The sequence below is a fragment of the Sinohyriopsis cumingii genome, chromosome 1, assembly GCF_028554795.1.
Source record: "Sinohyriopsis cumingii isolate HCF-2022 chromosome 1, ASM2855479v2, whole genome shotgun sequence".
In the NCBI taxonomy this organism is placed as follows: Eukaryota; Metazoa; Mollusca; class Bivalvia; order Unionida; family Unionidae; genus Sinohyriopsis; species Sinohyriopsis cumingii.
The window spans coordinates 159789081-159861169 of NC_142961.1; the positions used below are offsets into that span (position 1 = coordinate 159789081).

Genomic DNA, 72089 nt, shown 5'->3' on the forward strand with positions numbered 1-72089 from the left:
TCCTTCATAGAGCCCTGATTTAGCTCCAATTGCCTTTAGTCTGAATTATGTCACTACAAAAACAGCTGAAGGATAGATGATTTGAAAGACGACATGAGGAGATAAGTGCAGTTTCCTTTTGTATGAACATCATATCAAACAGTGAATACAAAATGGCATCTACTAATTGGTTGATCAGATCTAAAGAATAATAAGAGGTGCTTGGGAAGTACTTTCTAGAGGATGCAATGATGTATTGCTCACTAACAAAGAACATTGATGATGGGCGCATTACTATTCAGAACTTTCGTAAATACTCCTCGGACATGTAAACTATTATAATTCCAATACATACTTGTATGCTAGTAGTATAGGCTGGCATCTATTTGGAAATACATTATTATATTTGGGACGGTATGTCCATCTATGGGAAGTTATCATCCGGATAGGACAGTATGTCCGTCGATAGGAATTCAATATCACGTTCGGGACAGTACGGTCATCTATCTGAATTACGATTACGTTTGGAAAGGTGTGGTAGGAATTTAACATTATGGATGGGATAATGGTACATTAGTGCAGATTTTTAAAAATGTATTGCAAATAATGGGTGAGAAAAATAATCTATGTCCGTGTTTGAACCAAGACAAGGAAATCGCAGTCGCGGGGTAACCGTTTGACTGGGATTTCCTTATCTCGGTGCAAACCCCAAAACTAGATTCTCTTAGTCTAGACCAGATGGTATCATATTCATTAAACACTGGAACATTCACGGAGGCTTTTCTTACCAAAATGGAATCACTTTATATTGATAAAATTCAACTGAATTTTTAAATGCCAAACTTTCGTTTGTTTTTCCGTGAATGGAAGTTGCCAGGATCCTTTTAAAATGTCCAACTTGGTGACATATTTAGCATTTCCAATTTTGTCGATACAATCATCTATTCTTGGCAATGGAGATGAATTCTTTTTTGTGATACTGTTGTCTTTGCTATAATCAGTACACATGCAGAATATATTATTTGGTTTTGGCAGAAGATTATATGGTGAACTCCAGTTACTTTTACTTGGTTCTATATCCTTCAATAAATATTGAATTTCTATCTCCAAGCATTCCAGCTTGGGTGGATTCATCCTGTGAGGATATTTAATAGGTGTAGACTCATTTATAGATTTCATTTGTTCGTAAAAGGACGTCATAAATCAAGTGCTCATATTCACATAATAGCTATTTTAGTTCACTCTTTTCTTCTCGCTGTAGATGTGAACGTTTCTAGTCCAGATTGTTTAATATTTCTGAATTCCGAAGATTGGTTAAACTAAAGTTACTGCAGTTAGATTGTATTCTACTGTTTGGGATATACACAATTAATTGAATGAATAATGAACTGTGTTATCTCTATCAAAATGCCCCTTTATCACATGTATGTGAGAAAGTTGTTCATGTTTCCGTGTCCCAGGAGCTTAATGATTTACTTTAAGTCATTTACTTTCTTTTCAAATTGAATAGGGACCATACCATTTAGCACAAAGATGATTTTGAGGAATGGGGAAGAGAGACAGAACTTTATCACCAGGCTAAAATCTCCATTTCTGTCTATTTCGGTCATTTCTTAATTTCATGTTTGGCAAAGTAGAGTGAGTACTAATTAGTTCATGCTACGTCAAAGCCTTTGACAACTTATATTTAAAATCAGATATAATCAATAAGTCTATTTCATCAAACAATTTATTTCTTAAGAATACAAAATAAAACTTCAAAAGACACTTACAGTATTGTGAATTATGTTACAAAATAATCTTAAATGTAATATCACAAGTCCAAAAGTATATAATGTTCCGAATGAGTTCCAATAATCATTAATGTGCTGATGCACCAATAGTCTTAAATGTCCTGTCTTTGAATAAATTCACAATATCCAAAAATAGTGTGTTAATCGAGTCAATTAGCACTTTGTAATTTCAATGAATGATTAAATAAATATTCGTCCAGAATGATATCTAAACATAATTGTAAATGATTCCATAAACTACTCTTAAAACAGAAATGAATAATTTGTTCATGAAACCCTTATTTATACATATTTCATTTGATCTAAGACGTAATACAATGTTCTGGTAAGCCAATGGAAAATTCCACGAACTCGTAAACAATGTTAAGCCTTGAATTCACATTCTAGTAAACATCTTGTGATCAAAATTACAATTATCACAAAAGTCCGATATGCAAACACTCTATCACAACCCTCAATGAAGGAAAAAAATCAAGTACATAACACCATTAAAGACAGAGGTACATGTAAATCGTATGAGTGACAACACCCTCGAAAATTGTACGAGTGACAACATCCTTGCAAATCTTCCTTCACCAAATTACCATCATTGTCATTTGTTCATGAAGTCAGACTGGTCTAGTTGTTCGTCCATAGCAAACATATTCTGGGCAGAATAAAGCAAGCATAAATCGATTTATCATTTAAGAATCAAACGTAAAAATCAGTCAAGTGTAGTGATATGTGAGCACTGGGTTCTTAAATAAAAATTACTGTAGTATTTCGCCTTTAAGAACCTTTCAGTTGACAATGACTGTTTTGAGGTCCTTGGAAACAGCTGTAAGCTGACGCGGGTGTTTGATTCGCTCGGTATGAGACCGACTGTGTGTACAGAAAACATTGTTTGTTCTACGGATTACTCCGAACTAACTGCAGTTATGTATACTTAATTTATATTATGTACCTGTTTTTTTATCATATCTGTGACAAAGGGTTGTGAAAATGGAGTTTTTGCCAACATGACATTTGTCATGATTCTAAGAAGTAAACAAGATGTTTGTACGATCTTAGTTCAGTGCTTAACCTCATTTACAAGTTGAGAAGGTTCTGTAATCTAACTTGGTTTAAATTTGGTGTAATTATCCATTATGATGATCAGAGTTTCCAGAACATTCTATTGCGACATAGGGCAAGTGAAGCATGCAAATAAAGGATTTGGTAAACAAATATTCATTCCTGGTTTACATAAGTCTTTGGGACTATGTGATCAGAGTTTGCAGTTGTTTTCAGATATCATTCTAGAAGGTTTATTTATTTAAATCATTCATTGGAATTACAAAGTGTTCATTGACATATATCTACATTATACGAATAGCTGCAAGTCTCTTTAGTTTACAGTTGAGCTAGACGTATGAACAATGGATGATATTTCTAACGTACAGCCATGTGACGGAAATTAATTTTGATTACCGACAGCAAGGTGTCTGTAGACGCCGATAGCAGAGTAATCAAAATCGAAAAGTTGGGTATCGTAAAATACATGTTAGATATATAACGTCTTACTAATTTTCTTTACAGCAATCACTGAATATATAGATGCCGATAACAGAGTAATGATAATCGCAAATAGGAAGTTGAAGACGAAGTTTTCATTGTAATGCTGATGTCGGCATTGTGGCATTGTGGCCATTGCAAATAGTAGCAAGGACCATGGATATTAACCAAGTGACCGTCTTGATTTCAGTTTAGTTGAAAACAAAATGAAATCACAGACATTGGCTGTATTGCATCTTAAATTAGACACATACTTAAAAAGGTCCGACTATTAGTGTACTGAACAACAAAGTTCCGTTTAAGTGAACAGTTCGTCAGTGCATCCCTTAAAATACCCCTCTTCGAAGTCTGATTATCCAAATATTAAATGCAATTGTGCATTAAAGTTTTCAATATGTTGTTTATACACAAGAAAACTGGCAGCTTTCAAATCGTCTGATACTCCACAATCCTTTGATAACGGGATTCAGCAAAATAAAATTCACTTGGACCTAAATCAGGGCTTTACGGAGAGTGTAGCAAAGTTTTATGTGATGGTACGTTGTCATGGTGTAGAGGGCTACTTCGGATACCTGTGCTCGGATGGGTGGTTTCGTGGTGTTTTACAACATTTGAGCAACACTTTGGAGGCATACAAATATTCAGCGACACTAGCCGAGTCGGACGCTGAGCGACCTGGTCTTAGGCAATGAAAACTATGCATATAAAGCTCTTTTAACAGTCCCTCTACGTCGAACGACCTGCAATCTCTGCTCTTTTACTCTGAGCCAAACTGTACGATTGTCACTTGGGTCTAGTTCAAAACAGATAAATCAAAGTTTCATCACCTGTGTCAATCTCACATTTGTCTGGTCATGTTTTTCATTTTGGGCTAGTAGTTGTTTGGAAGTTTCAATCCATGTCTGCCTTTGTGCTCATCTGGGTTACAGACATGAATGTTGGTGTGTAGGAAGAACTGTGTGATCACAGTGTGTAAAAATCTAATCGGAGATTTTATCCGATATTCTAAATTTTATGTGATGCCAAGGAGAGGTGAATGAGTGACTTGCTGTTGTTACTATTATGGAGTTGATACCGACGAAGTTTGACCGAAATTACATTGGAAATCGATTGAGAACCGAAAGTAGACCCCCGAATTTACAAATGTGTATCAGACCAGTTTGAAGCTAACCACGAGGCAGACAATGCAATCAGTTCATAGCAATTGAAATTATAACCTGAGGAAACCCATGGACAGTAGTTTCTTTCCTTGTGTTCTTTTCATATAGTTAGAAACAGTATGATTGCCCTTCGAAGTCCAAATAGCATCACATGGCGCACCTTTAATGGAAGACAGGATGGTTAACTCTTGTGGTTTAGTTACGCTATGAGACCGTGCATGTTGATAATAATCGATACAGGGTTGTTATCAAATGTCAGCGGAAACTGTCATCCGATTTGTTTAATGTTTAATGATGAATGACTTGAACATGAAAAGAATTATGATTAATATGTGCGTGTATAATATCCAATGAATTGGAAACATTAACATAATCCGCACGAACCTAATAATGCAACAAATGAAAATACAAATAAACGACCTTACACAGTACAGGACAAATATGAATGATTCACAGTGATTTCACACGACGAAACGAATGATGTGTTTTACTCAAATAGTAAAAGATGTGGTACTTTACACGTATAGTAAAAGGTATTCACTCAGCTAGTGAAAAAATGAGGTATTTTACTCAAATAGTAAAATGATGAAAACAAAGGGACATATATACCAAATATATTTACAATCCCAAAACACTGGGTGTTATAAACCCCCAAAAATTAGCCCACGGCTTAAATATCACATGTATGGAGTTACACTCTCCGTCACCAGCACACTTGGCTACCAGTCACACTGGTCAATCAAGCAGTCAGTATTCCATTTAGTCACCGACCACCATTCAATTTCTTGGTCACTCAAGCAATCAGCGCCCACCGATCGGCCAGCAACGCCCGATTACCTTCTACTCGACCAGCAACACTGTTAACTCAGCTCTACGGCTGCTGTGATTCAGCTCTACAGCTGCTATGGTCGACTTCTATGGTTAGCTCTAAAGCTGCTATGGTCAACGTCTATAGTTAGCTCTACAGTTGCTACCACGTCGACTCCGATCAACTCTACAGCTGCGACTCAGATCAGCTCTGCAGCTGCGAATCCGATCACTTGAAAATACAGCTAACACCATGTACTATGCATGACACGGGCATATACGATAAACGTAAAGACGTTATATACAGTAACTAATACAGATTACATTATTGTCCCAATAATTACAAAACATTACACAGGTTCAGAAGTAACCCTACCCGTACCCGATAAGAATCTACGGTACTAAACGTTTCTTAAAAATGCAACTTTATATTGCTAAGTCACAAACAAGATAAGAAAATATTTGCATTTTACTACGTAAGCCGAAGCTACATAGAAAATATACAAAAATAAACGTGGTAGTACAATAGTTATAACTTGTACACATGAAATTAAAAAATAACTACAGATGAAGATGTGCAAGTCCTTAAAATAGACTGTCCACTGACAAGACGTTCCGTAATGTTTAGATTTAGACTTACGGTGATGCATTTTTACACAGACCATGTAGCCATAGATCGTCTGTGCGCTGAAATCATTCCGTTCTTCCCATTGAAAGCACTTCGCACGTGCGGCATAGTATGAAACGAACTCACTGTTTCGAATTATTGTACAATATATTAGTACATAAATCACCCTCGGGTATCGTTGTACACAAAAAACGAAACTCGAGTACATGTATTTAATAAATAAAAGGATTTATACAATTAACAGTTCACTCAGCTGAACTCGATTTAAACAGGATGGATATTCTTAGAAGATATTATCTCAGCTTAATAAAGCTTTTAAGAAGAATATAAGCTTTAAGTGCACACAAAAAGTCGATGATCAACAGAGATACGCATTGAATAGGCTTTGGGCAAACTGAATGTGATTGTTGCACGTAAAATATTGTTGACTGATTCAGAAAGTATAGTGTTACATCATCCGCCTCCTGCTAAAGAAAATAACCGAACTGACTCCGTAGTTAGCGTGCCAGACTCGCAACCAGAAAGTTGCAAGGTCGAATCCTACTGTGGAATTTGTCCTGGTCGGTGTTTCAGGTTGTGTCCCTGGCAAAGCGGTTTGCTTCAGTTGCCACGGCACTAAATAAAGTTCGTGAGTGGCCGTAACGTAATACACAAGACAAAGTCAATCCCTACATTGCAAATCAAAATGGTGTTTATTAGTAAGGAAATGAATACAAGGTGAACTTGGATTAATTAGCTTCGAGGCATAGACACAGACATCGGCAAGGACAAATTTAACTGAAAGTCGGATTTACAGAAAAATGTATATATATATATATATATATATATATATATATATATATATATATATATATATATATATATACATACATACAAACATACAAACATACATTAAAAATAACCTGGCCTTTGAAGTGTTGGTGTAAAGCAACTTGATGTACCAATAGTATTGGCATATAAAATTTTGATTTACCCATGGCGTATGAATACGCATAATGATGTTTTTATAGCTATTATACTCTCTAAACATGGATACGAATTTCTTGTAGTATTACATTTAAAAAGGAAAAAAATAACAAGAAAATGATTTTCTTGTAAAATATTTTTATAGAAACTAACATTTTTATACAACAAAAAAACAACAATACTCAGTCCAGGAAATAAATATTATTGAGCTCCACCCTGTGTCGTCTGCTGTCATCTCTGTCAACACTGCTGTTTCCAGTCTCTCCCTCTTGCAAAAATTAAACACTGCAACTCTGTGGATAAAAGAAAACAATGATATCAGATAAGGAGCAAGATGATGAAGCAACATTTAATCTACTAAACTGTGAGTAAATTGGAGAGTTTGTTTGAGACATGGCTGATACATTTGTAAATGAAAATGATCATTGTGTTAGGGAAGACAGATTTGTACACCATGAGCCTGATGATATACTGAAATTTTTAGAAAGTAAGCAGAATGCAAACACTTTCAAAAAAGACACTTTTTGATGTAAGGCTAGTGACAGAATTCTTGCAGTAAAAAAAATGAATTCAGAAATTTACATAAGATGCACCCGTCTTAATTGAATCAGCACCTGGCTTGTTTTATACTCAGTGTTAGGAGAAAAGATGGATCTGAGTTTGAACCAAACAGCTTAAGAAGTATCATCAGCTCCGTTGATCGCCACCTTAAAATCAAGAAATATGCAAGTACAATCATGAGAGGAACAGACACAAATTTTGCATTAACAAGGGAAGCTCTTCGGGCTAAGCAAAAAGATTTAAAATCTAAAGGAAAAGGAAATAAACCCAATCGGAGTCAACCGATCACAGACGAAGAAATAAATGCCTTGTTTAGTAAAAAACTAATGGGGATGGAAACACCTGAAGCCATTGTTAACATATTGTGGTTTAACAACTCTGTGCATTTTGGTTTGAGGGGAGTGACTGAACATTATAATATGAAATGGGGAGATGTTACACTAAAGAAAGATGTGAATGGCCTCGAGAGTCTTGAACTCAGTGAAAGGCAGACAAAAACAAGAACAGGAGACAATGTCAAGGACATCAGGAATATTAATCCTAAGATGTATGAAAACAAAAACAACAAAGAGAGAGATCCACTTGCTATCTACTAACGGTATGCTGTGCTAAGACCAGCAGACTTTTGTCAACGTGAAGATCCTTTCTATATTGCGCCCAACACTATGCCAATCTCAACGACAAACCCAAAATGGTTTAGGAAACAAGTCGTTGGAATTAACAAAAACTTGGATGCATCATGAAAAAAATGAAAGAAAAGGCAAATATTACAGAAAGAAAGAAATTAACAAACACAAGTATCCGCAAGTACTTCATTCAAAAGTTAAGAGACAAAAACATTCCCCCAACTGATATCATCCAAATTTTAGGCCACAAAAACGTACAGTCTATAAACAGCTACTCCCAACATTAGTGAAAAACAACAACAGACGTACTCCAATTATCTGAGCAACACCGGCCACCCAAGTAATGATGCTGTCAACCTCCACCCCCACAACAAAGAAATTTCCAACTGCACAACTGCAGACTGCAGTATATCAAGTTCCCAAACATGTAATATTCAGCAGAATCAGATTATCAGCAACCAGTTCTACGGATCAAACATCACCGTACAAGCTACGTTTGTTATGAACCTAACGGAAAACATGAACGAGATCCCTAACTGGGTCAACTTCTTTCAACAGGCGAATTCTCAAACAGGGCCCACACAGCGGAAAAGTAGGAGAATTATTGAAATTGACACTGACAGTCAGTAGGAATAGCGAAATCTGAACATAAACGATATCAATGAAATGTGGTTAAGGTTAAATTGTTTAATTACCTATTGTTCCTTCATTATTTTGATGTTTCTGGCTCGAATCGTACTGTTGCTATAGATGCAATTGGCCGCCCTGTTACTGTTCATGACAACGAACGCTGCAAATTCAATGTTTGCATGCACATTATTAAAACTATTTTGAATGTTAACTATCAGCCTTGTGTTTTCATTTCATTTAATATTGCTAAAGGAAACATATAGGAATTAATATGAATGAAGTGTACAGGAAATTAAGAATCACTACAGAACTTCTTTTTGAGCGTACATACATGCGAGAGGTTGTGAAGAGTTCACTCCCCTAAAGTGTACTGTTTGTGGCCGTCAGTTTTATCTCCCATATAAAATGAAAACTTTGATGTGGTATAAATAAAATATATGTATAGTATGTACGCTGTATCAATGATATACCACTCGTTGTATAAATTTTTCATTAAAAGGAAACTAGGACAAGCCTCGTTTCCTTTTAATGAGAAATGTATACATCTCGTGGTATATCATTGATACAGCGTACATACATACATACATACATACATATATATATATATATATATATATATATATATATATATATATATATATATATATATATATATATATATATAGATATATATATATATATAGATATATATAGATATATATAGATATATATATATATAGATATATATAGATATATATATATATATAGATATATATGTATATATATATATATATGTGTATATATATATACACGTTTTAGGTGCGTTGTGGGCAGTCATCCCGAAAGTGGGTTTACGGGAAGGACATGATATAGTTTACATTTCAAATCAAAATACATATACATAGGTTGTATTTCTTACATAGTAATTATGTATATGTTGAAAATAAGTATATACACTTATGTTATAGTCCTATTCATGTTTTCGGTTCGTGGGCAGATATATATATTTCATGGGCAGTTTTGACCTTTAGGTTGAAGATGACAAAGTAACTGCCCAAAAATACGTTCACGAAGAACAAACATATAGCATTCTGCCCGTGAATACGGCCATGGGAACAATATATAGCGTACTGCCCACGAATACGTTCACAAGTAACAAATATATAGCATGACTTTCCGGTGTGCGCGCGCAAAATGGTTGTCAAGACACGACGATAAACATTAATCTATTAAAGCATCCTTTGCAATGGCCAGCGTACATATAGCGGACGTGAGGTTCGTTTTTCACAGCTTGTTTGAAATAAATGGATGATTATATATCCAGTGTAACAACTTGTCTTGACAGCTTATGGATGCTAATGTTTGACATTTATTGTGAAGATGATTGTTCACTGCTTGTTGATGAATTCGTAGCTTCTGTTAATCGATGCTATAGCTCAATTTAACTGTCATACACTGATATGTTTAAGTCTGCTTGCACAGTTAACTATGCAGAGTTATGGAAATATAACAAATTGGTTTTAATAACTTTCAGAGTTTGTTTTACTATTACTCAATATTTGTTTCAAGTACTATAAAGGCTGTGATAGGTTGGGTGGCTTAGATTACAAATCAGGCCCTTCTCACTTGGGGGGGTGGGGGGTGGGTACTGCCCATTATGAATATTACTGGTCCTAGATGTCCAACCTGATATTTATGACATATAGGTTCAACATCTTACTGCCAGCAGAAATGGTGTTCTGTAGTATTTTTCCCAGTCAATAGTTTATGGATATATTATGTCATGTACTATGCTTGTTTAATTCTCTCATCTCAGTTCTGACGTTACCATTGAATGCTATAATGTTCCCAGACATCCGGTATTCTTGGTTATTAAAATTATATATATACACAGATAACTGAAGGTGAGTTCTCATTATTCCCTAACAATTGTAATTAGTGGGGCTGTAGCAATTGATGGTCTGAGAATTCAAGTTAACTGGTTCAAAACTTGGGTAAACAACAAACTGTTTTCTTCCTTTGACAGGCATCATAAAGTTTTGCATCTTTGTCTCTCTGATGACTGTGGTACACAAGTTACAGACTTTGCCTTAGAATGAGCCTGATTTTTGATACTTGTTACTGAATGGGGTGGGGTAGGGAAGTAACAAAATTATTAAAGGTGGAATGTATGCAAACCATGCTGGAAATAGATATGTGCCAGCAACTGCAACATGTAAGCTTCAATCAATTTGGAAACTATAAGCTTTATCCTGTAAATATTAACAGTTCACACCCTGTATAAAAGGTGATTTTGTGTTTGATTAACTGGAACTGTTAATTTATTATGTTAAGGAATTTATTGTTTTAACCCTAGTAAATGTAATATAATTAGGTCAAAAGTTCCAGTTTGTTTATTGTTTCCAGAGTTGATTATTGTAACTGGAAGAACCTGTTTCTAAGTGTTAAATGAAACGAAAGAGATATTGTTTACTCAAGTGATATAAAATAAAAGTTTAAAATGAACTGAAAGAAATATTGTTTATTCAAGTGATACAAAATAAATGCAAAAGTGTATATTCATTAAGAAGTGTATTGTCAATTGCAAATAAATGAAGATTTATCTTATTTTGTTCTTTACTTGTGTACAAAATTATACCTGGATTGGGCAATAATTACTTGGACTCCATTTGGAAAAGAAAAATCTATATGTCCTAAATACCTAATGTTCATATCATAATGCTCTTTTAATGGATGATTATGCTTTTCAGCTGACGTTACCATATTGCCAAGTGAACTAATAGTATGGCCTTCGGTGTGGCCCACTAATCACATTTGTAAATGAATTATGCATACAATAGAGAAATAGCTCTTAAAATATCTTATGAGTTGAACAATCTGTGTACACAAATAAACTTGAAGCAAATCTTTGAACTTGTATGCCACACATGCAAGTGAATTGGTGGTTTTCATATGTAACTTGTGTACTCTTATGGCTTTTGTCTATATTACTTTTAGCCATTTCTATTCACACGCCAGAACACAACCTTTTTTGTCTGATTCAGGTACTAATGCAAAACTTATTTCAGCTGTAACTGAAGTATACAGAATTTTTCCTGACGTTGAGGCCTACTGTGTAGACAGTATAGCTGTAAGTCATCAAATCAAATGGAAGACAACAGTGTGCAGTTGAAGAAAATGATATATACCCAGTACCATTTAGAGTTATCTTAAAGAAAAGTCACAATGCACACTGATACAAGTAGTTTTAGAAAATGCATTTGTTCCACATACATTTTAACTTAACCCAAAAGTTCAGTCTCTTGCCTAAAATTCAATCAGATGTATGCATTTATTCCATAAAACACAAAGATATAATGAACCAAATCATTTTCATTATTGAGTTAGGTAGTAGGCTATGTTAAAGAGTGCAATCACTTTATCGATTTTTTTTTCCATTACATTTTTATTTATTATAAAATGACATTTCTTAGTGGAGTGCTAGCAACTGTAACTTGAGGAATATTTTGTACATGCTGGCCTAAGTGTCATGAATATACTGTGCTACATTTTGCTTTATTAGGTATAATACTATCATGAGACTTGCTTGATTAAATCCTGAATTTGTCAGTTACACTTACAAGTCCACTGGTAGAATTTAAAATCTGTGACAGTTTGGGAACTTTTTTGCAGTAACTGCAAATCACTTTGCCTTCACAGTCAATGAATTCAAGCCACTGATAATTGTCAAACCATTGTGACTGAAAATGTGATTGTCTCTTAGTTGTGTCCTATTTGATAATTTTGCTGCCACAGAGTCTGGATTGTGTCTCTGAAGAAATAGTTCATCTAGACTCTGTTGCAGTATTACATTTTATATGTTCAATTTAATGAATTTTCTTTCTTTGAATCATTCTTATGTCATAACTTGCGAAAATAGTTTAGTTAACAATATTTATTCAAACAGAAAAGATAACCTCACTTGACAAATCATCCTACTAAAGTGATCATGGCATACACTTTTATCTTTGAAATTCAAATATTGCCCACTCGTTAATTAACATAACTAATATTGCACATTGAAGGTGGTCATATGTATCATCAGTTTTAAAAAAATAAAGACATAATACTATCATTTAATCACTGCATACAGGAAACAGACACTTGTGTCTGTAAAATGCCTTTCATTGGATTACTTTGGTTTATTAAAACCAAACAGCAATCCACTCAGGATTTTCTAGGATAGATACAGAGAATATATTATGGTCATTCAGAACGCTATCAATACATCAGACCAGATTGTTTTTATTATTTAGGCAAAATAACTTAGTAAGTCAGATGGCAAACATGAGGATGGTGATAGGTTATGTGGAATTTGCATTGAATCATCTGATCCCAGAAGATTTGATACAATGTCACTGGCTGTGGTAATCATCAAGTGCAGTTGCACGGCACCATAAGACTTATCAAGATACCATAAGCTAGAAAGATGAAGAAAAAGAAAAACGATGACCCAAAGACAAATCCTGCAAACTGTGTGCAAAAATGATTCCACAGATTATAGATGAAAACTTTACTATATTTAGCTTCAAGATATTAATAAATTCGGATTACTTCCTCCAGTCTGCTACAGTAATTCATGCCCATTGCACTCATAAATTGATTATAGTCCTTGCAGTATTTTGTGTGGGCCACAATATTTTAATTGATGCAGCTGATGCTCCATTCTTCAGTTCAGTGTTGATTCAAACATAGCAATGTCCCTTTGGGATGTGTGCATAAATAAAGAATGCCTGTCCCTTCATTACCACACTTGTTGAATTTATCGTGTCTCTCTGAAAACTGTACCATGTGAGAAAGAATTTTATAAACAAACTGGACATAAGTATTGCTAGACATATACTCAGACCTGAGACTTCATAAAAGACTGCTTACTTGTGAGGCATTATTAGTGCTAGGGCTTGAGGTAATAACTTGCTATATGTTTGGTAAGGCAAAATAAGGGGCCTTATGACTTAAATTGAAACTGTGAAAAAACAAAAGGTTCAAATGCAATAAACTTTTGTTTTTCCTCATTTGTTATATTACAGTGCCATGAAAGGTCATTTCTTTTATCTTTTTAATCCCTTGCCAATTTTAAGTCATCATCACTAACCAAGTCTCTAAATCAATTCTTGGCATATTTAGCTAAAATGGTGTCTACTGTTCCATTATATCATTGATTGTTTAGCTTGCTTGTATGGAGCTTAACACCATTTTTCAGGACATCATAGACTTTACATGGCAGCCAACATATTTATTGGAAGAAATCAACACACATAACGCTACTGGCAAGCTTTCTCATATACACACATTGGTTGGACTAGAGAGAGTTGATTAGTGATGTGTATGCCTAGACCATTCTATAATCCAGGGCCCCATGATTGAATACAGCTTAAAGAAATTAACCCTAATTCAATTTCCTTGTTGCATTTAAATCATAACACCCACCATGCAAAGTGACACATGTCTCAAGATTTTCAAATTTGTATATGTTTTGCAACTTTTAATTCTGAGTTGATGCATGTGGATGTGGAAATTCAGTTACTGAATACTTAGCTACTTATATAAGGAGCTCTCACACTGGTAAAAGCATGCAATTGGGATTGTATTTGCAAGAGGGCAATTAATTGTTCAAAATACTGTTTTAGCTAACTACATATGCGAAGGGTTGATGTATAAAAAAGAGGATCAAGAAATCCTAGCTGGTAAAGATAATTGTATCCAACTTGACAGAAAGTGAGAAGGCCTTTTAATTTTGTACAGCAGTTTCATTAAGGAACCAACTATAATACCATTAGAAGTTTATGAGCAGCAAAAACCACATTTAGGACCAACTAGACATCAAAACCATATGCATAGTTCCATTTACGGCCAACCAGACATCAAATAGGTCATCTAGTGAAAGCACAATGTCAAAATGACCAGCCATCTAGGAGAAGTAGCAAGGAAGGGGTTTTCCAGATGCCCATTAAAACAGCCATATTGGAGGTTAGATTGGCACTATTTTCATTTACGTCCAACTAGACATAAGAAGTCTTTCACTGATATGACGATTCATTCAGGAGAAGTAGTTATACCAAGATTTTCAGGATGGCCACATTGGTGGCCTTATAGGATGTCTGTACAGCACCATAATTCTCATTCAGGACCTGCTAGACATCAACATAAGTATTTTGTACACATGTTGACACGCTGACACAATTATCCATTCAGAAGTAGCGATAAAAAGTTTCTTAATATGGCTACTGTGGCAACCACATTGTATGTGTGAGTGGCACCATCTTGTTTTTTCTTCCAGATATTTTCACACAAATATCATATTTAAAGATAACATGAATTCATACAAGATCTTGTCAGTTTATTTCATAACAGATTTTTCCCTCATATTAATATAATCTTTTGAAAACATTTATACATTATAGTTCTAGAAATTTTTCATGCTCTCAGAAACTATTAAAATCACAGCAGAAAGTGTTATGTTATATCTTTATTCAGCACTGAAAAATATTTATGAACTCTTAAAGTTTTTTCCCCTATATTAACTTAATTTAATGAAGATTTTCAGACTATAACCTTTCCATTGGATTTATTTTTTCAAACATGGCGTAAAAAGTATGTTATAGTAACCAATTTTTACATTGCCTTCACCATTGCAGAAATCTCTATAATCAATTTCCTAGTAAAGAAAAGCCAAGAAAATAAATGGACAGTTAATATTCACTTCAGGATCACAGACCTGAGGCAAATATGTCATTGTTAAATCAAACATTTTTATTGTGTTTCCTTAGACCTAAATATATATATATACTTGCTGTTACTCTAAACGAAGGCTGGTGATCCAGTTGATAACCTTTTGGGGGTTTTAAGGATGTCTTTAAAATTAAGGCCTTAAAAATGTTGAGATCTTATATTAAAAATGACAATTTGAGCCTTGCAGATTCATGTCCACAGGTGCCCAAATAAAATAAAAAGGGGGGGGGGTGCAAGGGGCAAGCTTGTTGGTGTGTTATAAAATAACTGACTTATCATCGGTGTGCTGACAGGTGATGTGTAATTAAATCACTGTTGTAATATTAATAATGAGTGAGTCTGCACAAAGGAATTTCATACAGCTAAACTAGCTCAACAACTAGAGGCAATTAAGAAATATATCCACATTCGTGATTCTGTCAAATGGCAGATACAACAGCATCAGGAAGCTCAAGTGGCATTTACAGAAGGTAAAGAGCCGCTATACTTGTTATCTTTTTAGGGATGTGCTTGGATTTTGCCCTCAAGCTGGAGCAGTCATAGGATATATAATAAATCGCCACGGTCGGAATTTATCCCCAAGCTGGGGTAATCGATGGGTAAAGTCTTATCCACAGTCGGGGTTTTATTCAAGCTTCAGGTGCAAGTTTTTGTGCATCTCCATGCCCTTGCATAAAACACAGTTACACGTTTTTTTATATAGATATTTTTCAGTTGTAGACAGGAATAATAAGTATTTGCGAGTGTTTGAAATGAATGGGTTCATTATGAATTGAGTGGCACTACATTTCAAAAGCAAAATTGGATTGAAATGCAAGAACTGTAGTACGGAATTAGTGTTGGTTCTGGATCGTAGAATGGAATTGTGTGTGTGTGATTGGATTTTTAACGTAGCTTGAATAATTTTTCAGTCATATTGCTACGATGTCTGCAGTGTGGCAGTTTATAGTGATGTATAGCACTGGGGCATCATGCTGCAAACATGTAGTATGATGTTGCACCCAGTCACATTATCCTGACACCAGGCCGATCAGTCCTAACACTAACCTCTTAATGCTGAGTGTCTAGCGAGGTAGCTGTTAATACCATTTTTGTAAGTCTTTGGTATGACTTGGCTGGGGTTTGAACCCATGACCTCCCGCTTCTGAGGCGGACGCTCTAACCACTAGGACACCGGAGTGGTCAGAATGGAATTGTAACAATTACAATGGAAGCAATTTGTATTATGCTTGTTGGGGCATTCCTCACTGATGGCTGTCAGTGACATCATCATGGGAATGTGTAACAGCCACATTTTGTAAGAACAAGGTGTAGTTGGTGAACAATACAGACACTTTTCTGCCATTTCCACTGGCATCATCTCATATGATGTTATTTAAAAAAACTTCCTACAACATACTCACAACATATAAAACCTATATGCAAATCTGATGAAAGCTGCTTGTGTTTCTGAAACACATATTCCATACTGGTGGCAAGAATGTCCAAATCTACATTACAAAAATGAAAACATTACCATCCATCTAGGAGTTGCAAATGTATGAAATCCTCTTGTTGGGTAGTTTTACTAACAGGCTTTACAGCAGGGCCTTCCATTAGATTTAAATGTGGCAGGTAAGTTGACAAAGTAGGGTGGGGGGTTGGGGGGACCTACCCCAATGGGGATAATTCATTTTTTTTTTAAAGTAGCATGGTGTAAAGTAAAAGTAGATGGGCTGATAAGGAATCCACTGAATTTACAGACTAAAGGTTCAGACATTTGTTTTTAAGAGAAAAATGAAAGAAGGAAACAATACAACAGATATTTTAATATGACTTTAATGTTTATTTTCTAGATTTAATTAAGATTATGAATCAGAATCAGTCTCCAACTCCACTGTAAAGTTTATCTATTACTTCTTCTGCTCAGGCACCTGCAAATTAAAACAAAATTGTAATGCTTAAATAAAGTCATATCATCTCAGCACTAGTTACATATGCAGAAGTCATGTTAATCAGCATTATAAAAATGTATGAAATTTTCTTCACTGCACTTGTGCTTCCCTTACTATCGTAAAGCCATGATACAAGATAACTTTGCACTTACTTGTCATTTCTGGCAAGTGGATGGTGCAATCAATTTGCACAAAGATGAATTTATTTCATCCAAATATTTCATGTGAATAAAAATTCCAAATGGAGGCACTTGTCCGATCAGACAAGATATATGCATATTGTAGTTAGCTGGACTCTAGCTCTGATAGTCCTGGGCAATAGGATAAGCTGATTTTGTTATCAGTTTAGAAATGCATCCGCTTTGCAAATACTATGCTTTAAAAGACGAAACTGAATCCAATATTGATGAAATAAGAGTCATTTGGATTACCTTGTTTTTTATCATTCTGCGTTGGTTGGGTGCATATTTGAGGGTCTCTGATATGGTCTCTTCCATTCCATTTGCCTTTGCTTTGCCATTAGTTTTCAAGCAGGCTTCTGCATGAGTAATACAATGTTTTAAAATAAGTTTCACAACAAAGGATGCATTGCATTTTTCTAAATGCCAGCAATAATCAATGGAATATTTTTAAAACATGTACTTTGAAATGTGTCTCAAGTTACTTTATCAATTCATTTAAAAATCTCTGGCAAGTCACATGAAAAACACAATTTAAATCAAGCCATACTTACTTATCAAAGACTTTCTCATTCACATCCTTTACCTCACACAATAAATATCAGCAACACCAACATTAAATTCACACAATCAGTACAAAACCTAGGTGTTACTCTGGACAGTACTCTCACATTGCACCAACATGTCATGAACATATGCAAGGCTGCGTATCTTGAGCTGAGACGCATCAGCTCCATTCTCAGATATCTTTCAGTTGATGCCACTAAAACACTTGTGTGTTCATTACTGCTTTCAAGACTGGACTATGGTAACTCAATTCTGTCTGGTTCATCTTAATATCTACTGCAGAGACTTCAAAAAGTTCAAAACATAGCTGCTTGGATCATACTTAGAGTACCACAATCAGAGCACACCTCCCCGCTGCTCTGTACCCAACACTGGCTATCCATTCGATCCAGAATCAAACACAACATTAGTTCTCTGTGCTACGTTTCACTGACAGACTCTAGTCCAACATACCTATCCGACCTCACCTATGTGTACACACAAGCAAGATACTTACACTCCTCTTCCGACAATCATATACTCATTATTCTCACTATGAAAACAAAGTCACATGGACAGCATTCTTTTGCATACCAGGGCCCAGCAACATGGAATGAATTGCCCACTGAACTTAGACACAAAGACGCAGTGATCCCATTCAAGAGTGCTCTCAAAACTACTTATTCTGACTACAAAAACAAACTTAATGACTTAATAATGTTAACTACCTTAAATATTCTCAGCATGTTTTTTATGTTTTCTAATTTCATGGTGTTTGTTTTTGTAATCATATCATTGTGTATGTTTTTATGTTGTCTAATGTTGCAAAGCGCTTAGAGCTTCTAAAGATTAGGCGCTATACAAAGTCCTCATTATTATTATTATTATATTTAGCCTGGATGAATATTTTTTAAATCAGTGGCCATAACTAAAAAATGGGATTTTGTTTTATGATCATAAAAGTATGTTGGACACCATCCATGATGTACAATGCTGTCTGACATTTCTATGCACCTAAGGTTTCCATCTCAAATATTAAAGCAAAATGCATACCGAATTTGACAGATTGATGAAAATAAAAAAAAGCAATGCTTACCATTTGAAAAGAGGCAATTGTCACTAGAATATTCTATTCAAAATGATATTAATTTTGGACACAGGGGATACCACCCCCATGTTTTCCTGACTCGTGATATGTCGGCCTATTCTGTGCACAGCTTTAAAAGATGTAATGTTTATCCATCGAGCTATAGAAATGAAATACATTTACTGTAGACTGTTTCTGTCAGCAGTTAAGTTGAGTAATTAGGTCAGGTTTATAGCTAGTTTACAAAATTCAATGTAGAATGCCAATAAATGACAAGATATATTTTTGCAAACTAAAGTGATCTTGAAAAAAGATTAGTAAAGTTTAACATTTTATAAAAAATAAGCTATTATGTGGAAAAGAAACAACAATGAAATAGGATGCAATGTGTTTATGTCTAGTTTTGGAAGGTACCGTCTCTAAGGTACCGTCATAATTGTACCGTAGTTTAATGGGTGGAAAGGCCATTGAAAGGTAAGGGCAGTGCGGAGACCATCGAGTATGTTCCAGAATAGCTGAATCTTTGTAGATACATAGATCCATTCGTAACTTCAGTCCGCAAGCGAAACACTGTACTTCATATCCCAATCCTGACTCAGGTCCGAAGTAGACAAATCCTGTTCTAGCTAAAACATACGAAGAAGGTAATCCTTCCCTATCCGTAGGCCATTTTTGAAACGTGTCCAATCGACGGGCACAATCACAATAGTCAGGTAAGAAGACTGGAAAATGGTAGGGTTTGAACTTGGAGTTCTCACTGGATTTCTCACTCGATTCTTGCTGTGGCGAAGTCATCCTTCTGGTGGGTGGCTATCCTCTTACAACCAATGTTTTATACCGACATGTCCATACAGCAAAGTAAAGTGGGTGGGAAGCCGCACTCACTTCTGCTACACGATTTGATAGACTTTTTCCAAGGGTCGACTGACGATGTGGTGTGTGGGTAAACGTACAATCTTGTTGGGTTGATAGGTGGTCACTTTCTCTAGACTGCAAGGCTTCTTTCAATATGCCAAAGTTGACCACTCGACTGGTACGATAATTCAGAGTAAGTCCTTTCACTTTACACTTCGTGTGCACTTCTCCTTGTTTGTCCCAGTATTCGTAGCCGTAATTTTTGGGACCACCACTAACGAAACTTAGAATCTTGTCATCGGGATGCTTGTCTGTCCAGGCTCCTAAACGGTCTCCTTCGATGTCAGGGTGCTGTTGACTCTGGTGATCGATATAAATGCAACTGTCCATGTCAAAGTACAAGACACGTTCCCCTAACAGTTCTAAAGCTTCGTACAATTTTAAGCGAGCATGAGCTGTCATGTAAGCTGCAATGATGACATTTCCAAAGGGGTCATCTTCTACAAAGTTCAGATCTTCTTCGTAATTCACCAAGATCAAATCCTCACGAACGACGTCCACGTGTTTCATGAATTTGGCTTTGTCGTGAATCATCTGAAAGTAGCGGGAAGGTTCGGTCAAATACTCCGTCTTGGGTAAACACGGTCATTGTGCCATTTTACCCCACAAGCAATTTAACATCACTTTGGCAAACGATCGCCTGCCTTCGTTTTTCTCAATGTGATCTAAAGTAATGCCTTCTTGTGCCCAGAATTTCTCTCTGAATGTCTTTTGGTCTTCGGGAGTGTGACACCAGGACAGATAGCCACTGGCTTCTTGCTCAGTTTCAAAAAGGCATCCACGTAGTCTGCGAAAATGCCTTTCTGTGTGGGGTCACCCTTGTGGAATTATTGTGTCTTGGGAAAGTGGCAAATTTCGTACACTTCTAACAGTTGGTATCCCATGTTCAGAGCTTTGAACAATTCTACGCTGACCCATGTCCCCGTCAAGGCCCATTCTTCCTGGGTGTGATGACAAGGTTGATCTTGGTTGCACGTTTCAGCACAAGTACGGCACAAAGGAAACATAAGTTTGCCTTGGCAATGGCGAGGTAAGACGGGATGGTATAGGTTCGTGGGAGGCAAAACTTTGCACTTGATCAAGCCTTCGTATTGTCGAATGTTTTTTAGGTCGATGTGTTCGGTGAACAATTGTGGGTGCCCTGCAGGAAAGCAACAATATTTGCACACGTAGGGATACAGTGAACACACGTCCAAGTATTTGATTTCTTCTCCTTTCTCTTCGTCAGCTTGGTATAGCAAACAGGTGGCATTGGTCCTTCCTCCGTACAAACTATTACTTGGGTTCAGGGGGTCCATGAACTGGTAACTTTCCATGAGGCGTTTAAACTCGGGATCGGTGTTCAAACAGTGATTGTATTTGTGTTCCCACATTTTCACCACTTGGTATCCTTCCTGTTCTAACTTTAGGCGTGGCTGACAAATGGCCTGGTACAAGTCTTCCATGGTTCGTTGTAAGAACTGATTTTTAGTGCCGCGGTCAGGGTAACAGACGGGACATCCGTGAAATAAGCAACCGTTAAACTCGTACATGATCTTGGGGTTTTCTAAGTCCCAGCCATTGACCGAATGCATTCCGATGATCTTTCGCCCTGTCCGTTGCGGGCATGCTGAATCCATTTGTCTTCCTTGTCGCACAAGTAATGCAACCAGCATGGGGCTTTGACCGAGTATTGACGTTTGACATAGTTGGTCGTTTGAGGACTGATGACAGCCACAGTGTTTTCAAGCATGAATCGTTGTCGGTAGACTAAGGAACACGCTTTGGCAATGGTGCAAGCCTCTTTTAAATGATCAACCCCTCCGTGTTCCATGAACAGTTCTCGAAATTTTCCACAGCATCGCCGTAAAATGTCCATGTCGGAACGACGATACTTTAGCATTTCTTCCTGAAAGTCGAAAGGGTCGGAGGCGTGAGCCTGGTACCAAGCGTAGAAAGTTTCTCGTTCGGTACGCATGTTGTCAGGGTCGTAATAGTGAGCCTGAGGCAAATGGGGTAGAACGGCATGTTGATTGGCTTCTGTATTGAAAAAGTGTGGAAAGTACCCTTTAGCCATTTCTGTCATTCCAAACATTTTAGGCATTCGACTCAAAGGCATGGCTAAGTAGCTCATCGAATCTTTAAACTGCACTTGTCCCACTTGCATGAAAATGATTTTGGCTCCGTTCAAAGTGATTTTAGGACGCTCGATGCCACGTTCCGTATAACATCTCAAAAGAAACTGTCCATCGTATCCGGAGAAATTGTGAGCCATCACCGTGGCATGGTGATGACAATCTCCATAATAATGTTCGATGTCCTCTTGGCTCCACGTCTTGTCGATGGGGTCTAAGACCCATTGTGTGAAATCGGCTAGTGTGTTCGGTCCTTGAAAGATTTTTTCACGCGCTCCAGGAATCTTACTGCAGTGAGGGCAATAACTCAAGATAGGTTCTTGAATCACTTCTCGCACGCTCGATGAGCCACGCAGAAATTAGGAATGTGAATACTGGTCTCTTGCATGCATTCGAAATCGAAAAAGATGAAATTGCCTTTCTTCTTCTTGTGACCATCCTCTTTCTCTGGTTGGGATTGGTATTTTTGTATGTAGCATTGGTGTTCCAAGTCCACAATGCAGTGACAAATGTGACATTTTTTCTTTCCTGAACATACGTGTGCCTTGGTACTGTTGATACATAGACCTTGTCCACACATTGGGCACAATCTCAGGAGTTGACAAGCACATTTCTTCTGTGAACCTTGCATCTTCAGATGTTGTTGGTAACAGGCAGGGCTGACAAATGTGCGCAGACAAGCAGGACAATGCACTGGTTCTTGCCCTTCGCTCAGACAGGGTTGAGAGGCCAAACATCCTGAGCATTTCGATCCACAATGTTTGTGTTGCTCTCGATTATTATAACCATCATAAGTCACATTTCTCACAGTAATATTTGTATCCCAGGAATCCAGTGATAGTGGTAATGGTATCGAAATGGTCATCGTGATGATAGAGGTGAATGTATTTTCCATCCTTAAAGTCTTTCCCTCGAAACAACAGAGACCCGCACACTTCTTGAGGGTGCACTTTCAAGGTGTATCGTGGAGCTAGGGCATCTTGCAATTTTTGCATCTCAGGAATGCCACAGGATGTGTCTTTGGACAGGCATGCTTGTTGTAACAGAAGTTCTGCTTCATTTCGTTGTTTGGCTCGGTTCGATTTTCGAATGTTCTCCCAGGCTCTTTTCCATTCTACCATGTCGTTCTTGTCGGCATAGGTTCATCCCACCACGATGGCTCGGGCTAAACACATGTGGTCTTGAAAATTGTTAATTTGGACAAGACTTGTTTTGGTAATGCGAAGGTTGTTGACCAATAAGGTCTTTCTGCATTGTCTGGTCCCTTGAGGAGGAGAGACGTGGGTCATGTCCAGTGTGGCTTTTCCATCGGTGATGTCAAACTGGTCATTAGATTGTTGCACGTGTTGAATCTTGTCCATGACTTTGGAAGTGGTCAATTCTGCAGGGCTGCTAAACTCGATCCAAACAGGGGATTTCAAGCTGTTATGTTGTATGGAAAGTCTCAAGCGATCATCTTCTTTGGGTTGACATTGTCGCTTGAGTGTGGTGAGCAAAGAATCCCACATGTCGGTGATGAACCCTTTTGCTTTCTCTAACAGTACTTCAGACTTGAAATCTTTAAACTTCACTGTGTATTTGTAAGCCGTAGTTCTAAATTTTCTAGAGGGACGCTTTTCCGTCTCTCGAATGTCATAGTACTTTTCAGGGTTGACTAAGGGTGGTAAACTTTGTTTAGAGGGTTTGGATTCTGGTTCACTCATGTCCTCTTCAAAATCACTGGCATGAATTTGTGCCAAGACTTCAGCCCTAGTACGAGGCGATAGATCACGTTTCTGCCTCTTACTTTCTTCTTCTTTCTTCTCAAATGAATTGGATCATTTCATCTCGATAGCAAAAAGTCAAATGACTAAAGTTTAAACACCATGGATTAATTTATAGTCATAGCAGACCAGCGTATATAAAGGGTATGTGTCTTGTCCTTTCACTATTCATTTCACTCTCAAACTGAGCACAACAATGGAAGAGACTACCAAGATCGAACGTTTCATCAGAGCTTTGCGAGGGGTCATTAGAAAATTCTCTTCAGACCAGCCGAGGGACTACTCTCCTTCCTTTCAAGATAAAAGTCAAGATACTTGCTATATCTGTCAGAAGAAAGGGCATTGGTCTTCAGAGTGTCCAGACCGTCAAAAAAGAAAAAAAAGGGGTTAGAAGAGACAAAAGTCAAGATACCTGTTATTATTGTCAAGAAAAAGGACATTGGTCACCAGACTGCCCAAAAAAGAAACAAGAGGAGTCAGAAGAAGAGAGGGATTCTTCAGAGGAAGAGGAAGAAGAAGAGGAAGAAAACAGACAGGTGAAGAAAAAGAAACAGGAGAAGAAAAGAAGGGAAGAAAGTGAGGAGGAAGAGGAGGAAAAGACTATGACGGTGAAGAAATTAAAAAAACAGAGAGTGAACAATGAGACAGAATAAGTCTATGAACTTTTTAAAGTGCTCTGTTGTGAATTGTGAATTGTAAATATTTATAAAAGAATAAATTAATTATCAAAGGTAAGTGTCTTTGGGTTTTGATTTTAAAATAAGAACCTACACTCACGCACACTCATACACAGACAGGTACTATTGGGTAAAATGGTTTTTATTAGTTATTGGCAATTGAAAGCCTATCTCTTTTCGAGAGACGTGGATGGCCCTGAAAAGGGCCTTTTTTGGTGTAAGGGGTGAGTTTAAACAATCAACTTTAACTGTCTTAAGCCTTTGCCATGGCCAAGGCCTACTTCTGGACTGCGTACTGTTGATGATTTCGTTGAAATCACTAAGGATGGTGCAGTAGGCGTAGTCACAGGGTTGGAGTGTTTAGCTTGGGAAGGTCGTATTCTCTTCGGCCGTAATAAAGAAGTCTGATACATCTGTTTCAGACTTCTTAACTAAAATGTCTAACAGTACCGTGACCGTTTGATTTTGACACCCTTGTTTCTTTGCTGCTGCGTCTTCTTCTTGTTGTTTTTTTCTTACCTCTTCTTCTTGCTGCTGTTGCTGTAGGAGAAAAGCTTGTTCCGCTTCCTTTTGCTGTTGTATAAATTTCTCCAATTCTTCTTTCTGTCTCTGTCTAAAATTTTCCATGTGCGGTAATGAAGGAGAAGGTGACGAAGGTTCAGGAACAAATTCTTGCAAGGTAAAAAAATCCACAAAATCCCAATTCACCTCTTCTGAAAGTAAGTCTGGGTTCCCTTGGGTAGTCTCCACCATCAGTGCACCCAAACTGATCGTTTTCTGAGTTTCCGTCATGTTGAAAAACTGTCGCTTAGATTGACTACGCACAGGCGCTAGCGAATCTATATAGACTATGTGACGTCACAGACTGCTCTCTTCGGATTGGACGTGGGCTGACTGAATTTTGTAACGCGTGTTTGGATTGGTCAACAAACTCAATCCGTTTCAATCCTTCCTCCCCCTATAAATAAGTACAGTTCACTGCATTCCTTCACCTGTTACTCAGCACCCCAACATGTGGACCGATGTACAATCTTCAACGCTTGTGTCTTCGATGATGTTCCGGACGGACATATCAATGTATGTCCGATCCAACTGGACAGTTATCCACAGGACAGACACCAGCCTGTGGATGCGAAGAATCTTATGTGGAGCATCAAGGATGCCTCAAAAGAGTCTTAATCTATGGTCCTGCAGTCAGGCACAGCCTAAGGTCAAGAAGAAGATGTCACAGATGCCCTTTATGTTAAGGGTATATTAACATAAAACCAAAGGCCCTTTTCAGGGCCATTCCTATCTCTCGAAAAGATCTTGACTTTCAATTGCCTACCCCTTTTTTTATTTTTTTGTTTAAAAAAATAATAAAAAAATAGAGACCCCTCCCTGTTTCAATTTGCGCCTGTTCCATTTTCATAGACCCATCAGGTCGGGACCTTATTAAAATAGGGTCCCGACCCTGTTCCATTTCCCCTAGTCCCAAGACAGTCCCACGATTTATTCCCCATGTTCAATTTCCCTTGTCCCTAGAGTGAATAGTTTTTTTTCTTTCTCCCATGTTAAATTCCCCTTGTCCCTAGAATGGATATTTTTTTTTTCTCCCATGTTAAATTACATAGTCCCCAGAGTGGATATACCCTTTTTAACATGGAAGTTCCCTAGTCCCTAGACCGTCCCTATTCACTACTACCATTGTCATTACCAGCCTGAAACCCAATTTAATGCCATTTGTATAAATTCATTTCAAATAAATATTATGATATAGTTGAAGTGTAAAGTCAAGCAAGTATTCTGTTTGCAGATTTTACATTTTAGATATTAAAGTCATATTTTCTCTTGTTTAGTAAACTTTATTGCAACTGGTTCCAAAATAGTAAATCTTATTTAATGTTCATTCACCAGAATAGGTATTAATACAATCCCGAATTAACTGTATGGTACTAAAATATACCCTGATCTTGTGTGAGATTGTAATATACAGAACTATACCTCAAGACAACAATAATATATTGAATTTATATTGTATCAAGACTGTCATGGTTATGAACTCCAACTTTATTCAGGTTTTTTCATAATAAATGATCATCTTGTGCTATGGTTGAAAAGAAATCAAAGTTCAGTTTAACTCCATTCTCTCCACATTTGTAAGTTGTTAAGAGGCATACTCATCCTCAGTGTTATAGTAAAATGTAATCTTATTTGGATCAATCTTGGTGGTGTAATATATGAATGGAGAAAGAATATTATCATCCAGATTAAAATATGTTTTATTCAGACTCTACTAAAATTTTTAGTTGGATATGGGTTACGGAGCCTGATGTGTACGAACAAAGCAATGTGTACCATGACCTTTTTAATTTAACATTTTAAACTCCTGCAGAAGAAAGAGATTTTTTAGATCCATTAATCTGTATTAACAAAAACATTTCTTCAGTATGATTTTCAATTACTTAGTATTGACAAAACTCATATTTTAAAGTTGTTGTTTTTTTGTGTTTGGTTTGGCCTTTTATGGTAAACCAACACAAGTAAGTTATTTAGTGCCAAGGCACTTTAAGTATAGTGCCTTGCCCAAGGACACACCATGGTAGCTAACCCAGGTTGGTCTGATGGTAGAATTTGAACCTACCTTATTTCACAGGTCCAGAAAGCTAACCACTGAGCCACTACAGCTCCCCATCTTATAGTGGAATGCTGGTATACTTTATGATCAAGAAGGATGGGTTGGGGTATGCATGTTGCATCTGAAAAAAGTGATGGAATTTTTGTTTACATAATATTTTAGTCATACAATATGAATCATTTTCTATAGATTTAAGATGTATCAGATCAAGTTAAGAAAAATCATATATTCTGTTTCCTGGGAATGTACTAAAATTCACTGTTATTGTTTGATTTTTTGGTAGTAAGCTTACTTGGTATTTTTTTCTTTTTAACTTGAATACCTAATTTGTTAACATCCTATTCTAAATCTTCAGAGTTCTGTCTATTAAGTGACAACTGTTGATACATGTAGGGAAGTTTTTGTTTATATCTTTTGATTTTTGTGATTCTGGAAGTTGCAGTATTTGTTGTTGTATTATAACCATTTCAGTAATTTAATGAATGCAGAGTATACTGCTCTATAAATGAAATTTAAGTGAAAATAATGTAAAAGTATGTTTCACTGCAAATATAAATTGTTTAAAATAATATATCATTTATCATATGACTATTCAATTGTGGTAACTAGTATTCTATCCAATATCTATATATTAAAATATGTCTTTTCATACAGCTGGTGATCATTTAGATACAAGTCCAATTGAACATAATCAAATTATCAATGCAGGTGTTTTTATTAGTAGTAGTATTGCAAGTATAAGTGTTAGTATTAAGATTTCATATACAGGTATGATAAGTGTATCATAATGTTTAAATGATGCTCCTTGTTACAACATAAAATATGTTCATTGAAACAAATGGTTCACTGGTAAATTGGCAGCAAAGGTCTTCACTGAATTATGCTGCATAAACTATTTTACAATAAAACATATATGATGCATCTCAATTATGATGAATGTGAGGAGGAGGATTAATAATAATGCAATTTAAGTTATCTTCATAACATAAGTTCTAGCAGATGTGTAATTTTTATGTGGTTCATCATCAGTTTGAAACTGGTCTGTGATTTCTGGATCTGGACATACCTGGTCCCCTGCTGTTGTGCTGCTATGGTCTTTACAGTTCATTAGGATATCAGTTACACTTGGTTTACATTTAGAACCCCATGGGATGGAATGCCCAGTTTGAAACTGAGAGAATGGTTAATTATCCATAATATAACTCCTGCAGTTATTATTAGGTTTGATATCAAGGTCTTTCTTTAAAAGCTTTTCAACTCAGGTTCTGTTCTACCATACAGATAAATAAAGTCAAATTCAAGGCTTTCAGATTTGTCCAGTTTGTTTCATGTGTTGCGGCAGACAGACTGTATATTGCCACTGTACCATATAAATATCAGTGCTTAGTCTGCTCTCAGTTGCTGTGGTTTGATTAGTTACAAGTGTCATCACATGTGACTAATTATTGACCAATGTAATGAAACTTGTATAATTAGAAGGCTGTATTTAAAAACTCTAAAGATCTTAAAAAGAAAATTGGATCGGGGTAAGTAAAACCTTTTACTTTGACCATTTGGCTAGAAAATAATTTTCAATAAGTTTAAATTGGATAATAGTAATATAATAATTAATTACACAAATCAGAATAAAAGCTATTTGCATATCCCCTTACAGCTGTTGCTTTTTCATAGTACTAAGTAGAATAAAGTATAGTTAAGACAGATAGCTTTAAGCTAGAATTAAACTCAAATAAATTGCAAGAAATCAAAACAAACCCAGGATTAAAACTAAAGAAATATCCCGTCATATATACCTTACATCAAATAAAGAAACTCAAGATGGATAACAACAAAATTAATGTCACATCATCAAATAGTTATCTCAGCTGCCTGGTCAACCTAAAGGCAGATAAACTAAGGCAAACTTACTCCGAAGCAGTCTCATCCCCCCTAAGAGAAAAACGACAGATACAGTTCTTAACGCCAATTTTCAACTCGACCCCAACTGACTCGATGAGTAGACTCTACCTGTCACCAAGCGTAAACGAGAATGTGGACAATCTACCGAGTAACCGCAAAACTACATCCGACATGAGTACCCAAACTGAGGAACAATACTCAACAAGCACAAAAACAACCCAGACCACGCTGGTTAAAAACACTAGCAGCCAGGGGACTCAAACTGAGAACCTACTAGATGAAACAGAACGCCCTCACCCTACCACAAATAAAGCAGTCACACACGACTCAACAAAAGGTAAGAATAATAGGAAAACCAAATCCCAAATACCAGTTAGAAAGAATAAGGAACACACTAACTGTCAGAATACAAGACCCAGCAAGCCGGTTATGGACAACGAAACAAAGTCAGCTAAAGAGACAAACACCAGGGGAAAAAAGACCAGTCTGCAAAATATCCAAAACAAGAAACACCCCGCTGAACTGACTCTCTTCGTCAAGGGAGTAAATTCCAAAATAACGAAGTTAGCCTTTAAAACCATAGCATGGCAATTGAACAAACATCACCAAGGAGAATTCACGCTTAAAAGCACTAGAGACGACTTGCTGATAATCAAATGCACCACTGAACAACAGATTGCCAAATATATGGAAATTGAAAGAATAGGCCAAATAAATGTTCAGGTCACTAGACACAACAGAACAAAACAACACATAGACCCAAACCCCCCAAAAACACACAACAAAGGAGTCATATACGTATCAACTCAAAATAAAACCAATGAAATAGTAGACTACATAAGGAGTAAAGGACAGGAAGTAGAGAAAGCAATCCGCCTAAAAACAAGAAGGGGAAAGGATAGCACTGCAGTGGTACTCTTTTTTAAGGGCGCCACCCCAGAAACTATCAAAATAGCCGAAAAACTCGAGGCTAAAAAAATTTTTGCTTTCAAAAACAAACCACGGTTCTGTGGCAACTGCAAAAATTGGGGGCATTACTCTAAGAGTTGCGGAAACCTATTCCGGTGCAATCAATGTGGTCTTCACCACCCAGACCGGAAAACATGTAGCGCCACCAATCAGCACTGCGCTAACTGTAGTGGCAACCACAAACCAAACCACGCAGAATGCCCCAGGGCTCTTAGAGAAGCCCTAATAGTTGAATATATGATCTCCCATGGGGTAAACTATAAGCAGGCCAAAACAAAAATCAGGATACCAAAAACAAAATAAATAGGTAGTACCCTCACTGGTAGGAAACACGCATAAAACGAAAACAACAGTAAATTAAACAAACTATTAAGACTTTTTGCACTAGAGATGGATTCCAGAGCAGAAATCAAAATATGGCAATGGAATGCACGCGGCCTTAGGGCCCATGCTGACCAACTAAATAACAAAATACTTGAACAGGAAAGAAAACCAGATGTTATATGCATACAGGACACCCACCTAAATGATACCTCACGTATCCCAAACATCATAGGCTACAACACCAAATACCTAAAGCATCGATCCCCCACAGCAAGAGGAGGGGGGTTAGCAACCTTTGTTAGAGATGGAATTACATCAGAAATGCATAAATTAACAGATAGTAGACCGCCCAATGACTTCAAAATACAGATAGTCAAAATAACCGCTCAAACTAAGCAGGTACTAATCGTTAACCTCTATGAAACAAATGAGCAGCGCAATTTAAGTGCAGATGAAACAATCAAAATGATTAAAGACTGTGGAGAATGGGTGGTAATATGCGGGGACTTCAATGCGCACAATGAACTATGGGGGAGTCAAAAGACGGACATTAAAGGAAAAATTGTAGAAAAATGGGCACAAAAATGCAACTTAGTTTTTCTAAACAACGGAATGCACACCCGGATAGATGACAGAACAGGCCACACATCAGCAATAGACCTATCTCTATGCACACCAAGATTAGCAGGCATTTCTGATTGGCAAGTTGATGAAAGCGACCCTATGGGAAGTGACCATTACCTTATAAATATAGAAATACAAATTAGAATACCTCAAAATAAAGCGTCCTTCACACCAAGATGGAAATACGAACAGGCCAACTGGATTAGGTTCAAACAGATAGGTGACTCAATCGACCCAGAAACCATATATCACCGGGACATTGACACCTTTAATGACAAATTAATAGAAACCATTAACACAATGGCCCAAGAAACAATTCCTAAAACTAAAGGAGTAGCACCCAAACCCACGGTGCCCTGGTGGAATAATGAATGTAAAATAGCAATTAAAGAGAAAAAAAGAGCTCTAAACAAATTCAAAAGAACTAAAAATAATAGGGACTTTAACTACTACAAGGAAAAGGAAAAAACTGCCAAACAAACTATTATGATAGCTAAACAAAACTCATGGAGAGAATTCTGCTCAAAACTAGATATTAACACAAAATCGAAGGAGGTGTGGCAAAGAATTAAAAAAATGAGAGGCAAAACTAAATCAATAACCCCCAACATACCTGGACAAAACAACAAACATAAGGCAGAAATATTCACAAACTATTTCGCCAACATGTGTAGCAATACCAACTTAGAGGATAAGTTTAAAAATCATAAAAGGCAATTTGAGGAAAGCAACTCTGACAACATAAAGGAAGCAGGAAATAATGACGGCCCACTAAACCTTCCGTTTACAGAAGCCGAATGGAGAAAGGCCCTCACCGGCAAAAAGACCACATCCCCCGGGGAGGATACTTTGGGGTATGAAATGTACAAGAACCTACCCAAAAAACTTGTCACAATTGCACTTAACCTCATTAATAAAATATGGGAAACCGGTACCATACCTATAAGATGGAAAAAGGCAGTAGTGGTCCCGATTCTTAAGCCTGGAAAACCCTCAAGCGATATAAAATCATACAGGCCCATATCACTAACAGACAATATATGTAAAATAATGGAAACTATGGTAAACAACAGGCTGAAATACCATTTAGAAAGCAAAGGACTACTAGCTAATACACAGAGCGGGTTTCGCAACTACCGAAGCACAATAGACCAACTCATGAGACTAGAAACCGCTGTCAAATTAGCATCTAGAGAAAAATTTTAAAAATCCAGATATGTTACAGCCATCTTCTTAGACATGGAAAAAGCATATGATCTAATGTGGACTAAGGGACTGATAAGTAAACTTAAACCATACGGAATAACTGGCAATATATACAAATTTATTGCTAACTTCCTAACCGATAGAAAGATACAAGTCAGACTAGGACAAGACTACTCCGAACGATACAAACTGGAAAATGGCACGCCACAATGAAGCGTAATCAGCCCAACTTTATTTAATATAATGATAAACGACCTGGAAACAGCAGTAAAACCCAACCACCTTGACTTATCCCAATTCGCCGATGACAGCGCCGTATGGAAAACTGGCAACCCGGCCAGCAGAGAAACGACCAAGCACTTACAAAAAGGACTAAACGATATAGGAAATTGGACAGATAAATGGGGATTTAAATTGTCACCTCTAAAAACAGTAGGCATAGTTTTCAATCCGGGAGGTGGCCACCCCCCACCCACTCCAAACTTAACCCTAAAGGGGGTACCCATCAAATTCGAAAAACAAGCGACACTCCTAGGTATGGTATTCGACCATGAACTCACGTGGGCAGCTCATATCCAAGAACTCGTAACGAAGTGCAAACGAGACATCAACCTCCACAGAAACCTCAGAGGGGTGAATTGGGGGGTTGATCAAAAAACACTCGTTACCCTATATAGAGCACTTATAAGAGCAAAATTGGACTACGGTTGCCAGGTATATGGAGCGGCGAACGCCACGTTACTAAAGAAACTAGACACAGTCCAATCAAAAGCGCTAAGGGTATGCACCGGCGTCCTAAATGGTACCCCCACACAAGATATCTTAATAATAGTAGGAGAACCCCCGCTAGACCTAAGGCGGAAGGAATTGATGCTGCGATACTCGACTCGAATATCAATACACCAACCCAACCACCTCACGCTACAAGCCCTCTTAGCATGCGACAAACCATTCGATACAAAAGGAAAAAATAAAAAAATACCTAGTGGGAAAATAATTATAGAATTAAAAAGGAAAATTCAAATCGCAAATATCAACCCAGAAAAAATAAGGTACTACCCAGACCCCCCGTGGACCTGTCCCACACCACAAATAGATCTTAGCTTACGTAAACTAGGACAAAAACAAAATGACCCGATAGGACTAAGAGCATCAATACTAACGTACATTGACAACAAATACGAGACATACACGCAAATCTTCGCAGATGGATCAAAAACCAAAAATCCAAATAAAACTGCAGCAGGGATAGTGATCCCAAAATTAGATGTCGCCGTTGGAAAAAGACTCCCAGACCAATGCGCTATATACACGGTAGAATTCATGGCAATACTAATGGCATTAACATACGTCAAAACATACCCCACAACTAAGGCAGTCATTCTAAGCGACTCTTACAGTGTACTACAATCGTTAGCAACGGACCAATCCAAGAGCAGACCTAATATGATTAATCATGCAAGATCGCTACTTAAAGAGATTGAAAAAAACAACAAACACGTTGAATTCGTATGGATACCCTCTCACATCCATAATCCCAGGCAATGACAAAGCAGATGCAGAAGCAAAAAACGCCACAAACGAACCAAAAGCCCAAAATATAGCATACAGCGTCACTGAAATCAATAACATGGGACAAGATCAATGACATGTGGCAAGAGCTATGGGAAAAATCGGATGCAAACAGTCTAATACACACGATGATGAAAAAAGTAAGTAGAAAAGTCGAAAGTCCGACCTTCAAAAATCCATACGATATAACAATAATAAATAGAATAAGAACAGGTAAAACACTATTGGCAGGATGCGCAGGGAAACACATAAAAAGGGGACCAACCGAAAACTGCCCCTACTGCCCAACTCCAGAAACAATCGCACACTTAATAAATATATGCCCCAAATACAACCAGGAAAGGGCCGAACTAAAATCTCAACAGGAACAAATAGGAGAACGGTGGACATACCCGGAGTTACTTGTGGCAAAAAACAATAACATAGGAATGACCTATAATAACATCATGACATTCATTAACAAAATAGGCAAAAGGGGACAAATCTAAACCGAATGAAGGGTTGGGTATAAAGAGAGACCATGTAAAGAAATTAAAACCAATAAACCTAAAAGATCGAACCAAAAAAGAAAAAAACCAATCAAAATATTACAAATCACTGTTTGGGAATTGTGACTGCGGCTCGGGCTAGTGGGTTCACAGACTGACACCGCCGCTCATAACCCGAACAATAAAAACCAGATAAGGACGAATATTACAAAATCACTGTTTTGGAATTATAATGGCATGCTAGGCCCCGTAGGTTCAAAAAAAAAAAAAAAAAATATAAAAAAAAAAAAAAAAAAAAAAAATATACATTAAAATAAATCACAAATAGCTAAGCTAAACAATAATAACAGGTAAATAGCCAAGTGGTCAAAGCGAAGGGAAACAAAGGCAATCAAACCACCTCCCTCGAAGAAAACATCTCACGGCGAACATGGCAGTATCAAAAGGACGAGAAGACCAAAACAGAAACGGACACGGGATAAGGCAGAAAGAGCTGAAATAAAGAAGAGCAGGAAAAGGCACAGAATGAAGTTAAACGTCCTAAGGCAGTAAAAGAAGAAAGAACAGGACACTTGCAGACCTTGGGGAATGAAGGCAGAAACAATGAAAAGAGTATGCCTCAAATAATCAAACCACCCCCACCCCCCAGTATGAAAAGAATTGCCTTCCCGAAATCAAACAAAAGAAATAAGGCCACCCCCCCCACATCTACTTATAAGTGTGAATGAGAAAGTGAGCGTGAATGTGTGTTGTCGGGATATGTGGGAAAAGCAGAAAAACGAACAAAAATGTCTATAGCCATCACACAAATATAGCATACACACTCCCTACCCACCTTTTTTTTCTTTTCTTTTCTTTTTTTTTTCTTTTTTACAAACAAATTTTACCACATAGGGCTTTCATTCTGACCCACGAAAGCCCTCTTTTGACCAACAACTTACTGGCCCTGAAACACACTGATTGGTTTAAAGCCACACGTACGAAATACTTAACCAAATTGAGATCTCCAAAACAAAATAAAGGGCTACTAAAAGCCTACTAGATGTGAAAATATTTTCGGAAAATTCAAGTACGCAAAGTACACAAAATTTAATAGACCTTACAAAAGATAGGAAAATTCACAACTCAGGAATATCTGAAGCGTATGTGACAATCACATGTTTGGCAAGATAGTACAGGAATAGCCCAATAAATACAGGGAACTGGGCATTGATTGCAACGAAAATTTAATAATACTGCTGCTGGTGTGCTTCGGTTACTGCCTGAAATGAGAGAGGAAGGAGATGCAGGATGCAGAAACAGACCACCAACGGAGTACAACGATGGAGAAGGTTGCAGCGACGAGAGCCTGGGCGGGACCTTTTGGGGCACCTGGGCTTCGGCTTGCTTGCTTGGGGGCATTGTATAAGTTAATCGCTAAATTCAAAAAGTACACAAACGTGTACAAACTAAACAGTCGCACATACCGAAAGGTGCACGTGACTTTAATCCAATGAATGAATGAAATGTGTGCTAGAGGGTAGGGTTAGCAGTTATACTCCCAATTATGTTTGTGATGAGCAAAAGCAGCTGCACAAATTTGAGCTTTTAGTTTGGTTCTGGTAGGGTCAAAGGATGCAGGTACATTTTACATTCATTTTTTACTAGAAATAGCTATTTTCAATATTTTTCTGTGACAAGGCAACTAAAAGAATCAGTATGTGCCTTATGCATGAATAAAGTTCACTAGTACTATAACAAATTAGCATACTTTTCATCACCCCTCTACCATCAAGATTTTTTTATATTTACCTCTGTAGCAGACACAAATAAAAGTCGGCAGCTCATTTGCAGACTAAGTTACGCATATGATCTCCAATGCTCATCTAACTGTGACAGGCAGTCACCAACAAGCCAACCTATTTCCATGCCTAACTCAAAGTAAATCTGAACCACATTATAGATTTAGCTTATGTGTAAATTTATAAATGCTAGGCTTGTGATAATTAGGTTCATGCCTTCTACCTTAAAAATTAGAGGGATGTCAAAATACGAAACTATCCAGTGAGACCTATGATGTTAATTTTAATCCCTATGGGATTTGTGACATAAAAAACCCAAATGCTTTATGTATTAAAAGGTAACTAATGGGGGCAGGATCTGCAGTGAATCAATGGTTAGTATGCTAGACTCCTGATAAAAATGTTTGTGTTAAAATCCTGTTATCAAGTCAACCAGGTTACCTACTGCAATGTACCCTTGCCTTACTCCAATTCCCTCAGTACTCAGTAAACAACTAGTGTTGCTGTACATAACAAAACCAGTCCATATTGATTTTACATATTTTACTAAATCCTGACAAAAATAATTCTCTAAATAAAGAATGATTAATATGTGATGGTCTCGCATGTAATCAAACTCTTCCAAGCTTTTAATGATATGAACCGATTTATCAATGTTTATCAAATTTGCATGAAAAACTATTTCTTATTTGTCATCAAATATGTTCAATGTTTTGATCATATAAGCATTTCTGCTACATTAGATCAAAATAATCTTTTTGTCAGAAATAGAGCCCTTATAGTATTTGCAAGGTCAACCAATCAGATGCAGAATTTGAGTTTAATATGAATGAATATTTTTTTTACAAAATTGCTCTTTTGCTATGTCTTGATGAGATAAATCTATTCACCAAGTCTGATGAAATTAATGAGAAATAGTTTTAAGAGCAGTAGCAAGAATGGCTAGTGAGATGTAGAACCACCACATTATATGCATAGATTTTGCTTATAGCCTCAGACATACAAGCAAATAATTAAACAAGTCAGATCTAAATTGGATCATAAACACTGTTGTGCAAATCATAAGAAACTCTGCCAATCAGATGCAAGGTCACTTCACTACCATACCTTTATCACACTCATAATAAGCATCATTGTGAAACTTGACTCTATAAGCCCAATGGCCAAGCATGATCAAACTTGAATCAGCAGTAGTGGTTATAACCTCATGTATTTGTATGCATCTTCACTTCTTCAATCTAGATCTCATTTATATAAGCATGTATTCTATGTTTAGTAAAAACTGCACTACATGTATAAATATTGCATGCGGTGGTAACATACTCAGATGAAAGATCACCTTATTATTATTAATGGTTAACACTCATCAAACTTCAAGGACAACTTAATGATTTTAGCCTATATTGTGGAAGTATGGCTTTTAGGCTGGTTAAAAAACTCAACTAATCTTATACATGATCACATGTATATACTTGGATTTTGCTCATTATTAGATTTATCCAAGATGTTGATTTAAGCCCAAAACCAAGTTTTATATAAACAAATTGATCAGAACTATGGACTCCAAAGTAGCTAATTTCTTACTGTTGAAAGACAGAAGGGGATGTGAAATAAATAACACACTCTGGACCATTACATAAACCCACTTAGCCTTTTGACCAGTTGAGATAAAATATCAACAATAATGTTAAATAAGATTGATAAATTATGTTTTCTCACATTACCTCTAGCCCTTTTCAACATGGATGGTATTTTTCTTCCACATATGTCAGCTCTTAATTAGTGGCCCTTTCCCATCATGAATGTTGTAGGTGAAACTCTCAGAATTAGGCTTTTTAATTTATATCTGTAGAAGAAAAAAACTATTGGTCTGCATATATCAATGTCACCATTTCTGTATTAGATTAAAATACCATGTGTGTGTGTGTGTGTGTGTGTGTGTGTGTGTGTGTGTGTTAATTTTAGAATTTAAGCAAACTTGTCTCCATGTGTTTATTTTAAAACTGATGATGATAACACATAACAGGTTCAATGGATAAAATGTTATTTCTTACTTCTTACAACTGCTCATTATATCTGAATTTACATTCAATGTTTGTTTTAATTAACATATTTGGGATATTGGGCAAATTATTTATTTTGTAGTTTATCATTATATCATTTACCAGTCTTTTATCATTCAAATATGTAATATAGTACCATTATACTGACTTCATATTCTATATGATATCCCAGCAATACATATTAAGCAGATAAGTGCAAATTAAAATGTTCAGAATGTAAAATTTACTCCAAGCTCAAAGAAGATCAGCAAAAGATAATATCCAACAAATTACCAAACAAAAAGCGAAGTTAACGCAGTTACCTTTATTATGATGTCTCCAACACCAACGGTACTGTACAGCTACGTCTTCTGAGTTTTACCGTCATCTTGTCTTTCAAACCAGAATTAATTTCTTGAGCTCTTACAAAATGAAGAAACTTTTAAATACTATAATTTAAGCAGCTTCTTTACATGCCATCAGATAAATTATGGCACAGTGTTATGTCTGTCAGCAAAACGCAACTTCACATTTGGACGGCGCGCTGTGTGGGCATCGCCGACACAGCAACTGACATGAATTCTCTATTAGCAGACAATGATTCGGAATAAATCCTTCGCAAATCTAACATTCTCGATTTTTCATAGTTCCACTTTTCATTGTTGCATCTGTTTGATTGTACAATTGCTAATGATGTTCAATGAATCAACTTCAATTCATCTGCTGTCTGAAATCCCGGTTCAGTTGGTATTTTCTTCCGCGCATGATGCCGTGTAAATAAAAGATACGGTCGACATTCAAAGTGGTTTAGGTTAATTTATTATTTTTCTTTATTAAGGTCATTTGCAGAAAGTGTTTCGCTAGGGTGAGAAAAAAAAAATATAACAAAAAGAAAACTTTCTTTTCCAACGCTAATACTGTATATATTTCAATTTGTGATTGATGCTATAAATAAAAAAAAATGATAATAAAGCATTTTAGCCCGTGGCTTCGGCACGGCACTCGTTTTTGTGGGTTTTTTAAAATGTTGTTAGTGTTGTTTTGGGGTTGTTTTTTGTGTGTGTACCACACTAAAAAACATACCAGGTATTAGGCCTAACGTAGGAAAAGAAATTATCCTCTATTTATTACTATTCTTACTGTCAAATGACGCAAAAGTGATCAAATTGCTATTAAGATTTTGTTTTGTATAACACTTACCGCTCGTTTTCCTCGAGATAAAGCAGCCACTTCAAAATGATTATAAAATCTGTGACAGATGAAAAACGTGGTTTAAATAATTCGTAATCGCCTGCCTTAAAATACTGTAGGAATTTGCTAATGTATTTCATGGCCCTCGTTTGAATAGATACCAACGATCATGTATATCGACCAAATTTTGTATATTCCTGCCCACAATCATGTATTTTGTATTAAACCGTATATTACACGAGCGCTCTGTGGCAAACTCGGGGGGGGGGGGGGGTCTCTATTATACCCAGAGGCGTAGCTATGATATTTTGCGCCCGGGGACGAACTATAAAATTGGCGCCCCAGCCCCCTCCCCGTTTAATCACATTTTTGAATATTACCCTTGTTTACTTATTATAATGTAACGTTGTAAGCCTCATTTTGGCGCCCCTGTACCTTGGCGCCCGGGGACATATGTACTCCCCTTCCCCCCCCCCCCAGCTACGCCTCTGATTATACCTGCTGTATCAGTTGAGAAATATATTGAACAGATCAGGCCCCAATACTCTAGCTCCGAAAAACATTAAAATAATTATATGCAGAATATCGGTAGGTCTCCCTCTTGCCGAAAATGTCAGCACCATATATATTTTGCAAGTAATGTAATGGGTATAATAACACACACACACACACACACACACACTTTTGGGGGGGGGGGCAACGGACAGATGCCCCCATTTCCCAAAAAAAATAAAAAGTATTTTATATTTGTGTATTTCCCCCTCAGATGTGTTCTACGTTTTATTAAAACAAAATTTTATATAAAAAATTTAGTTTTTAGAATTTTTGATGGGGTATTTATGTTTCCATAGTGTTATCTAAAGGGTTGTTCGTCCGAGTCTGGTTTCCCTCACCTTGCTCGAAGTTCATTCCCTTGAAATGTTTTGTAACCTTTGCTATATGTCGCCTAGGTCTCAGTGTTTGCTATATGTAATGGTGTTATATTGTGTGTATGCTATATTTTCTTTATGTTTGAGACAGCAAGTATAGATCAAATATCTTTCCCAGTTGTATTTCTTCCTTTATGATGTTATATTGTATCTTTTAATTTGTTTTATGGTTTTCTAATTTTGACGATGGAATGGTGTACTATTTAGATTTTGTTTAAAAAAAATAATTTCCTATTTTATTATTCGAGTAATAATATGTGTCGTTCCTCATAATAGTCTTTAAAGATGTTGATAGGTAGGTTACGCTCGATCCAAGGTTCACGCTTCTTTATTCTCTATGTGTTTTTCCTGGGTCGCGTTAGGCCTCCTTTATTTAGTTTATCTGATTATGCTTTATTGAAAGATCCAAACGTATTTATGAGACCACATTATTCTATAGTGGTCAACCATGCAGTGCGGGAGAAGTTAGTAGGGTTTTAAACTAAGTGTTATACAGTATGTATTTGTGTCTTTATTTTGTCTGTTTATGTTCTACATTGGGTGTTTTCAAAGACTCATGATGGACCTATGCACTTCACTGAGCCCTGTGACTTAGCCCCATGATGTCATCGCCATTTACTTCCCCCTTATATTTTCCCTGTATCCCTTCCTATATATGTCTTTAGAATTTTCTTTCAGAGAAAGAAGAAAAAAAATTAAATTACAAAATTCTTTTATTTTTTTCTTTCTTCCTTTCTTCCCTTTTCTCTTTTAAAAAAAAAAGTTATATGGGTTTCTTTGAAATATTTGAAATAGAATTTGAAATTTTCTTTGAAATATGGCTGTTGTGGGGTGCGAGGAGGGGGTATGGGTATGGCATCAGCTCGCAATTGCGCTACGCGACCCTTCGGTCTGTAATACCTATTCCTCCCTCCCCCTCTCTCCCCCAATTCCAACATCAATTGCGTTATATCAACCTGACGGTAAGTATCTATTCGTTGTAAGACGTACTGAGTTCTTGTTGTGGTTAATATTCTTATTTTTACCACGTATCTTATTTAAAAATCTTTATCACCTGTCCACAGGATATCATCGTAGTTACTATATAGTCTATACATTTTAGAACGATTTTGTTTTCGTAGTCTAAATCTATGAATAAAATGTTATTTTTGTTATACTTATATTTTTTGCAAATTTTCATTATTAACTTTATCCTATTATGTTTAGTTTTATCACATTGGACAATCGTATGTAGTTTGGTGAAGTTCGCTGTTTTACATAAAGGGCATTTCGGCATTATCCTCAGCATACGATGTTTGATTGTTTCTTCGCCTGTTAGCCAGGTGTTGTGCAGGTATTTAAAAATTATACTTTGTGTTTTGACAGATCTTATTTTCCCCAATTTTTCCAATTTTTTGTCCAATTTACCCCCTCAGTTGTCCTGCTCTACTCTACATTTTATATTTTTGGTTACCTCCTCCCTAATCCAAGCGTGACTTTTACTTATTAAATTTTGCATAAATCTGTTTTGTCTCTATATTTTAAAATTAGTTCTCATATGTTTGCGTGGCACTTCGATTTTTTTATATTAATTTGTTATTTTTGTATATCTCTGGTCGGTTTCTCAAGGTGAAGCCGAACCAGTAGATGTACGGTGCTTCTCACGCTGTAGCCGGGTCTGAGTGCATTTTTTTTTTTAATCTATTGATTATGTTAGTTAATTATAGTAGTAGAGGGCTCGGCAACCCCAAGCCCCCTCTACTTTTGGCCCTATATAATGTCTCTTTTTTTACATGATGCATTTTATGATTCCATATATAATCTATTATTTCGTTGTCTGTTTTGTTTAAAATTGTATTATCCATATCTATGGATTTAATTATGTAGTTAATATTTGAGTATAAATAAGTCTTGGCCACTTGGGCCCGCTCCATGATAGGTAATGGCGCCATGGCCAGATTTTCACATTTTCTCTTATTTTATTGATAATATGTTCATAATTTTCTACAGCTTCTTTTTTTTATTACCAAAGTAAACCCCTAGAGCCTTTACAGTGTCTCTCAGTAAGTGTGTGTGTGTGGGGGGGGGGCGATAATCCAGGGTGGTTGCCCCTCCAGTTAACTATTTTTAAGATTTCGTGCTTGTTGTGGTTTATTTTGGAACCCGACGCTTATAGCATTTCCCCTCTCTTATAAAGATGTTGCAATCATATGCATGTTAGAGCATTTTTTAATTCTTTTTTAGGTTTGGTATTTGTATGCCTTGTATAATCAGGGGCGGATTAAGGCTCACTGGTGCCCTAAGCACTGACAAATCTTGGCGCGCCCCTCTTTTCCACGTACACCTGAGAAGGTAACCCTAGGGTGTACCATGATCAAGAAACAGAACATCATGATCAATTTGCACTAGTTGTATCAGTTTTTTTTACAAATCTTCATTCTTTTTTCTTTCTTTCTTTTCACCCTTTTCTCAACTTTGTGGTGCCCCCTTTGGCCCTGGTGTCCTATGCACGTGCTTAGTCTGCTTAATGGTTAATACGCCCCTGCTTGCACATCTGGGTTGTTTCTTATCGTGTGACGTAGGATTTATATTGCCATTACGTATTCTAGCATTGATAGTGGACATCCTTGTATCACTGATCGTTGTATTTCAAATTCTTTCCTGCATTTCCCGTTTAATTATCCCAGTGTGTAGGATTTTGGTCCATTTTGGAAATTGGGTCCGAAACCAAATTTTTTAAAAACATTCTTTATACAGTTTTGTTCAAATCAGTCGAAAGCTTTCTCCTGGTCGAAGAGTACCATAGCACTCATCATACCAGTTTCATTTATGTAGTTAATTATAGTTTTAATGTTTAAAATATTGTTTTGTATATCCCTCCCCCACAAGTTTGATTTACATTAATTATCTTGTTTATCCTACCCTTTACTGTATTTGTTAAAATCCTACTTAAAATCTTATAGTCCGTGTTTAAAAGTGATATAGGCCTCCAGTTTTTAATCTCGTCTCTATTCCCTTTCCCTTTGGATATAATTGTGATAACTCCCTCCCTCATAGATTTAGTCATTTTATTTTTACTTAAAACTATATTATTATACAAAGCGTTTAAGATCGGCGTCAGTTCACCGTGGAACTTTTGGTAGAATTCCACGATGAGTCCATCTTTCCCTGGTGACTTTTGTGAGTGTTGATATACTTTTTGTGATTTCTTCATCTGAGATGACATCATCACATTGGTCTCTATGTACTGCTGATGTCATCTCACAGTCGACATTTTTTAAGTAGCTGTCGATTGTGCTGAAGTATATGTTCTGTGTGGTGTGTGGTGTATAGTTCTTTATAATATTTGGAAATATTATTTAGGATATCTTCTTTTACAGTATGGGTTACATTGTTTATTTTGATATTGTTTAAAATTGTATCACCCCCTTTTCTAAATTCTTCTCGCTTATATACGTTTTTCGCCTCGTTGTAGATCTTTGTAAATTTTCCCGCCCTTATTATTCTCGCCTGATTTTCGTCTTCTTCAACGATTTTAATTTTGTCTGTCAATCGTTTTTTTTTTTTCTTTCTCCATCGTCGTTTGTTGTTTTGCTTAGTTCTAATTTGAGTTCGTGTTTGTCTTTTTTTTCTGGGGTTTTTCCGCCCTCTATTTGAGTACTGAATATTTATTCCTTTTATTTTGTTTTTTAAAACATCCCAATCAATTATTATATTAATATTTTCTTCATTTTTGACGGTTTCAATTTCTTTTTTTAATTATTATTTCGACATATTCTTTGTCATTTAAAATCTTATTATTTAGTTTCCATAGTCCTGACCCACATTTTTCTATTTTTTCATTTTTAGGTCAATAGTGAGCATGAAATGGTCTGATAGCTTTTGGTTGGTTATTGCAGTATTAATATATATTAATGGATCATAAAAATTTCCGTAAAATTTATCAATCCTGCTAGACTGGTTTAATTTATAGTTACCCAGTTGAAATCTCCCCCTATGATTAGATTTTCCATCGAATATTGTTGTAGGTAGGTGTATAAGTTTTCTTTAAAATTAGTTTCTTATTTCTATTAGCTGGCATGTACACATTTATAATATGCCAATTAAACATTTTAACACGTAGCAACCGTCCCTTAAAAAATTCCCCCCTCCTCAAACCTTTCCCAGCTTTTTAAAAATATTATTGTTGCAACCAACTCTAATATCATTATTTGCAAAATTGTTGCATATCTTTATTGCGTTAAGTTTGTCTTCTACTAAAATTTCGAACTCTGGCTTAATTCTATAGTGTGTTTCTTGTATCATTATTACACCAAAGTTTGTTTCTTTGGCTACTTTGTCTGCTTTCGCTTTGTCTATCCCATTGCTGTTGATAGTAGCGATCCGGAAATTTGTTTCTTCCATTTTTGCTTTACTCCCAGGTGCCGCATCACTTTTATATAGAATTTAATTGTATATATTTCAGTTAAAGTTATTATATTCCATTTGTTTTTGTACACACACACCAGCACGCTCGACAAAGAGCGCTTGAGTAATATACAGTTTGATACATCCTACATGGTAGTGGGCAGGAATACATATATAGGTCGTTATCCTTCTCGACCGAAGTAGTAACATTGTTCCAATGCTAACACTCGACGTCCTCGATTTGTGCTTCATCGTATTTGCAGTCTATACACTTAAAGTTACAATGGAAAAGTGTACATGAACATATTTATACCATAGACAGAGCCTTGAAGTACTACTTTTTCGGTCTAAAACTGTCCCCCCAAAAAAAGAAAAAAAACCCAGCATGTAATAGTTCATTTCGATACAGTTGCACAGAGCATTTGACGTTCATTTTGATGTCAATATATATTGATATCGATTAAGTGCGATTTGTTTTCAAAGCTGCTTTATTGCTGGTAGTGCTTCTGTTTTCAAGTTCGATATATAATATACCCATGGAGCAGTAGTAATACAGAAATCAGAACAACAACCATCATCATCATCATCGGGAGTATTATTATCGTATATGTTGGTCACATCGATGATCATTAATAAAAAGCGGTTGAAATATGAACAATATTCCATCTCTTCAAATAGCAAATAACTAAGCAAAGTGTGTGTGTGTGTGTGTGTGTGTGTGTGTGTAATTTTTAACGTAGCTTTAAAAAAAAATGCAATCATATCGCTACCATGTCTGCATTGTGACAGTTTATAATGATGTCTAGCAATGTGGCATCATGCCACAAACATACAGCATTTTGTCCCACCCAATCACATTATCCTCACACCAATATCTTAATGATGGGCGCCAAAAGAGGCAGCTGCTAGTACCATTTTTATGTCTTTAGTGTGATTCGGCAGGGGTTTGAATCCGCGACCTCTCGCATCCAAGGCGGACGCTCTGTACAGACACTGCACCACCTGAGCGATCGCTTAGCAAAGAATGTACGATACTGTTTCCTGTTGTTCATAACAACTCGACCTGGAGACCCACCTGACGGAAAATGAAAGCGCATTATAACGTTATAATATACGAATCCGGAATTTTTTTTGATTATTATAATTTTCAAGAAAGTTAGTGCCTTTTAGCATTTGACAAAGTGTGCTTGCAGTTGCATACTAAGGGGACGGGGAGTTTACAACATACTTCGATGCTGACTACTGATTTGAAGCATAAAATTAAAACTAAACAACAGCATAACATGTTTATATATCTTATTAAATACGTCTTCATTTGTCTTTCCGTGTGCCAAAATGCCTTCCTACACGAACATGTTCCATATAGGTAAATAAGTTGTACCAATCGTAAACAACCACCGATTTCGACATATATGATATCAATTTATAGGTTTCTCATCAGTTTAAATCGATCTGTGCAAAAAAAAAAAAAAAAAAAAAATAATTAAAAAAAATGTGTGAAAATGAATAATAAAAAAGTTGCTATTTGCGACTCATTGTCGCTTGCGATTTTACCGATCTTCGTATCCTTGATGCTTCCATCCTTCCCGTTTAGGGATGGTAGCACCTACTTGGATGCTAATACTATAGATTTGAAGCATATAATTAAAGCTGTACAACAGTAAATAATATGTTTATGTATCTTCTTATTAAGTACGTCTTCATAATGTATGTTCGTGCGCCCAATGCCTTCCTCTACGAACGGTTTCGATATACACGAATAAGTCATACCAATAGTAAATAAACACCGATTTTGACAAATTTCATATTAATATATAGGTTTCTCATCTGTCTAACTCGATCTGTGCCAACAGACATGTGTGAACATGCAGAATACAAAAAAGTGTACTTTTTACTGAATATTGGGTTCGACTTTACTGATCTTCATATCCTTGCTACATTCATATACCGTTCCCGTTCTGCGATGGTAGCACATACGTCCATGCTAATATTATAGATCTGAAGCATATAATTAAAGCTGTACATAATTATAAAATATGTGTATGTATCTTATTAAGCACGTCTTTATCTGTCTTTCCGTGTGCCTACATCTGACCTATACGAAAGTTTTCCATATGGGCGAATAAGTCATACCAATCGCAAAGAACGATTTTGACACGTTTGATATCAGTTGATAAATTTTTATCAGTCTAAATAGATCTGTGCCAATATAAATGGGTGAAAATGCAAAATAGAAAAGTTGGTATTTTTCACTCAGTATCGCTTGCAACGTTACCGGTCATCGTATCCTTGCTACGTCCATCTGCCATTCCCGTTTTGCGATCGTATCACATTTTTTCGATGCTAATTCTATAAACCTGACACATATAATAAAAGCTGTTCAACGGTAAATAATGTGTATGCGTCTTATGAAGTACGTCTTCATTTGTACGTCCTTGCGTTTAGTGCCTTCCTAACCGAATATTTTCCATATAGGCGAATAAGTCATACCAATCGCAAACAACCAACGATGTTGACAAGTTTGATATCAATTGATACGTTTCTCATGATTCTAAGTCGATCTCTGCCAATAGACATGTGTGAAAATGCAAAATAAAAAAGATTGTTCTTTTTACTGAATATCGGGTGCGACATTACCGATCTTCATATCCTTGGTACGTGAAACTACCATTGCCGTTTTGCGATTGTACCACATATTTCGATACTAATACTATAAATTTGAAGAATATAATTAAAGCTGTACAACAGTAAATAATATGTGTGTGTATCTTATTAAGTACGTCTTCATTTGTCTGTCTTTTCTCCTAATGTCTTCTATACGATCGTTTAACAAACAGGTGAATAAGTCATTACAATAGTAATAAACACCGATTTAGCAAAATTTGATATCAATTGTTAGGTTTCTCGTCAGTCTAAATCGATATGTGCCAACAGAAATGTGTGAAAATGAAAATAAAATAGTTTGTATTTTTGACTCGATATCGGTTGCGACTTATACGTGCCTCTACCATTGCAGTTTGCCACGGTACCACATATTTCAATTTTAATATTATAGATCTCAAACATATAAGGAAAGCTATACAACAATATATAATATGTGTATGCATCTTATAAAGTACATCTTTGTGTGTCTGTATGTCCGCTCAATGTCTTCCTCAATGAGCGTTTTCCATATAGGCAAATAAGTTATAACATTAGTAATTTTTTAAAAACGCGATTTAGACGAATTTGATATCAATTGATAGGTTTCTCATCAGTCTAAATTGATCTGTGAAATATATAAATGTGTGAAAATGCAAGTAAAAAAGTTGATATTTTTTACTTGGTGTCGCTTGCGATATTACGGATCATCAACGGATCATCATATTCTATATTCTACCTACGTGCCTCTACCCTTGCCGCTTTGAGATGGTACCATATAATTCGATGATAATCATTTGAATGTTAGTGCTCCTAGATCTTTACAACACGAACGTTTATCTTAGAGTCGAATAAGTCATACCAATCGTAAGCACACACAGATTTTGACAAATCTGGTATTATTTGGTAGGTTTCTCATCAGTCTAAATTGATCTATGCCTACAGAAATGTGTGAAAATGCAACCTAGAAAAGTTTATATATTTTACCCAGTATCCTTTGCGACTTTACCATTACCAATCTTCATATCCTTGTTACGTGCCTCTAGTATTGCTGTTTTGCGATGGTATCACATACCTCGATGCTGATACTAGTGATATGAAGCATATACTTAAGCAATAAAACAGTAAAAATTATGTGTATGTATCTTATTAAGTACATCTTCATTTCTCTGTCCGTGCGCCTATATCCGTGCAACATGATCGTTTTCTATAAGGCTAAATATGTCATGTTAATCGTAAAAAAAGCTACAAAGATTTGGACCTATTTGATATCCAGTCATTGGTTTCTCATTAGTCTAAAACGACCCGTGTCAATATAAATGTGTGAAAATGCTACCTTGAAAGTTGCCTTTTTTGTCTCGGTATTGCTTGCGACTTACCGATCTTCATATCTTTGCTACCCGCTTCTACCCTTGCCGTTTTTTGATGGTTTGTATATAACCAAATAAGTCATGCCAATTGTAAAGAACCACCGATGTTAACACATTTGATATTAGTTTATAGGTTTCTCATCCTCCAAATCTTTCTGTTTTTAAGAAACGTTTTTCTAATTCAACTAACGGGTCATCACGCTAAAATTACGCTACTGACAAATGTCACCTTAATATCCTACATACTAAACTTAGACAAGCAGGTAGTCTCCTGAAATCCGACCTTTACATGGTGAATTTAGTTAACTCTTTCACGTGTGCATGTGCTTATGATAATGAAGAAGTTGAACACTTTGTCTATTGCCCCTTACCTAATGCCAAAGATCCCAGCTCTTTCGCTCTACCTTTCAATACACTTCTTGGTTAAGTCTAGATTTATCATTGAAAAGTGACGTGACTACTCACCTACAATAAGATGTCTTTCTGCTTGTGTGATGACCCGTTAGTTAAATTAGAGAAACGTTTCTTAAAAATAGAAAGATTTGGAGGATTTCGGATATCATCAGGCAGAGAGTTCTAAAGACGAATCGTATATGGTAAAAGGTCGTGTGAAAATATAAAGTTTGGTTGAGATTGGTGTGATACTTTGAGAGTAACGTAGACGATAATTAGATGCCTCATATCTCCTTTGTGGAAGAAGTTCGTTTAAATAGTTAGGTACTTGAGTATTTATAATCGAATACATAATGCATAATCTCTTCCTTTTCCTTCGTTGTGCAAACCAAGCAGTTTCCGCATAAAGAGACTATCTAGAAGAATTAATGGGTATAGATCTGGAACGATCCGTGCATCTTCCATCTGATTTTCCCCCCTTTATTCTGATCTTTCCGAATCTTCAATAGAACAATTATCCCAGACTCCAGAAGTATATTCTAAGGTTGGACTTATGAATAGTGTATATAATTTAGCTGAAGTCAACAATTAGTCTGCATTTAGACGGTAGTGTTTTATCTCCTTTCTTATACATCGGTATGTCATACGCTAGCTTGCACTGTGTTAGGAACACCCTGGCTGGGAGTGATTTATTTAAATGTATTTGCAATAGAACATACATTTCTTCAACTATACTTGTACAAGTTTATTACTTATTGGATTGGTTCCAGCGGTTTTGTTTAGGTCAAGACTAGTTACTACATCTATAATTTCTTGTTTATATATAATGATGGCAGAAATAAAAGTTTCATTTCTAACTTCAAAATGCGGTAACTGTTTATCATAATTTTTTAAACGTGTAACATATCAAACTTCCGAGTTCAACAGGTCGCACTTCTCCTGATCACTTGTTGCAAATTTAGATGATCATTTCGTACGTTTCAGTGGAGGTAATAGGTTCCATGTCTTTGTAGAATGTACTTGTTATCTCATTATTTTCCAATAAGGTCGAGGATTTGATCCGATGGCAGGGGTTGAACCTGCATCCTTTCGGTCGCAGGTCTGAGACGCTAACCACTGAGCCAATGTTGCTCCTCTTAAGATTAATATACCCATATGATATTTTCCAGTATCATACGTAACTATATGATACGTTTAATAACACCCAGTAACTCAGCAAATGCCGGCATGACGACATATGAATTGAAGGTGTAATGACGAATGTAATTTAAAGTCAATTATGTAACCTATTTTTATGCTTTTTATTGAATATCATTTCTGTCATGTGATACACATAACATAATCTTACATTTAAGTTTATTTAAAATGAAATTTATGAAATTCGTTAAATAGTTTCAATCTTTTGCGACTCTCGTGAAAAGATCCTTCATTGCTGTTCATATAATTTTACATGTCATTATATTTCTTTATTGATTTGCACTTTGGTTACAAAAGAGACAACTTTTGCAATTTAAAACTTATTTCATCTATACTACACTAGTATAGCTCATGAAATGAAGGCAGTTTACTTGGCCTCTAATTCATCTATAGGGAATGATACCTGCGGGAGACTGCTCTATCTGACCAGTGTGTAACTATGGAAACGGTAATTTAGTGACCTCTTCTCCAGCCTCGAGCTTTAGGTTAAGACTGAAATTCGCTGTCTTATGTAATGTTCTGTATCTGTAGTTTAAAGCTGGGAGAATTATACAAAGAGAATAGCAAGTAAACCCTTCTGTAAATGGAGCAAACTCGCACTTTTACACTGTAAAACTAATTTATCTTACAATCATTTATGAATAATTAAAAATTACTGAGTAGTAACTAAGAATATATAAATTCTTTAGATGGAGACCCAAATTTCATTTTTTAAATTATCGTATTTTTTATGTTTACTTTCCAGATACATTTTTAAAAAAATTCTCAAGAAAATATGAAATCTGACAAAAGATAACGAAAGTCTTATTATTTTGATTTTTTGTAAAGAGCAAAGAAAGAAAACTATTAATGACATAAGCTTTCATCATGACATATACACACTAGCCTCCACAGAAGTACCTTTATGACAGTACGGTTAACATAGAAATAAATATGCATATACAGTTGTAAACTTTCCCGATTTATGACTAAACATTTATACTGTGATAGGGTATTCTTAGTAAGTAAAATGTGTATTATACAATGAATGAATAGGAGGTATTCGATGAATGGACTGCACGCATTTCAGGTGCAGTGGCTACTCAAGATTATTTACTGATGCACAAACTAGTTATAGTTGTCATACTGGTTGTCATTCCAGGGATACTGACAGTCAGTGATTTCCACCTTGTAAAATCTTTCCTCTAGGGCGGACAATAATAATAGTTTCTGAAGCTGATTTTATTAGCAATGGTTTGCAAAATAACAACAAATATCCTTGTGTTTTATCAACTCATTATGGTTCCGCTGCTTTGGTAGAACAAAAAGGAATGTTCTTTATTGTTTTATGAATTTTATGCCCTGTGACAATGGCCAACATTTTGTAGGTCACGATCACTTTGGCATAAACTTATTTTATGCATGGCAGTTGGAAACTACGAAAATCTTCTTAGAGGCGAGCTGTATAATCGGCAGTTACATTGTTATTTTGAAAGAGTTCTGATAACTAAATAAATAAGTAAATAAATAAAAACACCATCTTTTATCATTAAAAGTTGCCAAGTGTTGTTTATACATTGTACGTGGCGTAATTCGTAAGTTTACTCGGCATATTTTCAACTCGGTAACGCCTGGTAACGGTCATACTTTTACCTAAATATGTGGGTCCTTTGAGAGCATCGTAAATGTATGGAGGAAAAGAAATAATTGTATTTTATGCTCATCTCAAAAGATTTGTTTGTATTTCTGCGAAATAGTCATGCCTAACCAGATAATAGCACAGACCCCCCCCCCCATTGTAACTACAAAGCCTTGAGCAAGTGCGAAGTTACCAGTTAATTTTATTGTTTGTTTCTATTTTTCAAGTTGTCTTCGTGTGTGCGCGCGTAAATTGAAAGCTTGTTATTACCAGTCAATATCGTCAATCATATTTGCTCCATTATTCCATGCAGATAAGAAAGGAACTAATTTTGTGTTGAATTTGTGCCCCCCCCCCCCCATCCCACCCCGCCCCGGCACGGTACAATAAACAAACACTTGATTGAAAATAAAATAAAAGAAACTAACCTTGCATTGTTATAATGTATTCCTTCTTTTTTCATCATGCGAAATTTACAGAACAAAATATATCAACGAACTCCGTAAATGTAGCGGATGCCGGCATGCGTATGCATCCTTACTGTGTGTGTATCGCTAATGTCAGATAAAAAAAATATCGCAAAAGAGACGAAAATATCACCAGATTGCTTGAAGGCGCCTGCCATTCACGCATGATAAGTTTCAAGGTGCAAACGGACCAAGATTATATTGTATCCAGGTTAACTATACGACGATATCTCGCAAATAAAAAAAAAATCATTATTTTAAAGAACATACAATGTGAGTGCAAATGATAATCTTTCGCAGGTATGAGTTACGAAAGTATCATGGGGGGGGGGGGCACCAGACAGATGACCCCCACCACACAAAAAAAAAAGTGTTTTCATGTACTCTTGTATACCCCAAGATGTGTGTGCTTGTTTAAAGTTTAAAAAAGGAATTTTGATCAAACTTTTAGTTTATAATTAGTCCTAGTGTTTTCTAAAGGGTAGTAGTCTGAAACATGGGTCTTATTCCCATTTTCAGATTTCATATCCTTGATTTTTAATGATCTTTGTCAAGAATTTTCTATGTTCCGTGTATGCTATGTGTATCAATGCTATGGTGTGTGTATGCTATATAGTCTGTGTGTAGGGACAGCAATACTATGTCAAATTTGTCTCTGTTGTCTTAATATATATTTTTCTATGGACTTTTCAAATTTATTTGTTTGTCCTGGTATAAATTTAGTTGCTTTTGAATTAATTTGCAATTTAGAATTCCGGCGAGATGAACGGTATACTACCATTTGAAATTAAAATAAAACCTTTTGTTTTATGTGATTGACTATGGTGTGGTGTTTCTCACATTAAAGTCTATTTTCAAAATGAGGTAGGCTGTATTCGAGTCAGGGTCCGCACTTTCTTTCTTTATTTATTTGTGTTTCTCCCGATTCGAGTTAGGCCTCCTCTCTAGTATTTAATTTATAATGTAAAAGAAGTAAATATCCAACCCAAAACCCCTTAGGAAGCTTTATACATTTACTGGTTTGGTTTTAGCATGAAAAACATAAGTGACATCTACAAAAATAATAAACTGGTAAAAAGACTAGAAACAACAAGGACCTTTAGAAGTATAAAGGAACTTTTATGTAAATATAGGGAAAATGAGGAACTTTGGGGAATTGAAACTAAGGAAACATATAATTGGATAAGGGAAAATTTAACCTCTAAAATTAAAAATAAAGTAGAGGAGGAAATATCTCGGTTAATTGGGACAGACCTTAGAGGTACTGGACCAACATCGGCTCTCCAAAAATACAAAGCTTGATATTCAGATATCTACACGACATATGCATACATGTAAATTATCTCATGTGCAAATGTGCGAACTTCACAAAATATCATGCGATGGCACAGTGCGAGTTTAGGAAACAAGACAGGATACAATTAATTATGGAGATATCCAAGAAATAAAAATACAGAAGAAACCAAGTTTTATATCAAGACGGCAACTTTAACAAAACTTTAATAGGAAAAATAACAGATAACATAACTAAAACCATGATGGCGTGTGACCAAGTCATAAACATAAAAAAAATGAATAGGCAAATTTTTTTGTAATCCTTTCAAATTAATTAGAAAAAAGAACTTCTAGGAAGATTTGTGAATGGGAGGGACGGGGCTGCAAAGGGTGAAAAGAAGGGGAGGGAGATGGGGCAATGGATAATCTCCCCTTAAAGGGGACCATCACAAAGTGAACCCTTGCCCTCATACCCCCACCCCGGATTGGAATCTGCTGTAGCCGCCACCCTTTTAGATTCTTATAAATTTTCCTAAACAGCTTCAGTTTCTTTTTATTATCCATTACAATTAAAATTAAATAATTAAATAGACTTTAATTATATTACGTAAACTATCACAAATCCTAATTATCGGGACAGAGAAACTATATGGGAAAAGAACGAGATAATGACGTCATGGGGCTATGAAAGAGTCGGGAAAAACACCTCATATAGGAAACTTTACATACATACACGAAAACAAAGGATCTAATAAGTCTCTCTTCTAATTCTATTTGCTCAAAATGTGCAGCTCTCGCACTGCACGGTAAATCCCCACTGTGTGTGTGTATGTGTGTGTGTGTGTGTGTGTGGGAAGAACAACCATTTTTAGAGATTTTGGCAGAAATCCAATAAATAATTTGAGACGGCCTAACTCTAGGTGGGAGAAATACAAGCAAATAAAAAAGTGTATGGACTCCAACTCGAGTACAGCGGATTTCAATTTACAAATCCAATATGTGAATAATGACACAATATATTTGCACACAGAACACATTAAGTTTTTTTTTCTTAATTAAATTATAATACACCGTTACTTAGCCAAAATTCAAAAATATATTAAATAAATAAAAATAAATCTTTTCTTGATCCGATTATAAGGTCCTAAGATTACTGGGGAGATTTGGGAAAAAATAAAGGCTATCCCAACATGGAAGCAAAATATAGCATACACAAACTATAGCATATATATATATAGCACACACGGGATATAGGCGACCTCTAGCCAAGGTCAACCAAGAGTATAGGGAAGGGATTTCAAGTCAGGTGATGGAAAGATGGAAACCTATTCGGAAAAACAACCCTATAGATAAAACTAGGTTTTAAAAGAAATACCCCGTTAAAAAGGAGAATTAAATTTTTTTGACCTAAATTCTTTTGCATAATATAAAACATACAACACATTGGGGGGGGGGGATAAATACACATAAAACACTATAATTTTTTGGAAAATTGGGGTGGGGGATCTGTCTGGTGCCGGCCCCCCCCCCCCAGTACTTCGTCTTGTGGGGATAAATGTACGTTATTTCCTGCTGGCGTCCTCTATAGGTGGAAAATCGTATCTAAGTAACAGTGATGTATACTTTTATTTCGAGAAATTAAATTATTTTTTCTGTACACTTTATAGGTTTTTTTTGGTTCTTTTTGTTCAAGTATAACTACTTTTAATCATGTTATGCAAATCTGATGTATAAAGAAAAATGTTGGTGCATGGCCGGTAACTTTTATACGTCATGGCAACGGAAAATAAATTCCGCGCATGCGCATTTTGTGTGGGAGCACCAAAAAAAAACCCACACAAAAACAAGCAATCTACTAAAACAAGCCATTACGTGAGAACTTGGCCTGAAAAGAGCAAATATAGGTACTATAAAATATTGCTAGTCTCGGATTTGACAAGCCTTAGTTTTTTATGCTGATGAAACATTTTTCAGTAGAATTTTTTTTCCTACAGTTTAAATGCCTAATTTTACTGTTTATAATCATACATGTTCAAATGTACTGGTCACATATAACAATATCGTCGAAATATTAACTGATATCATGCTGGATTTATATAGAATGTCTAAATAATCATAAAACTAAAGGTGTAATTGATTATAACCAATATATATTTTTTGCAATAACAAGATAATGAGATCCGAACATTGACCAAACAGTACTTAGAGAAATTCAATATCGATTAGTTCATCCTCAACCTCCAACTGATATACTTTATTGCAAAGGGTAAATGGTACCGTATTGAAAGACGTGTTAGGATAAAAGATACCGTTGTTAAAGAATATCCTGACCGACTGAGATCTTAACATCGTACATCATAGCTGCAAACAGTGCAAGCTAATATACACATTTGCATTATGCTCACGCAAGAAATATTGTATCAACCAAATGGGTTTCTTGATCGAGCGATGTCAAGCCCTTGCGCGAATCCCGCTACGAGTCATAGGTTTCCCCGATTCAAAGGAATCCTGTACAACTACTTCTGCAAACTGGAAAGTCCAACGCGTCCAATCTATCAGTAATGTTACTCTAATTAATACATGACCACAAATCCCAACTTCCCAATTGTATGTCAATGTCACAACTGCAAAGCTTCTCTTCGTTAACTTTCCGTAACTTACCGCCAGTATTTCACGCCGTGAAACTATACAACTCAACAACCTAATACAGGGAACCGTTTTTACTACGCCACCTTAGGCCTTTTAAATCATGATTTTTAGCTTCATTTCGCCTGTAACTTTGTAACATATTTACCACCACAGCAACAATAAATGGCGCCCGCCGACGGCGGAACAGTCCTTTTCTGTTGATTCCATTGTATAATTTACCAATCTCCAGTCATAAATACTGCACCTGGAGTCACACGATCAATTCACGCAATTAGATTTGAATAGGGACTACTGAGTGACAGGGATACTCATGCGGCTCTTACCTGAATTCACCAGAAGTAAACCATGTCATCTTGAAACTCACTTACACTTCACTCCGTAACGTTTGCCCCTAGTAATTGGCTAATTATTTTGGTCTAAAGACTATAATCCCAGCACCGACTTCCCATATTCAAGCAAGTATATAAGGAATCCTTAAAATGGAGAGCGGTAAACAAATGCGCATACTCCAAAATATATTACAATATTATACATACCTTGGAATTTTATTAACTATTTTTGTTTACATATTTTCATTGTACTCGTGGATGGGTAATGTGATTTTGCGTTCTGCCTTGCTTATAAAATGTATTGTCTTTGGTCAACAAAAGTTGATTTAGAGAGGATAAGAAAAGAAGTTTTGTTAAACGATGATGGAATTAAATAAACACTGGGGACAATATCGTACGTTGCACATAAATCGCAGAGATTAATTGAGATTTTGCTTAACGGTCAATCAGTCCGCACTCGAAGTAGGGAAATAAGCGAATAGTGCAAAAGCCGACCATTGTCTGATAATCGACGTACATCTGCCACAGCCATATATTGTAAAAATCCCATTACTACAGGTAAAAAAGAATTAACTACAACTGCTTCTTTGGGGCGTCATGTGTGACCAGTGTATATTAGTACTGTGTTAGAAAAATATTGCGACAAACCAAAGTAAAGAAAACAGTCACTTTTATCAATCAGTCCATATCGTTTTGCAAATTATACTGAATAACTGACTTCAGTAGAACTCAGAAGAATGTATTCCTGTAAGCACATCACGATTGCGGTGTTTGTACATTTATATAAAGTGGGATCATTTTACAAGCAAAGTATACATTTAAAAATTAACACTACAAATGAGACAACGCTTAAGTACATACGGATTATAATCGTGAGATGGCAAAGAATGGTTCATATGTTGAGAGGTAACCAATACACCAACAAAATAAGAGTTTGTAAGAACATCTTATTTCCTTCTTAGATATACTTAGCCATAATGCAAATTGTTTCCTAATATGAAACATGTAAACATATTCCGACCATGCTGGAAACAAAAATAGTAAATTTAATTTAGTTCAGCGTAAACTGTAAGTTAGTTCTTTCCTTTTGGCATGGTGTCTGAATAAAAAAGTATATTTCTCAAATTTGCTAACCACTACACTGTCATTATGTAATTAGATACCTAATTGATGTACCATGGTTGTATACATATATCTATAAATATATATAGTTTTGTGGACATGTACGGTTGAATAATACCATCCCGTGTTTGTGTAGGGAAATGCGTACATCACAATCGCACTCGTAAATTTGAATCAATACCATCTCATGAATGGTTAGGGGCCGTCCATTTAGTATGTACGCATAGAGGGGTGGGGGGGGGTAACCCAAATGCATAGGCTTGAGCATGGAGGTATACTGATAATATATGTACGCATTTAAGGGGGGGGGGCGCTGAAACCTCGAAAATAAGTTGTATAATACGTAACCTGTTCGACTTGGTTCAGTAGGCTTTTGCATTTTAGCGGACATAAGACAAACTTGTCCCACCCAGTCACACTATCTTGACACCAGGCCGACTAATCCGAACACTAACCTCTTAATGATCGGCACCAAAAGAGGCAGCTGCTAGTACCATTTTTATGTCTTTAGTATGATTCGGCCGGGGTTTGAATACGCGACCCCTCGCATCCGAGGCGGACGCTCTATAGACACATTGTACCATCGGAGAAGTCGCTTAGTAAAGAATGTACGATACTGGTTCCTGTTTTTCATGACAACTCGACCTGGAGACCTACCTGATGGAAAATGAAGGCGCATTATAAGGTTATAATATACGAGTCCATAAATACATAAATATTTTTTAAATTATAATTTTCGAGCAATTAGTGTCTCTTAGCATTTAACAAAGTCTGCTTGCAGTAGCGTACTAAGGGGAGGGGGGTTACAACATACTTCGATGCTAATACTACTGATTTCAAGCATAAAATTAAAGCTAAACAACAGCATATAACATGTTTACATATATTATTAAGTACGTCTTCATTTGTCTTTCCGTGCGCCAAATACCTTCCAACACAAAGATTTTCCATATAGGTAAATTAGTTGTACCAATCTTAAACAACCATATATTTCGACATATATAATATCAATGTATAGGTTTCTCATCAGTTTAAATCGATCTGTGCCAAAAAAAGTCGAGAAAATTAATAATAAAAAAGTTGGTATTTATGACTCATTATTGCTTGCGACTTTACCGATCTTCATATCTTTGATATGTGCATCTACCCTTCCCGTTTTGCGATAGTAGCACATACTTGGATGCTAATACTATAGATTTGAAGCATATAATTTAAGATGTACAACATTAAATAATATGTGTATGTATCTTATTAAGTACGGTTTCATATGTCTGTTTGTGCACCCGATGCCTTCCTATCCGAACGGTTTCCATATAGGTGAATAATTTATACCAATAGTAAACAAACACAGCTTTTGACAAATTTCATATTAATATATAGGTTCTCATCTGCCTAAATCGATTTGTGCCAATAGACGTGTGTGAAAATACAAAATAAAAAAGTTCCACTTTTTACGGAATATCGGGTGCGACTTTACCGATCTTCATATGCTTGCTACTTTAATACACCCTTCCCGTTTTGTGATTGTAGCACATACTTCGATGCTAATATTAGAGATCTGAAGTATAGAATTAAAACTATACAATATTATAAAATGTGTGTATATATCTTAATAAGCACGTCTTTATTTGTCTGTCCGTGCGCCTAGATCCGACCTATACGAAAGTTTTTCATATGGGCGAATAAGTCATAACAATCGCAAAAACAACGGTTTTGACACATTTGATATCAGATGACAAATTTGATTTTAATTGATATGTTTCTAATCATACTAAATCGATCTGTGCCAATAGACATGTGTGAAAATGCAAAATAGAAGGTTTTGTTCTTTTTACTGAATATCGGGTGCGACTTTACCGATCTGCATATCCTTGCTACGTGAATCTACCATTGCCGTTTTGCGATCGTACTACATATTTCGATGCTATTGCTATATATCTAAAGCATATAATTAAAGCCGTACAACTGTAAATAGTATGTGTATGTATCTTATTAAGTATATCTTCCTTTGTCTGTCATTTCGCCTAATGTCTTCCTATACGATCGTTTTCCATACAGGTGAATAACTCATAACAATAGTAAATAAACCCCGATTTTGACAAATTTGATATAAATTGATAGGTTTCGCATCAGTCTAAATCGATCTGTGATAGTAGAAATGTAAGAAAATGCAATATGAAAGTTTTGGTATATTTGACTCTGTATCGCCTGTGAATTTAACAATCTTCATAACCTTGATACGTGCATCTTCCATTGCCGTTTGTCTCGGTATCACAAACTTCAATGTTTATAGTATAAATCTGAAGCATACAAGGAGAGCTATACAACAGTATATAATATGTGTATGAATCTTATTAAATACATCTTGATGTGTCTGTATGTCCGCCCAATGTCTTCCACAGCGAGCGTTTTCCATATTGTGTATTGTTCCACTTCCTATTTTTACACTACCTAATTTTGACCTAGTTTAATAAACACCCATTTCTACAGAGGACACATCTGTCGCAGCCTCGACATTTTTTTACACTTATCAGCATTGAGTCACTCGGACAAAAAGATTTGTCAAAAGTCATATCATTATTATTAATGAAGTGAAACAAGGACACATACGATGAAAAAAATAATACATTTCTCCAATTCACTTTTTTCCAACCAGGAAGTCCTCTTAAAATCTTTACCAACTATTCTGACAAGGCAAATACAATTCGTTCCATACCAATCATCCAGTCTGCTACTCAACATGTGTTAGCTATGTGACTCACAGCTGATAACTGCATCTCCATCACTTTTTTAGAATTGTGTTTTGTGTTTTACGTGAATATGTCATTACTGATTTTCTGAGGTGGTTCTTGGGTATTTTACTTTGGAGTAATGAACATGAAACACACGTTTACGGTATATTTCATAAATAAATCAGCATCCTCTACATTACTGCTAATTTAAATAAAATTACGTGTATTACTATTAGGATTTTTCTCTCAAAAATAGGCAATTTTACTTTAATAGTAAATTTTCAAACGTCCATTAAACTAATCTTGATATTTAACTTATTTTGACAAATTAATTCTTTCTAAATGTCTTCTGTCTCCTATTATTTGCACTATTAGAGAAATAAGTTATGAAGTATGCAAAACAGTTTTGTACCTTAAACAGTACATGTACATTAAAGAATTGGGGTTCTGCATATTCACAATGCCATTTAATTATTGCAAGGATGTTGTACACTAAATCCAGTATTCTTTTATTATAAGTAAACAATTGTATTATTATACCATCATGATTTTCCCCCAATTTTATTCTTTCAGCTTTTCCAACAAAATATCTGTTCCAAAACAAATTTTTTGATAAATATAGGAACAAATTCTGAGTAAACACCATTTTTCTTTTGTTGTCGTTGTTAATGGTAGACTGAGAGAAGAAAATGCAGCAGCATGTAATATGAACTTAAGTGAAGTTATGAACTTACTAAGCCTGGATTTAAATAAATGGTATCACTTGTATTTCTAATGACAGCCACAATCCTGTTAGTTTGGGCTCAAGACCAGCAATAGTGAATAGAGGTATTTCGAAAGACATATAACAGTTCACTCATTATAATGTTACTAATTAGCATTATTGAAAACTTCTTAGATATCAAAATAAATAGTATATATGTATGGTGCTTGTTGGCGACATTGGCAGATTATTCACTCCACATCCTGGTTCCCCGGCAGTTTTGATCTCTCACAATAATAATCACGGGCATAGTGGTTCGTTACAAAGAAAATCAACAGATTTGGGTTCTAACCTGTAACACTATTAACATATTATATTGTTACAGGTTAGAACCCCATCCCTTGATTTTCTTTGTAACGATCCCCTGTCATCATGGGCAGTAAATTTGAAACATACTACTTCCGGGTCAATCTATTTTTAAGGTGCAATATATACTAGTACATAATGGGAGGTAACTCAAGTTGTGCTATTCAATTCAATTCATTAATGAAAAAATGGAAATAAATAGGTAAAAAGGCAATTATTTATTTTGCAGATGAATATTTATCGAATATTTAACATTCAGCAGCGTAAATATGCATTTATTTTATTGATATTTGTGGCAAGAGTGCAGAAAAGGACGACGTGCTTCGTGGGCAGATGGAAATCTGCCCACGAACTTTTATCTGCCCACGAAACCGTCTGAGGACGACAAAACTGCCCACGACCCACCTTAAATAATAGTATATATGTATATATCTATATATATCTATATATGTATATATATATGTATATATGTATATCTATATATATATGTATATATATATATATATATATATATATATATATATATATATATATATATATATATATATATGTATGTATATATATATATATATATATCTATGTATATATATATGTATATATATATGTATATATATATGTATATATATATATATGTGTATATATATATATATATATATATATATATATATATATATATATATATATATATATATATATATATATATATGTATGTATGTATATATATATATATATATATGTATATCTATACATATATATGTATATATATATATATATATATATATATATATATATATATATATATATATATATATATATATATATATATATATATATATGTATATCTATATATATATATATATATATATATATATATATATATATATATATATATATATATATATATATCTATATCTATATATATATATGTATATATGTATATATATATATATATATATATATATATATATATATATATATATATATATATATATATATATATATATATATATATGTATATATATATGTATATATATATATATATGTATATATGTATATATATATATATGTATATATGTATGTCTATATATGTATATATATATGTATATATGTATGTTTATATATGTACATTTGTATATATATATATGTATATATGTATATATGTATATATATCACTAACTTTGTGAGCTTGGATCGACGTAAGTCAACAGTTATCAGTTGACAGGAACGAAAATAAACATAAAAATCTAAAACCCTTCTCAATGCACCAAATATTGAAATGATAAGCGAATGTGGATTTATTTAACAAGATGAAATATTTCCTGCATTGATTCTTGATAGAAAATTATCTTTGCATTTTATTATAATTGTTTCTGAATCTAAACACGTCTTTAACTGACAATTGGTTGTGCCACCACCACGTCATGCGAGATTCATTTCTTATACTGTTAACACGACGCGTCAATGCATATTATAAAGACACTTGTATACAAACCTCATCGGCATGAAAACAAATAATGCGCAAGATGCCCTCGTATAAATTTAAAGTTAGACACTCCAATATGCTTCATTTGTAGATGTATCATAGCAGCACATAGAGTCCAATTGGAAAGAAAGAAAATCCACTATTTTGGCATGGTTGTAGCTAGCGTCATAATATCCACTATTGTATCATAGATTTAGCTAGCGTCATGAGATCCACTATTTTTGCATGATTGTAGTTAACGTCATTAGATCCACTATTTTGGCATGGTTGAAGCTAATGTCATTAGATTCACTGTTTTGGCATGATTGTAGCATGATTATGAGATCCACTATTTTGGCATGGTTGTAGCTAGCATCACGAGATTCACTATTTTGGCATGATTGTAGCTAACGTCATGAGATGCACTATTTTTGAATGGTTGTAGCTAGCGTCATGAAATCCACTATTTTTGCATGATTGTAACTAGTGCCATGAAATCCGCTATTTCAGCATAGTTGTAGCTAGCGTCATAAAATCCACTATTTTGGCATGGTTGTAGCTAGCGTCATGAGATCCACTATTTTGGCATGGTTGTAGCTAACGTAATAAGATCCACTATTTTTTCATGATTGTAGCTAACTTCATGAGATCCACTATTTTGATATGGTTGTACTTAGTGTCATATGTGTTCTCTCGTTATCTCAATGAAATTCATGCCATGCTTTTTTTCTGGACGGTAAGGGATGTATTTGCTTGTTTTGTTTTCTTTGTTTCATATACTTATCTAGTTACTTCCTTATCCTTGATTGAATGGACTTTCAACACATTACTTATTGTCACGATACATTTTGTAAACCTTCTCGTAGGTTACGCGTGTCTTTTAACTTTAAGAAAATATGATAGTACGGACTGGGGCAGGATATAAATTGAATTTAATCAGAATGCATCACATTCAAAAGTGTCCGGGTTTTCCTTATGTAAAATGGTTAAGTTTTATGTTTTCTCATATTGACCCTTCGGTAAAGTGAATACTGCTCCTCCCACTCATTTGTAAATCTATTTCTGTAAAACCGGCGGTTTGTATTTTAAATATTTTCGTGCGATTTAAATGAGATTCGTAAGATTTTTAAATGAAAACTGGATGAAAAATTGTGTATCAACTAAGAATTTAATTTGTTACATGTCACATATAAAATTCCACCTATTTTCCCCATCTGTTTGGACAAGCTCAGCCTATTTGCCCCATGCACTTGGGCATGTTCTTTCTATTTGTCCTATCCAGTTGAGCAAACTCTTTTATGGAAACCCGACTGTATAAAGCTTCACAACTGGCTTGCAGTCGAAATCACATCTTCACTCTCCTAGCAATTGTCAAGCATTTAATTAACCGGTCAGACAATCGAATACTTAATTTTCCAGGGAAGAGGGACTGTTAATTGTTTTGAGAAGAACAAAATTCTGGCCCTCAAACAGCTTCACAAAAATATTTATTCAGCCCTGCTACCGAAACGCATATAATTCTAATGTTTATTTATAAATTATTATTAGAATTAATGAAGTTATTTTTTAAAAATATATATCTTGTTGTTATTGACTGACTGATGAATTTATTGATTGACTGATTGTCCTGCAATTAGCCTTTAGTACGACATAACACGCTTCGGACTAATCCACCGCTTTGGAGATCAGATCGTAATAAATTTGGAGTATGCGCATTTGGTTATAGCGCCCCGTTTTAAGGAATTCTTAGATTTGTGTGATTACTTGTTTGATTTTATTGGAACTCGATGCAATGGAAATATTCATTAGCCCGAAATAATTAGGCCATTTAGTTGGAGCAAACGTCACGGAGTGAAGTGTTAGCGAATTTCCATGATGCCATGGTTGACTTTTAGTGAAATCAGGTCAAAACCGCATGGGTGTCCCTGTCGTAATATAGTCCCTGTTAAAACCTAATGGTGTACGTTTATTGTGTGACTGCGGTGGCAGTATTTACGGTAGGAGACCGGTAACTTACACAAAGGTATAAACAATAAGGGACTCAGCAGATACCGTTTATGTCGCCATGGTCGCAAATGTGACGTAGCTGTACTGGCGAAATGTGCCTTGAAACCATGAATTGGCTGGCCTTAGGTGGCGCAGTAAAAATAGTTCCCTGTGTAAGAGGATAGTTGTATAGTTTCTACGGTGTGAACTGCTGACGGTACGGAAAGTTGATGAAGAGAAACCATGCAGCTGTGCGGTTGATAGATATTTGGCAAATTTTGAAATCGTTGGTCTTGCCTTGATTAGAGAAAAATGTATGTATAGAATGGACACGTCGGGCTTTCTAATTTATAACTGAAGTTGTATAGAAGCCTTTGGAAATTTGGGGTAAACTTATGACTTCTAGTGGAATCGTGCCAGGGTTTGACACCGCTCGGTAAAGCAAATACCCCTGGCTTATAACAATACTATTCTTCCGGATTTGAGCATTTATGACAGGAAAGTCGTTTACAACAGAACTATCGATACAAATATAATTCATGATATGTTAAGCAAAGGTCATCCAATCACCAAATGAAGCAAGCATATACATTTAAAAGAACATTGAATGCATTCAACAGTTTATGACTGCCTGCACATTTAGTCACAGGTCTTAAGAGCGTGATAATGAAAAACATCTTGCTGTAATTAAATGTTTTATTTTGGGACTGACCATCTTGGTGATAAATGTTTGACCTCTGTATAATATATTTATCTTTCTATATATTTACTGAAGTTCTGTGCACGTAACTTCGAAATTCGGTTTGTGATAATTCGATCTCACCTTAACGGGATTTTTCACGTGATTCACATCTGTTCTCTCCTGTTTGAATACTAAATTGGTAAATGATGAAATAGGGACGGATATAGCTCATTTAATAATCATAAAATAAAGTTTGCATATCAAGGATATCTTTTCAATATCTTTACGTGTGTAAAATCTGGCCGCAAACAGGACATTTTAACTTTACAGATGGGTCGGATAACTATCAATTTCGGTACAACTCTACAATGAATTCATGCGTATTTCCAATAGCTTTTTGATGTACTTCTTTAGTACATGTCGGAGATCTATTTGCCTGTATTGGACGTGTATGGTATGAATGTATCGTGAGTTTCCCAATACTATTGTCTCAAAAGCATGAAATATTAATAAAAATACCAAGGACTGTTATATGTACCAGCTTATTTTCGTATAGTTTAGCTTAGTAGTTGGTATCTGATGTTTGGATCTAAAGGGAGATAATACGTTTTTTGCAACGTGTAATTTGATAGTGGAGATCTCTCTACAAGTTTTCTACCGGGCAATCGAGGACATGGTTTCGGGCGTGTATATCACCAGCTTTGGAAGAAAGTACACTCCAAAATCCCGAACAAGTACCAAGCGTGTAAACGGGAACCTTCCTACAAATCATGATTTTACCTTATTCTAGGCTGAAATAGTTGGGAGAAGCAAGATTTTACCCTTTTTCCATCCGAGGACGTCCTCGGCTGGAGGTGTGTCCTCGGTACCTTGGTGTGTAATCTCATTAATGTCCTTGGTTTACACTAAATACAAACGCACACAGACACACACACACACACACACACACACACACACACACACACTATTATCATAGGTCGTCTTATGACAGCTAAATGTTGAATGGTAATTAGAGCGCTTTTTCACCTAAACACCTAAAAGAATACGATCAAATTGTTGCACGTGCGGCAGATCTATTCAGAGACATACAGATAACTGCAGAGACCAGGAACTCGGGAAGTAATTCAGACGATAACTAGTTTAATGGACATTTAGCACAGTCCAACGTGCAAAACATGAAATAAATGCTAAGAAGAGACAAGTTTTTTGTGGAGAAAACGCGTAAAGATACGCACTTCGAGGGATCATACACGGTTATTGTGAACAATGTTTCCCAAAAGCACAAGGAGCTTTTGAGCAAGAGATGATAAGTTCGCTAAGTGTATCGTGACTAATTACTAACTGTATGATTTTATACCAGTACTTGAATCAAACAGACTTTTTTATTAAAAATATATTTAATTAAGAAGCACTTGTAATTCCTGTTTGAGCCCGACCGATGTCAAGCAGTTTAAAATCAGCCTGATCCAGTAACAGTTTGCAATACGTTTTCTCGTGTATGTTCTTTGCAAGGTGGTGAGTGTATTGTCTGACACTGGTATCTACAAAAAGAATACATATGCACACACACACACACACACACACACACACACACACACACACACATATGTCTAAATGCATATATCGTCATGAAAAAATAGTCTAAAAGGCGGTGCACAAGGATTTCTAATACCACTTGTTTAGGCTCGAATAAACAGTAACACAAGAAAGAGTAAAAGCAACAAGCTTTGAAAAATATAAAATAATTTATTTCCCTGGAAAAATTCTGTAAAGATGAAGAAAAAAAATGAACTTACGGTTTTATAGAATCAAATCCAAAAATGATCTAAAAATAATCTGAGAACAAACTTTTAGTAGTCCTAATAACAAATGTTCTACTGATTTCACGTTCGAATCCCGACGAACAATCCAAGATGGAAGACGATGACGTATGCTACAATCTGTAGTGCCGAAGTCTACAGTTCCTTGTAGAAATAAAAATTATCACTCCGGTTTCTGATAGCTGAATAAACTTTTATAAACAACTGTCCTTGTTCCACAATATTACATGAGCACACGTAACACGTATTTTCCAGAAAAATAACAGAATTAATTCTTTTGAATCCAAGTAATTTGAAATAACTCCAAACCAAGTAATCTGAAATATATCCAAACAGCACAACATACGACTAACAGTTTAACAGCCCAACTTCTACTGAGATTAATTATCCAAAACATGGTAAAACGTAAACAAGGGTCACGTGATCATCTTCTGGACGTTTATAGAAGCAAATACTTGTTACAGATCACGTTTACCCAGTGTGACCCTGACGGAAACCAATCATTTTTACTCTAAGAAATACAAAATATAAAAAAGTGTATCTTAAAGACAAGCACCCATCATGACCTTGGAAACAACCAACCATTTTAAAATAAAATAGAACTTGTTTACGAAGGTTGCTACAAATTCTGAAACAAGATCAGGATTTAGATCAATACCTGGTGTTTATAAACTAACAGTCATGGTCAAACTATTTTCTAAAAAAGGTATCATCTCTAGTGAATAAATTTACATTACTATATCATGTAATCAAAAAAAAAAAAAATAAAACTGACAAACAATTAAATTGAAATAAATATATATTAAATCAGATATAATTAAATCAAATATACATAACAGATTAAAGAAATCAAGTACAATGCAAATAGCACCATACAAGATAAGCAGTGTATAATTTCTTATATTGTGCCAAGTCCACTTTTCTGAACATCTCGCACAAATTAAGTACACTAATTTGTATTCTGAAAAGATTCAAAAAATGTGAATAATTGGCAGCAAAGGCTTAATCCATATTTTTTTAATCACAGGGTTTGTCCTGTTCAGTTTGAGTTTCTTTCTTCTAAAAGCTGTTACATTTGTCAGCAGTTTGTAAGAATCTCCCTTTAGCGTAGATGCCCTGGGATTTTAATCTTCTTGTGCATAATCTAAATTACGTTCATAATGGAACATTATAATAACATAGGGCGTGCGATTCTTTTCTGAGCTTGTTCAATAAATAGTTTTCATCTAATTTGGAGACAAAAATGGTCATTGACACCAGGTTCCTATTCGATGTCGTCGCAGCATGAACAACAGTTGTTAATTTCCTCAAATAACGCTTATTGTAAAAACTCTGTAGGAGCCAACGGAATTACTACTGACTAGAAAAACAGAGCTGTAATTTCTTCAAGTGGTTAACCGTAGGATTACTTGCCTGATTTCTTAAATTACATTCTGTGCCGAAACTGACACAGATTAAGGAAAGGAAAATCAAACCATGTCAATTTTAAACGATAGGCTCTTCCAATGAACATGTTACAAACTCATGAAACCAACCAGCCCCAAATAATATAATTAGTAGGTTTTGTATTTCGTTCATAAGTGTTACAAGTGCTGTCGTGTTTACAATAAACTCACCAAACATTTCGGGGCGACTGAATTAAACCTGTCTGACCATAGCCAAGAAGTGTGGCATTTTAAACTTCGAGGCGACTTAATTAAACCTGTCTGATCAAGGCCAAGAAGTGGGGCATTTTAAATTTCGAGGCGACTGAATTAAACCTGTCTGACCATGGCCAAGAAATGTGGCATTTTAAACTTCGAGGCGACTTAATTAAACCTGTCTGATCATGGCCAAGAAGTGGGCATTTTAAATTTCGAGGCGACTAAATTAAACCTGTCTGATCATGGCTAAGAAGTGTGGCATTTTAAACCGCGAGAAGTCTAGCTTAATAAAGATCTTTGTTTGATTTGTTATTATACACCACATAAACACAAGTAGGTTATTTAGTGATGGAGCAGATTAAAAGAAAATGCTTTGTCCAAGGACACACTATGGTAGTTGACTCAGACTGCTCCGATGGATGGTTTAAAATCCGCACTCTTTCGGTCGCGAGTCCGGCACGCTAACCACTCAGCCATCGTTAAACAGCATGAGAATATTTTATCCTGCAAGTTTATAATAAGTATATATATTCTGACACGTATTGGTACTGGTACATTGGCTATCATACGCTAGCATGTAAAGAGTGAACTTTCTTGGAAAGGTAGCAAATCTTTTATACGTTAGTTTAGGATAGTTATGTTACTGCTCATGTTTTCGAGGTCAACACACACACACACACACACACACACACACACACACACACATATATATATATATATATATATATATATATATATATATATATATATATATATATATATATATATATATATATATATATATATATATATAACGGTAAACTAATATTACCGTAAGATATATGCTACTTCAGTCTGTTATACACTTTAGTTAATCTGCATGTTTGAATATAAAACCAAATCAAATTGTTTGTTCCCAGTGAATAAAGGATACATTTCACTTCGTGACTGAATAACTCTAGTATATTTCATCTCGTGTCTGAAAAACTTTAGTATTTTCACTTATGTTTTCGGTACTCGTGAAAATACTGTTTTTCACGACTCTCGATGAAAAATATTCGATATTGATCTGATACACGCAATATTCCCTATTTAATAACCATCGATTAACCGACGATATCGACTTGATACATTGAATATTTCTCTATGTAATAACCATAGATTAATTGTCGATATTATTTTGATACGTGCAATAACCTCTATATATTAACCATCGATTAACTGACGATATAATTTTGCATAAGACCATTAGTTCATTATTCTCTTCACATTAACGTATTTTGTGCTCTAGATGGCCCGTACACAACACATTTAATTCTCTGTTGAATAAATTAGCACAGACTTTTTAAATTATCAAAACTGGGTTGTTTCGCGAAATTTGTCTTTTAGAAAAATTTCTCAAAAGCGGTGTACCGGTAAAAGCTACTTTAATTAACAACCTCGCAAATGCAGCATAATTTTGGCCTGTCGATCTTTTTTTAATTTTCTTAAGAAAACAGAACGCACGTAAGTGCATAGATAGACTCTATGTAGAAGGTGACAGCACTGATACAAGTCCCGGAAATCAAAAGGAAAACCCGATTCTAATATTGTAACCAGGGGTACGATCTCCAAGTACGAAATACGGTATCCCATGTTCCCAATCTTCGAGACAGGCACCTTGTTCAATTAATAATTAGCAGTTCGAGTCCCAGAGATAATGCAGCCTTACCCAGACCCCCGCCATTTTCAATGTTAATTCAAACCACTGTATATAGTAATCGGGCTTAAAGAAAACCAACACTAACATACTCGCTGGACAGGTCTATTGCTTCAAGACTTAAGTAGGCAAAATTCAGCCAGTTTATCGATATTTCAGATTTTATCTACAGATAAACAAATAAATAATGTAATGATAGATTTAATATGGGTCAGGTGAAATACGGTTAATAGGCGAGAAAACCTAAATAACTAAACAACATCATCTAATAGCTACACAATAAACGACAAAATCCACAGCTGCGTACAATTTTAATGTATTTATACAGTGCGTGGATGTATGCTTAAAGGTTTAAATAAGTAAGCAATAATGACGTATTTTTCACATACAGTTAAACATAGTCAGCTTATCTCATGTTGACCAAGATACGTCTGAAAGAGAAGAATATGTTTATTTTTCCTTTCATCTCTCTTTTCCTTCATTTTATTTGATTGCATTTTCCTCGTGGTTTCTCTGTTTTAGAGACAGCTCATTCTTTGTGGTTGGACGGATGCCTACTTGATTTGTTAACTCACAACTCGAATGGCACTGTTCGATCTACACAATTTAATTCTGTATATAGTTATAAGTAACCGAACCGTATTTGTATTAAAAATGCTGTAATGTCTTGAACTTAGAAAGAAGATTACTCGAAAAGACCTTCCTGTAGAGAAATCAGCAAAAATGAAACCAATTTGTCGCAATGTTGTGTTTTAGATATAGCAATCTGGAAATAGGGAAATTCTAAGCATATGACATAACTCAATTACCTGAAAACTGTTCATAAAGTGTTTAATATGTAAATTAACAATAATAAGAGTGCAGTTTCTTCCTAACAAACACGTATGATCTAAGACTAATCTAGGTCCATGCCTTATTATTCTGCAGACTTTCAAATCAGCCTTACTACTTGTTTATATTTCTGACATATAGTAAGTCGCCTTATAGGTTACCAATTTGTGTGATGAAGTGCTAGCATAGATAATAACAAAATACAACACTACGATAGAGTCTAACCTGATTTTGCAAAGATAATAACAAAATACAACACTACGATAGAGTCTAACCTTCTAACTTGATTTTACAAAGATAAAAAACAAAATACAACACTGTGACCTGATTTTACAATATGTGTGTCATTATTAAGAAGCAGTTCGCCATTTCACTTCTATTTCCAGGCAATATTTAAACGGACAAATACCATACATTTCCGTATGAATCGTATTACGATTTTTTAATGTG

The 72089-nt window shown here is 35.5% G+C and overlaps 1 long non-coding RNA gene across 2 annotated transcripts; it reads right to left on the reverse strand.

Annotated features, from left to right (window-relative positions):
- Positions 1–17248: 17248 nt before the first annotated feature.
- On the reverse strand, positions 17249–39360 carry LOC149808235 (uncharacterized). 2 transcript variants are annotated; one of them, XR_016419695.1, is made up of 5 exons: positions 38494–39360; positions 37853–37974; positions 27272–27386; positions 17799–17905; positions 17249–17346 (listed from the first exon to the last, which is right to left on the reverse strand). It is a non-coding gene; the product is annotated as an uncharacterized LOC149808235 (long non-coding RNA). The 2 variants fall into 2 exon arrangements; XR_016419694.1 differs by lacking the exon at positions 38494–39360 and having other exon boundaries at positions 37853–38485.
- Positions 39361–72089: the final 32729 nt, after the last annotated feature.